This window comes from Peromyscus leucopus, chromosome 13 (genome assembly GCF_004664715.2).
Source record: "Peromyscus leucopus breed LL Stock chromosome 13, UCI_PerLeu_2.1, whole genome shotgun sequence".
In the NCBI taxonomy this organism is placed as follows: Eukaryota; Metazoa; Chordata; class Mammalia; order Rodentia; family Cricetidae; genus Peromyscus; species Peromyscus leucopus.
The window spans coordinates 62,220,466-62,292,554 of record NC_051074.1 but is presented as its reverse complement, the minus strand read 5'-3'; the positions used below and the strand labels follow the sequence as shown (position 1 = coordinate 62,292,554).

Genomic DNA, 72,089 nt, shown 5'->3' with positions numbered 1-72,089 from the left:
TGACTGTTAGCATCTCTGTATAGGGTTGGATACAGTACTTGCCCAGCATGCATGAAGTCCTAGGTTCAATCCCCAGAGAGAGAACATATCTGTAATCCCAAGCTAAAGTCCCACAGAAAGGAAGTGGCTGAGTGTGGAAGGCTCCTTCTGAGGGCAGGACCTTAATGACTGTCTACTGTGGTTTCCCCTGCAACAGGATGAAAGGCAAAGTTTCATGGTAACTGCTGAGTAAGGCCAACGCTGGCACACAGAAGCAGTGTAAGCCATTGTCATTGGAGAAGCAGGTAAAAACCGAGCAGGCTGAACTTCAACTGCTTTTAAGGCTCTCTTCCGGGGATGCTCCTCATCAAGTCACTCCCTCACCACGTGAGATCAGAAGCTGGAGTCCCAAAGACTGCTGCGAGTCCAGCGGAAAGCACAGCAGGCCAGGCTGCTTAGGCTCCAGTGGTCTTTGAAGGAAAGATCTGGAGAACTAGCCACAAAGGAGAAATCAGGGACTGGGGGACCAGCAGAGACAGAAGCCGGAGGGACAGGGACTAACTAGAGGAGCAAAGGCTTTGCTGGGAGATGGGTGTGGCCTTTCTTAAAAGGTTAACTTGGGGAACAGGTTTGCATATGCTGAAAACTCGCTGTAGAGGGCATCTTTTATTTTAAAGGACTAACTTTAAAATGTCACTGGGAATTTCAGAAGTTTTGGAGCAGGATCTTGTTTTATTCCTTTTTGGCTTCCCTGAGGAAAATTGAGCATGAGCCTGACTCCCCCTTGTGGAGTGAATTTCATCGCTTGGTACAGCATTCCACAGAGCAGAGGGAAGACCAAGAGCTCTGGGTCTGTTACTCCGTTGTCTTTCTTGACCCAAGAAAAGAAGTACTAGCTACCCAAGAAAATGCTTTACTTTTCTGAATTGTACAAGTATTTTGAATTAACCTTTTATTCAATCACTCGATAAAACTAAACTTCTGCCTGTCAGACTTCAGGCTTCAAGACAGGATGATTGAATTCTTTGTTAGGGTCATTCCCACCTTCGTTTAAGGAAAGACTGTGGTATAACTGAGTTTGTGGCCATGTTCTCTACAGAGTCCTTAGTGAGGATGGCACATACTGCCTTAGTCCGTGTTTATTATCATTTACCTCTTGCCAAGCAGTGGGTCAATCACCTCCCCTACATTGCCTTTCTAACATCTGATAACGGAATTATCAGTCATAGGTTTACTGGGATATGGAGGCTTAAAGAGCTTAGCTAACTGGCTTAAGGTCACACAACCAGTTGCTGAGGCTTAAATGGAATTAATGCCAATGATCCGAAGGGGGTTCGTAAAAGAGACAATAACAGAACACATATTAACTGTATTTCCCGAATTTTGGCCTTCAGCGGGTCTTCTATAAGGATTTTAAAGGCTACTCAGTGTAGCAATTTCCTTCAAACATTTCCTCTTGGGGCGAGACTCCTAAAGACCCAGGAAGTAAAATAAACTGACAAGCCCCAGGAGGCTTCTGAAATCTACACGATTAAGCGTCGTCTCCCCCCCCCCCCCCCCCCCCCCCCCCCCCCCCCCCCCCCCCCCCCCCCCCGTTACATAAGCAGGAACAATGGCTAGGGATGGGTGCCTATTAAGGGAGCTGTGCACCAGCCCTGCAGGGAGCTGCAGAGAAGCAGCTTCATGTCTGTCACCAGTCTGTGTGTGTGTGCGTGTGTGTGCGTGTGTATGCATGTGTATGTGTGTGTGTATGTGTGTGTTTATGTGTGTGTGTATGTGTGTGCATGTGTTTGTGTGTGTATGTGTGTTTGTGTGTGGTGTGTGTGTGTGTGTGTGTGTGTGTGTGTTTGTGTGTGTGTGTGTGTTTGTGTTTGTGTGTATGTGTGTTTGTGTGTGTGTATGTGTGTGTGCATGTGTTTGTGTGTGTATGTGTTTGCATGTGTGTTTGTGTGTGTGTGTGTGTGTGTGATGGGTTGGTGACATCGGCAGCTGTCCTGTCATTCCATCTATACTTCTATAGTAACCCCTCACCCACACTCCTGCAAGAACCCCAGTAAACTCACTGGCTCACTAAGCCACATTTGGGTGAAATTGTTTCTTTGGTTTGTTATTGGTGCCCTTCCTGGGGTGAGTAGGTTTAGTCACATCTCTCCAGGAAAAGTCACAAAGCAGTCAGCTTGTAAAAAATGTGGATGGATCATGCTTTATAATTATTTGAAAGACAAAGTTTCATACATGGAGTATTTTTGGTTAATGATAGAAGGTCATGAAGGTGGAGTTTTTATCGGGACTGCAAGCTCCAAACTAAAAGCACAGAGACTTAATGTTAATTACAAATGCTCGGCTGATAGCTCAGGCTTATTATTAACTAGCTCTTGCAACTTAAATTAGTCCATTTATATTAATCTACATTCTGCCACGTGGCATTACCTCTCTCTCATCTTGTACCTCCTGTTTTCTTTCCCTGTCTCCCTGGCAGTTCTTTTCTACAAGCTTCTTCTTCCCAGTGTCCTTAGTCTGGTTCTCCTGTAGTTGGAGTTTTCCTGTGTCCACCCAGCTTCTGCAGCTACTCAGACCCAAGTAAACACATAGAGACTTATATTACTTAAAAACTGTATGGCCGTGGCAGGCTTCTTGCTATCTAGTTTTTATATCTTAAATTAACCCATTTCTAATAATCTAAAAGTTTCCATGTGGCTCGTGGCTTACCCGTACTTTCCATCTTGCTTCTCATGGTGGCAGTGGCTGGCAGCATCTCCTGACTCAGCCTTCTGCTTCCCAGAATTCTCCTCTCTGCTTATCCCGCCTATACTACACTTCCTGCCTGGCTACTGGCCAATCCGCGTTTTATTTACCAATCAATCAGAGCAACACATTACCTACTACATTCTCCCACCTACCCCTAACCTGTCCAGCTATTGACCAGTCAGCTTCTTTATTAACCCAATCACAGTGACACATGTTCACACAGCGTAAAGGAATATTGCACAGGGCATCATTCCTGTCTGAAGAGGGCAGCTGTCAGAAGGTGGAGAAGGTTGCCTCCTGTTACCTCCAGGCCTGCACGGCCACTCTAGCTGTGTCAGTCTCATCAGTTTCCAGTTGCTAGGGAGACGTGTCAATCACAGCTTGGATGTGACAACACTGCACTGCTGAGCTGCAAACCTCCAGGGCTGGACAGCAAGGAAGGGTAGGAAGAGGAAGGCGCTCCCAAAGCTAGCTAGTCGATTGAGTACTCACTGAGGCATCTTATCGGTGTCCTATAAAACACCGCTCCATTATTGTCAGACTGGACTTAGGTCTACATACAGGAGACAGAACATATGGGAATGGCTAGTGACTTCCCTAAAATTGTGGGCTCTCTCTCGATTGCCTTGGCGATTCCCTCCTTCGTGGGAATGAAGAGGGGCCAACCCTGGGGTCACACCACCTGTCACCCCTTAGCATCTTTGTCCTGAGCATAGTGAAGGGAAAAAAAAACCATAGAGGTCAGTACTGATTTTTCTGAGCAGAATTACTGTTAGCTGCCAGGAAGGGAAGACGGGCATGGGGCTATGCTAGTGCAGCCGGTGGGTGGGGCACGGGACACGGGCACCTTTAAGCACTCAAATAGAAATGATAGTCCCAGACACGTTGGCTCACACTGACTTAAAGTAAACAGTATGTTCAGAGGGACTCAGTTGTGGTCATTGGCTTGAACATAACATTCCAGGATGCTTCCGACAGAAGAAGCCCAAACTCCAAACTACAGTCTCCAGACGGCTGCCCCATCTCATTAGGTACAAACACAAAGGCATCAGCAGAGGAAAAAGTGTTTCCTTTTTCCTCCCTGCTGTGTTCTTTAAGAATGAAGAGAAAGAGAACTAGGATGCATGTCATTTAGATATCACAGAGAAGCTGTACCCATGAATCTTAGCAATATGGTTGCCTAAACATGGCCTGAACAATGAGGAGACCAGCTGACATGCAAATGTGGATAGGGGAAATTTCACAATGCCCTGACCTCAGATGAAGACCTACAGGCAGCCAGTGACTGAGAGAAAGGAAGAATCAGTTTTCTCCAGGAACAAGCCCCGATAGGTTATATAATCCCAAGTGGCCAGTCCTAAACACTATGGGCAACACTACATAGATTTAGTAAGTTTTATGTGTGTGTGTGTGTACATAAATATACACATATATATGTAAAAATAATAATTAAAGAAGAAGCAATGAATTTGAGGTGTAGTGTTGGGACGTGAGAGGAGTTGGAAGGGAAAGAGATGGAAATGATGCAAATACAGTACTTATACATAAAATTCTCAAGAGAAAAAAGAATGAGAGAACCATTTCCCAAACCCTTCTACTTTCAGTAGATGATTCCTCATTGTGTATTGTTTAGAACTGTGTCATAGTCTCATGCTCTGTCTAGGATCCGCCACAGTTGGTGTAGACCAATCAAGAGTTATCCTTAAATCCTATGGAAGAGGCATAGCCTCTAGGCATGAATCGCGGGCTCTGCCATCATCTGAAAAAGAAGGCAGAGAATGGTGGTACCCATGGTTTCAAAGGGTGTGAGCGCATGTGTTTTTTTTTTTTTTCTGGAAGCCATTTCTTTAAGAGTGCTATTTCTAGCCCAGAGCCAATCTTAACCCTTTTGAAGGTGACTTGGTGGAAATAACCACACCCAGTACCTATGAGAACTTTGTGAGAAACACCTCTTACTCTGGGGGAAGGGAAGAGAGGGAGGGAGTCAGTTGGTCTCTTCTCTCCACACCAGCAGACTGTGAAGAAAACCTTTTGTGGATTACTGCCATCTTACAGTCAGTATGACAATGATCACTCCCCCAGCATCCGGGTCGGCAGTTTCATGTCCAAGGATGTTTCAAATTATGTTCTCTAACTCTAAAACTGAGCTCACCAAGTGAGGCAGTGGGATCCATCACGGATCAGGAGAGGCTCCTGGCTGTACCCCTTCCTTCCCACTATTGGCTGCTGACAGATTCTGAGAGAGGTGGAATCATTTTTTTCTTTGGGTACCCACCGCTGAGCCTGCCGGGCTCCAACAAACAGTATCAAACTCACGCTCACACAAATGGCTTCGGCTAAACAACGAATAGATGCGAACACAGAAAGACATTGGTATAAAAATGGTGGGCAGAGGAAGTGGAGCGGGGAGGTAGGGGTGAGTGTGGTCAGTGTGCATTCCATACATGAGTGAAACTGTTAAAGAACAAATTTAATTACTGTTTTATATTTCTGAAGTGTGAATGTGTGTGAGACACAGAGAGAAAGTGAGGTTGGAGAATGGAACGGTCCTGTGGGGGAAGTGCTTACTAAATCCCTCCCACACAGACGGCAAAAAAGCGAGCAGCAGAGAGACAGACTTGCCCTCCCGTGTGGACCGGGCAGCCCTGTAACTCTGAGAAGAGAACGGAGGGCAGGAAAGAGAGAAAATGAAAACGACCAGAGCGCATGACAGGAAGCAACCGCCTGAAGCAACTCTGGGACATTTCCTACTGCAACACAGTCAAAGGAATTTAAAAAATATCTTCATTTCCATTAGAGTTGTGGACACACGCCCCTCTTTTCTCCTCCCAAGGTGCTGTTGTCTTGCCCCACCCTCTAATGTTGCACTGTTTGAGGAAATAAAAACGGCTGAATTCCATGTCTGGCTCAGTGTGAGGAAGAGGAAGCACGGGCTGTGACATTTGCATTGTTGGAGGAACCTAGCTCTGCAAGCGACGGTCATGGTCACGGAGTTCACTCCAGATGCAAAACTGTATTTGAATAAGAGTACTTCAATCCCAAGGGAGGATGCAGTGGCAGACATGGATGCACAGTGCAATGAAAAAGAAACCAGCAGTGCTGAGCCTAGCTTGTGTGCTTTTACATGTATCTACCATTAGCATGTTCTTGTCGTGAAAAGCACTCTGTGTAAAAAGCTAACTTCTTTCTTTCCTTTCTTTCTTTCTTTCTTTCTTTCTTTCTTTCTTTCTTTCTTTCTTTCTTTCTTTCTTTCTTTCTTTCTTTCTTTCTTTCTTCCTTCCTTCCTTCCTTCCTTCCTTCCTTCCTTTCTTTCTTTCTTTTTCTTCTTCTTCTTTTTTTTTTTTTTTGGTTTTTCGAGGCAGGGTTTCTCTGTGTAGCTTTGCGCCTTTCCTGGGACTCACTTGGTAGCCCAGGCTGGCCTCGAACTCACAGAGATCCGCCTGCCTCTGCCTCCCAAGTGCTGGTATTAAAGGCGTGCGCCACCACCGCCCGGCTAAGTTAATTTCTTAAAACAAAACAAAACTTTGTTATTATATGATGGGGAAAGGGGAGTAATGTGGGCAGAGGAAGGGGAGAGCGGGCAGAGGAGAGGATGGGGGGTATTTGACACAGCTGTATGGAAACCTACTATTTCATATGATATATATGTGTCTATACGTATATATAGTCATCTAAAGAACTTAATTGGTATATAACTTATATAGGAGTTGATGTTCCTCCCAGAAGCTGTAAGTTGCTAAATAAAAAGCCCAGCACCAGGTGTGTGATACCTCCCTTCGAGCTGTTAGTCAGAGGTTGTCCTGGATACCCCCAAACAATCCAGACCATTGCTACTGCTCTTACCCACTAGGACTTGAGGGTAAGACCTATTGCTGAAGAGAACACGCACGTTGGTCGCAGCATGGTAAAAACTGAGCTGGTACTAAGCAGGAAGCTTCCTCCCCACTGGCCAGGACTGGAAGGGCTATTCAGGCTGCCGGAGGGAAGCTGTCAACCGTCTTACTCAGCTGTGAACCGTGCAAGCTACAAGAACAGCCAGCATGGCGGTGCATGCCGCACTGGCATGGTTGTCATGGTAACCAAGTGTTCTCTGATGTACTTTTGACCTGCTCCTTAGAAGAAACACATGTCTGGTACTGTAAATATAGCCAAGAGCCCTTGGCCAGGGAGTTCACAGGCCCCAGGAGTAAACCCACTACTATATGGACATGGCATCAAATGGCCCTCCAAGTTTGTATCCCTTTATCTGTAGGTCAGTATAGTGACCAGACCTCACCAACTAGTCTCTTTGTAGAGTGGATGGTGGTTAACACAGAAACTCACCAAGTGCAGAGGAAAAATATCAGTGGATCGGTCAGCTACAAATGGAATATCTATATCACCCCTCACCCCCAAGTCTCAGGGACCATCCTGTGAGAGATCTGGGAAGATTTTAAGAGCCAGAGGTTGGAGAAGACAGGTGGGGAATGGTATCTCCGGCATATAACAGGTTGTTGCACTCATGAACACGAATCATCAGCAGTTGTCTGCATCAGACCCAAGGAGCCCCAGCCAGTCAACATTCTAGCATGGAGTGGGAAGGGGTTCATGAGTTTCTACCCCAATGAGGAGCTGCGGGCAGTTGTGACTTCTAGGGGAGGCAATCTTTAAGTTTATGAACTGTTAGGTGGACCAGGGTCCAGTGGATGCTCCCATACCCAAGAGCATATGAGAAATTGGACTCAGTTACTTGTTATTTTTAATAGAAGAAGGAAAAGAAAGAGGACTTGAAGTTGGGGTGTTAGGGAAGTAGGGGTGGATCTTTGGGAAGTTAAGAGGGAAAGGCAGTGAATCTGATAAAAATACAGTGTATAAACTTCTCAAAGAATTGATAAAATATTTTTTAAAACTTTAATAGAAGGGGCTGAAGATGACTCAGTGGTTAACAGTACTGACCACTCTTCCAAAGGACCTAGGTTCTGTTCTCAGCACCCACATGGCAACTCACAACTATCTGTAACACTAGTCCTAGGTGACTGGACACATTCTCTGGCCTCTGCAGGCTTCGGGTATGGATGTGGTACACAGACATACTTGAAGGCAAAAACCTATACACATAAAAATAAATAAAACAGAAAGCACATTGAATTTTGTCTCATTACAATAAAAAACACATAATAAAATTTTATAGTCCTGAAATTACAGATTATAGTGGAAGACATTTGTGTGGCTACTAAATATTCATTTGGGATGGACATGTACTCCATTTTTGTCATATAGCTAAAGGTAGAAATGACCGAAGTCTCTTAGCCTTTTGAATTTTAAATATTAAATTGTATAAACTGGGTCAAAACCTCCAAACATGTGTACCAAGCTGAGAATAATTGGTGAAGGCAATTTAAAAAGATTTGTGCAGGTTTTGTTCTTCAAAAGCTGTATTCCTCAGAGGGCTTGGTGGAATTTCAGAACTTGAGAGACTGAGCCCCTGTCCTCCAAGTCGCACGCATCTCTCTATTAAAATATAGACCAACTTTAAAAGTCACAGTCTTTAAAATTACTAACACTTCAAAAGCCCAAAGTGTCTTAACTGTGAGATCCCTTGAAATAAAAAACAAGTCATATCCTTTCAATATACAATGGCACAGAACAAACATTCTTATTCCAAAAATTACAAATTGGGTCATAAAAAGTAGTTGTTACTTCAAAAAATAACCCAAATCCAGCATGGTAAACACCAACTTCTGTAGCTCTGTGTCCATCCCCTAGAGGTTGTCGTGAAATGAACTGGGCTCCAATGGGCTTGGGTAGACTCAGGCCCAGCTCGGCCACCTCAAGGCTTCTCTATTAAGCTCCGGCCAGCTGCACCCCACAACTGTGGCTCTCCCCGGTTACATCCCGCGGTCCCGGCATCTCCAGTGCCCTGGGTTGTCTGTTGCAAACGAGGCTTCTACCTTCACGTGAGCCTTCACACACTGCTCTCTCAGAGCATCTCCCCAGAGATTCCAACCTTGCCACACGGCTCCTGGCTTGAGCTGCTGTCCAAACTCTCCCCAGCTTCACATGGATGGTGCCTTACAACATTGTCAAGTTCTACTGCCTGGTGAAGGAGCAAGCCCAGTCCCCTCAGGCCACCACTAATTCGGCTTCTGCGTGCTGACTCTGGGGAAACACTTTCCTAAGCAGTTTGTTTTGAGAGCAGAGAACCCCTTTATCTTAGGCTCTTTGCCTTTAAATAAATATGGACCTCCACAAGGTACAGCCTCCTCTGAGGGATTGAGTTTTGCCTTCAGGATACCTTTTGAAAATTTTATTTCTAGATGCAGGAAGTTTCTCTACAACGGCGTTGATCTCTTTATTACCTGTAGCTGCTTCCTCGGGACCAGCCTGATTGCCATCTTGCCTTAATGCTTTTCTTTGCCAAACAAATCACTCTATCACCTTCAGACTTGACCCCGCTCAACCTTTCAGGACAGGCCGATCCTGCCAGATTCTTGGCTAATATAGTACATGAATGCCCCATCCCAGTTCCCAATAGAGTACCCATTCCTTCTGAAACCGCCCGAGCAGGCTCTTCATTGTCAACATTAATTTCAGCATCCTTCTATTCTATACTCCCACTAAGATGGCCCATTAAGCTCTTACAGCATCCAACGTCTTTTCTAGTCCAACAAACAAAACAGGTCTAAAGGCTGGAAAGCCACGTGATCATTTTCCTTCCCTACATTCCATACATAAGAGGAAACTTGTCTTTCTGGGGATGAACTTATTTGCTTTCATAGGACAATTTCCACATCTATCCACTTTTCCCCCCTGCAAACAGCACTTTCTTAAATGTTACGTAAAACATGTACAGATCCCTGCCAACATGCCCATGCCCACTTTTTAGAGGGCCAAGATCACTGTAGCTTTAAATCTGAGGAGATGTTAGTGTCTACCTCTGTACCTGAATGTCCTTTTCAGACCAGTGCTACAACCACATCTTCCTCACCTGTGGGCTGAGGGGTCTGACCCACCCAGCGCCCCCTACGGCCCTCTTCCTGTGTATGTGTGGTACCTTGTGAAACATGACTAGACACTATGATTAACACACATTCATGGAAAAGCATTTTATTTTAGTTTTTTTTTTTGGAATTGGAATTGGAAAATCCTTTATCCTAGTAATCAATGAAAATAAGATTTTCTGATCATTTCCTTTTATGTCTAGAAAAGTTGAATGAATACCCAAAGACCCCAAAAAATCTAAAAGCACATTCTGGGGAACTGGTTAAATTAGGGATAGATTATTATAATTGAAATACTAGATAGTCATTAAAAATAATGTGTCAAATATTGAGAAACAAGGAAAATGAATTACCAGGATATTATTGTGTAGAAAAGTCAAGTTATAAACTGATTTTGAATATATGTAATGACAAATATGAAACAAATATATGTCATATAGACTAAAAAGATGTCACTTTTGGAATGTTATTGTTTATCTCTGGGTAGTAGAATTACATTTTTTTTTCTTTCTCACTTTCTAAAAGCTCCAGTACTCTTTTATAAGACAAAATTTAAATATATCCTAAGGGTCCTCTTGTTAAAGATTGCCCTGTAAGTAAACCAGTGTTGGTGACCTTTGGCCTTTCAACCCACTAGGAAGGCTGAGGTTGTTAATATTTTGGGCGCGTGAGACAACATGGCTCAGCAGTTGCTGGAAGCCCTCTCCCTCACCCCATCATCTGCAGCCTTCTGCTAATGATGTGCCTTGATGGCTTGTCACCTTACCCTGGGGAGGAAGAGCAGCTGGCCACTTCTTTCTCAGGAACAGGAGAGGCTCTCCGTAACGGCCGTTTGAAGACGTGGAGTCATCTAAAAGGGGTGTGAAATTATAAAAATCCCCCTTTCGCTCTAAACAGAACTGGGTCCATGCATGGGTGTGTGCAGGATAGATGTACACGGTGTCTTTGATTGGGAGAACGTTGTAATTAGAGCCATGTGTGGCTCTGGGCTAGAGTGAGCCATTACTGCCCCCTTTTCTGAGCTCGCAGATGGACAAAATTATGTTGCCTTAATAATGAGACTCTTAAGTGCCAGCTGTCATCCAGCACTGCAGCCCTCCATGCTAACAAAGCCCTCATTAAATGGTTTGCTTGGGATAATTTGCCTCTGCTCCTTTCCTGGCTGTCAACTGACAACCTGGTCCCTCCTCTCCTCCTGGAACACCTTTAATCACCCACAGAGAAGTCCGTGTCACATGGTGGGATGGTAATTCTTTAATCCTACATGTCTTCATATTATTATTTTTATGCCCTCTTTCAAAAGTTTTTAAATGAGGTTGGGAGCTAACATCCTGTGCTATCATTCATTCGGTGGTAAAATAATAATTGCTAATTTTCTTCTTCAGAGAACCAGTGCTTTATCAGGAATAACATTATGCAAATGACTATGCAAATGTCAACCAGTGGAGTCTGGGAAGGATCTCAGAGAAAACCTTCAGAACGTACCCAAAGTTGGCTGAGAAAAATGAAAGAAAAAAAAAAAAAACCCAGCATTTTGAACTATAAGGTCACCATGGCAGCAGAGGGAATTTATGACTAATAAGAATTTTACAAGAAAGCTTATATATATTCTTAACAATATGAAAAAGGCGGGGCATGCATCAGGATTTATTGTAGTTCACTTTATTTAGGATACTATGAGCTGTCCTTGACAATTGTTAGATCCCTTCGAGCTGAGTTTCTTTGGTGGTGTCTAAAAATTTGAGGTGCTTAACATTCCATCTTTCAGCCTTATGAATTCAACCCCTATTTGCTTCGCGTTCTGTTTTTCTGATCATAAAGATGTTTGTCTTTTTCATGTGGAAAATTATTGGAAAAAAGTTCACTGATGGATGAGAGATGCTAGATTCTGTGAAAACGTAACTTTTCTGGCATTGGTAAAGCAACAGTGTCTATAAACAGTCACCTTTAGAGCACCGGGAAAGGGTGGATGGCAACCCACACACCTTGGGGAGTTCTGACGTGTTCTTTATGTACGAGATGCACGAGTATGTTTAAAGACCCAAAGAGAGAAAATTAAAAGTCAGTAAATTTCAGGCAGTCAATGTGAGGTTTATTGTTCTGTGTTTTATTTTAGAGACCAAATCTTTAAGCATAACATGAGAAGAACGTTCGAAAGAGTATTCCCAGATCTCACATGTCAGCAGGAGAGGCAACAGAGACCTTTCAGCTCTGAGGTCTCTGTCTCCCTGCCCTGAAATTTCCACCAGCCAGTCCCTCTCTAAAGTGCTCTGTGGAGAGAGCATCCCTCCCTGATGAGCTCTGTGGAGAGAATATTGGGATGCTGGGCACAGGAAGCTGCCACGCTCATCTGAAGCACTGAAAAATCCCCACCCACCGCAGTCCATGGAACCACCGAGTCCAGGGCCCGATGTTTACGTTTGTAGCAGACATGACATTCTCAAGTGGTGGACATGACATTCTCAAGTGGTGGGTTAAACAGGGAAACATTATAAGGGGTTACTTTATTCCCTCCCTGTGGAGCAACCGCCCCCCACCCCTGAGTACCCTGGAAGGATGCATAGGGGAGTTTTCAGATGAGAGGACTCAATACTCCTAAGGTAGGGTGAAGGTTGGGTAGGCACGTGGTGGCTGTGGAGCAACAGAACTCTGTAACCTAAAGACAAGGCTGTGGGGGTCCCATGGACCGGAGGAAGATCCCTGCTGTTAGCGCTTACTAGCTTGTATCTTTGTACCTCAGTTTCTTCACCCGTGAAGTGGGTGTGAAATGGAGTTGTTGTGAACTTTAAAAGGGCTACACAGGGAGGGTAATGGGGCATGGTCACCGAGGCCAGGCTTCTGGTTGTATCACCCACATTTATTGCTTCCTGAACCCTGCTGGTTGTTTAATCTGTCTACAAGACGGTTTCCTAGGGCGTTCTGTGCTGAAGTATCAACCCCTTAAGTAACTATGAAAGGAGTTAGGGATGAAATGCACCCAGGACTGCCCAGCACAAAATACATACAAACAATGCCTGCTACCTGCCATTACTGTTTCTTATATAAAGCAGCTGGTGCCTGTGGGACTTAATCAGTGATAGCTATTATTAGCAATCACAGTCATTCCTGGTTTAAGACAGCCCAAACCCTTATTGCTAAAGGCCACTTACACAACCCTGGCCGACTGAGCCTTCCCGAGGCCTTGTTCCTAGCTGGTCTTAATCCTGCCATTGAGGTTATTTGAGGCAACATCTGCTTGGGAGATTTACTGTGCAGTGGTTCACGTACGTGTCATTGAGCAGAGAAGAAGCTGAATGTTTTATGAAGGTGCGTGGGTGGGTGGCAGGGCTGATCGCCTGGGGTAAGCTTCAGCGGGCCTTCCGTGAGAACACCTCAGCTGTGTCAACAGGGAAGCCAGGGAAGCAGGGAGGGTGATGGCCGTGTGTGAAAGGCAAAGATCGGAAGATCCAAAGAGTGTAATCCCTCGGTCAAAAGCCTAGCACATTCCCTGAGGGAATCAGGCCTGGTTGTCCTCCTGTGTTGAGCTACCCTCATAATTACCACAGCAGTCGCAGGCTCTTTTTCAAGGCTTGTTACAATTATAATCTTTCTTCCTCTAGTGGATACTGTTTTTGAATGTCTTCCTCTCAAGATTCAGAAGTCTGGGTTCCGAGTTCAGTGCATTAGTCTTTCTTGCCACATAAGCCCTGTAATTTTTGTAGAAAAATCAAGAATATGGGAGCGCTCTTTGGCCCTTGCTTCCTGCTTTACATTGCTGGGAGTCAGGTGAAAACTGGAGTGTGGACAGTAAGGTGTCCACGGATGACTGGGTGGAGAGGGTGGGGTGGAGTGACGTGATGGACAGACAGGACACTAGCAATCCTGCGGGTGAGCTGCTGACTGACAGAGAGATGAGAACTCTCTGGTGCAAACACGGCCAGCTTGGATGCTGTGGGTCTACGGACTTGCTTTCGCAGAAGTGAAATGACAGAGCAATGGCTACTTTATTTGTGCCTCTTATACTTAAGGTTTTCATGGACGTTAGGGATAACGTGGTTGGCTGGAAGTCCTGCAGAAAACAGGTAAAAGCCTTGGTTCAAGCAGGAGATAAAGCACAATGGCTTTAGGCTAACTAAACGTACAGCTGGCTCCAAACCATGGGGTAATGAGCCTTTGGGTGTGGGAGAGGTCTACTTGCCCCAAGCATGGCTCTCTTTTTGCTAAAACGGCCTACTTGTCACTCAGTATGTGACAAGAAGCAGTTGTGAAAACACACAGCATAACCACAAGAAACACTGTAGGGAATGAGAGATACTTTGAAAAGGGGCTAAGAAGCCTCACTCTGTCCATGTAAATACTCCAGAACAGTTATTCTTCAGATCAGGCTAAAACTGATGTCATTACTAAGGTTCCAGATAACTTTATACTTGAATTTAGTGAATATGTGTATATCCCTACTGTGTTTTTGACACTGTGCGATGTCTTGGATGCAAAGCACTGAATAAGGACACAGATGCTGGATTCAAGGTCCCTACATTCTAGTGGGAGAGAGGGAAACCGAGTAGCTTTTGCAAATGTAGGACCTACATCCTGCAAAAGGACATGGCCTCCAACTGCCTCACTTTGTAGGCTCCGCACTGGGAGCTACAGAGGATCTGTGAACATGATGGATTTTAAAGGAAGCTTAAATCTTCAATGAAGAAACTTCTTAAATCAGGCATGGCTGTGGTGGGAAGATCGGCTCAGCCAGACTGTGTATCAGAGAAGTGAGAAGCCAGCTGGGGTCATGTTTGAGAACTGGGATTTAATGGAGATTAGCAAACCATCAGGCATAGCCTGAGGTAAAGTGGGAAGTATAAACTGACGGATTGAGCCAGAGGATGGCAGCAGGAGGGGCTAGAGGGTGAAGAGGGGATCAAGCTGAGCAGAATAGAAAAGCCTGGTATGAAGTAGAAGGGACAGAGTGAGGACTCTTGCTGTTCCATAGACACAGGAAGAAATTATACACAAACTTTATGAGTTAGAAACTAATTGATTAACGCAAAAAGGGTTTTTATTATCTGCTGGGAAGCATCCAAGTAGCTTTCTTAGAGTCCGAGGCTACAAACTAGTCATTTCATTGGATGCAGTAAAAATAACTACACACCTAATACTTTCTTTTATGGTTCCGCTTACTCCTTTGGGAGCACTTTTAGAGACAGCAGAAGCCCAACCCTAAACATATGTGCATGCGTTTCACTGGTCGTGTGTATATTTTTGTGTTTTATGTGCATGTCTGCTCACTGATTTCTGGGTGTGGAATTGCACCTACCTGTGAACTCAGCACCAAGAAAGAAGGCTGTCACGGCAGCCCCACAAGCTTGAGGCTGGCTCGGGTTACTTGGAGAGATGATGGTGATGATGGTGATGATGGTGATGATGATTTATTTTCTGAAGAGTTGGCAAGAGATGGGTAAAGGTGCTAGTTGCCAAGTCTGGTGACCTCAGTGCAACACCTGGCATTCCACAAGGTGGAAGGAGAGAAATGACTCCTGCAAACTGTCCTCTGCCCTGTCTTATGGGTCACAGTGTCTCTAGTACCAGACAGGACACCAGTGCTTGCCTGCTGAAGAATGAGTGCAGTTTGCATTGTGGCAGTCAAATATTATAGTCAGGAGACCTTTAAGACCAGGGCAAATTCAGATCACCCAGAAACTTGGCAATCTAACATGAAACCAAAGTCAAGACTGTTTAGCTAACAGATGGTTTCTTCAAGATACTCTTTCAACGTATGAATGAGGACACATTGAAATCTAAAGATTTCACATAATAAAACTATCAATAGTTCCCATAACCTTTTAACAATGCTACTACAATATCAAGAGATAGTCCTTGAAAGTCTGTTCCAAGTCCTCTTGAGTTTTGCATAGATAAGAAGTAAAAGCAAGTGTTTTGCATACAGTTTGAATATGGGAAAAGTAGAGGGCCATTGATAAATAGAATTATTCAGCTGATTTTTGAATGCCGGTAAGTGGTGAAATATGACCATTTTCTAAATCATATTGTTAGACAGTAAAATAATATATAAGCTCATTGTTCCTTATTCCAAATGCTTGGGACCAGAGTGATTTGGGTTTGAGTCTTTCTCTTGAGGTTTTGAAATAACTGCATATACCTACTGAGGCATCGTGAGGATGAGTCTTAAATCTAGGCATGAGATTCACAACATTTTACACACACACATCTTAAATACATACACAGCCTGAAGATAATATCATGCATTTTTTAGTGCATCTGTATTTTATTTTCTGTAACGCCATTATGATAAGTGTGATGGGGAATTTTCTGGAATGGTATCAACTCTCAAAAAAAAAAAAAAAAAGGAAACGTTAGTATTTCAGGTTTTCTGATTAGGACTGGTCAGCATGAGTTGTAGGCCCATCTGTTGTCCGTACTCTTTTACAAAGGTTTGACAACTGACTTCTCCTCTGCATGAAGGTGAGTTACCAATGAGTGAGCCTGTTCACAGCGTAATTTAATTTTCCTCTTGCCCATTTAAAAACGAACAAAAAAATTTATAAAGAAAATTACTAGTTTGTCTTCCCTCAGGACTGCTATTAATAAGCACCAAAAGCAAGGAAGATTTGAGCTATTTTAAAATATGTAACCCATAGTAATGAATTAATTACCATATAATATTTAAAGCTTTGATTATTCGTACATGAGAGCTTCCATTATTAATGATTGCTTATGAAATTAATCTTTGTAATTTTCATTATGATTCAAATTAACTTCATTAGTTGGGCTCATGATTCGCATTTGCTATCAAACTCTACTTTTAATTTCTGAAGCATGAAATGACATAAAATGTCTTTGGGGGGGGAAAGCACTTAAAATGAAGATTTTTACTTTGATGCACTAAAGTAAAGGAATTGAGTGAGATGAACCGCCGAGGAACTGGCCTCACACACTGTCCTCTGGTGTCTAAAGGTCTACACTGCACGGTAAAAAACAAAAACCCAAGCTGTGACCAGCTTCTTGCATCGGGGAGATGCCTTTATGTCTACGTTCTGCCCACTAACTCCTCCCCTTACTGAGGCTGTGGCTAAATGGATAACTTTAAATGATGACTGAACAAAGTCAAATGCTGGTGATACAGATGAAGGCTGTGGGATGCTCATCTGTGTGACAGCCTTCACCAGGTGTGTGCAGCGCTCTCTCAAAGGGAAACCATCCAGGACTAAATGGCTTGCTTCATTTCTCTCCAGATCGGCACATTTATTAGCTCACTAGAAGTTTTGACAAAGGAGGATTTAGGATGGTCTGGTGCAGACATGAGGAGTAATTATGCCTTCAATTAGGGCTTTGTGCCTATGCTGGAATTCTGTAATTCCCAAAAACATTCTCCATTTGTTTTAATTGAACATTTCTTTTTCTGGCCTTGTTTCTCCCTTAATTTCTGAATGGAAATCAGTTAAAAATTTCCAAATGCTGTTTTTGCTTTAATTTAGCTTACAACGTATCTATGACCTTCAAGTATCTTTTTGGGTGCCTGGAGGATTTGTTTCAATTACCATTTTTCAAATTTCCAGGAGCTTTTTGACCCATTTTCTTCTACTTGATGATTGCGACCACGATCCCTTTTTGTGTCATGAACCTGCTTTTGTGTGTTTGGTAGAGCTGACTGAGGAACCCCAGGGAGGCTTGTGACCAGAGTACGGGCCACCTGAAGAATCCATCATTTGCTGACAGTGTGTTCCTCAGAGCGACTCATTGCCCAGATTAGCATGATGCCACAGGGAACAGTTGCTTTTTGGAAAAAATGTGTCTTTGCAAGTGGAGGTATTTTTCTGAAACTAGAAGAAGGCTTGTAGACATTTTAGTGGGGCAGTCCCGCACTGAGAATGGGGGTGGCCTCTGTGACCTCTTGAGTGATTGTTGACACTAGCAGTCTGTGACTTACCACAGCCCTTCACAAATTTCCTACTTCAGTGAGGTGCTGAAAGGCACTGGGCAAAAGTCTGAGCACTTGATTTCCAGACTGTGGGAAGTTCTCCTGAAGAGACTTGTGCCTAGACTTGGAACTAACTGTCATCTGGTGATCATGTTGGAGGACTGTGGGGGTTTATACAGCAGGAAAAGGATACACCTCATGGCACACCTACCCAGAGATATTAGAGTCATACGGTTAACCTCAGGCCCTTCTGGCTTTGAAACTTGTGGGTGCAGGGAGCATGGCCAGCCAAGCTCACTGATGTCCTCTGCGTCTAGAAAGCCTAGCACATAACAAGTATTCAATAAGTATTTGTTGAGAGAGATAAATGAGTGAGAGTTGGCATGGTAACTCAAAAGCATTCAAATTAAAGTTTTAACTTTCAATTTTTATAGAAATGAGAGGGCTTTTCAGTATTGCTCAGATCAGCCTCAAAATACAAACCTTCTGTCTTAGTCTCTCAAATGGCCAGTATCACAGGTGTATGCCACCACGCCTAGAATCTACCACTGATTGTCTGTCTGTCTATCCATCCTTTACTGCCCGTCTATATCTTTCTGTGTCTATTTCTCTATCTATCCCTATCTAATCTTATACCTAAAAAATAAAAAAATAAAAAGGAGATCACTCTAAAATTTGTGAACTACTAAGATTTATGGCTTAATTTAAAATATACTGTTAAGCCAGGCCAGCACTCAGGAGAGAGGCAGGCCGATCTCTGTGAGTTTGAGACTAGCTTGGTCTACAAATCGGGTTTCAGGACAGCCAAGGCTAAACAAAGAAAACCTGTTTTGCAAGACAAACAAGCAAGCAAACAACACACACACACACACACACACACACACACACACACACACACACACTGTTAAAATCTCCCACTAAAGACGTGGAAGATGCCCAGCAGACAGTCTGCTGGTGATCGACAAGCCCTGGTGAAATCACAGTGGCTAGAGGTCTGGCTCTCAGCTCCGTAGATAAAGAACCTGAGTTTTGCAGTTAACTCTCTGGTGTTATTTCTGTCTCAGTAATTGCTATGACTCCACCCCACCCCCCACCCCCCCGCAACAGAGTACTTTTATAAATTATTTAGGAACTTCATACTGTGCACCCAATCACACTTGCTTCCCATAACCCCCAGGTCCACCCTCCCATTCTTGTATCCTCCCCCTCCCCTCCACAAAGCCACCAAGTCCAGTCTGTGTTGACCATATGCCCGCTGGAGCATGGCCAAGCCCCTTCCCAATCCCACTGCTGTATTCGCATTCTCAAAGGCCAAAGATTCGATTATTATCTTACTAGCTTCTGAATCCGGGACCATTCTCTTTACTGCTGAAGCCAGTCAGCTAGTAAAATATCGTCCATATAATGATAAATTGTAGATTTAGGAAATTTTTTACGTATCACTTCCAATGGCTGTTGTACAAAATATTGGCACAGAGTTGGGCTATTCAACATTCCCTGTGGGAGGACCCTCCATTGAAATCTTTTAACCGGTTGAGAATTATTATAAGTAGGCACTGTGAAAGCAAATCTTTCTCTGTCTTTTTCTGGTAAGGGTATTAAAAAAAAAAAACAGTCTTTTAAATCAATAACTATGAGAGGCCATCCTTTTGGTAACAGAGTAGGCAAAGGAATTCCAGATTGTAGAGAGCCCATTGGCTGAATTACTTTGTTAATTGCTCTAAGGTCTGTTACCATTCTCCATTTACCAGATTTCTTTTTAATAACAAATACAGGAGAATTTCAAGGGCTGATTGATTCTTCAATATGCTGAGCATTTAACTGTTCTTCTATCAGCTCTTCTAAAGCCTGGAGTTTCTCTGTTGTTAAAGGCCATTGCTGGACCCATACAGGCTTGTCTGTTAACCATTTTAAAGGTAGAGCTGTTGGTGTCTTTGGAAGATCATCAGTTGTTGTGCCCTGTTCTTGTATAATATGAATGGCTGGTGACCACTCAAAATAATGCCTTCTAATATTTCTCTCAGAAACATGTGCTAGTTTATGATTTGTTTCTGAGATTGGAGGGATGTTAATCTGAGTATTCCATTGTTGCAACAAGTCTCGACCCCACAGGTTCATAGCTATGTTAGCCACATATGGTTTTAATTTTCCTCTCTGTCCTTCTGGACCTATACATTCGAGCCATCTTGCACTCTGTTTCACCTGAGATAATGTCCCAATTCCTAACAGTTGAACGTTTACCTCCTGAAGAGATACAAAGAGGAGATTCTATTAATTATTTAGGATATAAAATAGAGCTACAAAAAATTAGACCCCAAAAGGTGCAAATTAGGAGAGATAGACTACAGACTCTTAATGACTTTCAGAGATTATTTGGAGATATTTCTCATCTACGAACTATTGTTGGGGTAAAAAATGAAGAACTGACTAATTTGTTCAAAACCTTAGAAGGTGACAAGGACTTAAATAGTCCAAGAGAATTATCACCTGAAACTGAGAAAGAATTGGCCTTGGTAGGAAAGAAAGTACATGAAGGGCACATGGATCGTATTGATCCAAAACTGAATTGCATTTTGGTTATTTTACCTTCTAGGCGTTCTCCTACTGGAATATTAATGCAGGGGGAAGATATTATATTGGAATGGATATTTTTACCAAATAAACCAAATAAAAAATTAAAAACTTATGGGGAAAAAAATCTCTGACTTGATTTGGAAAGGAAAATTGAGACTTCATCAATTAGCAGGAATAGACCCAGCAGAAATTGTCGTACCTTTAACTAAGGAGGACATTGAAAAATTATGAACAGAAAGACTATTTAAAGACAGACACACAGGAAGTAGCTCTCTTTCGGGGAAGCTAGGAGCACTGCAGGAGGTAAGATTTTAGTTCTGAGCTCTGATCTCCCGGCTTTCTCTTTTACATTGGTTCTGTGTTTCTTATTTTAATAAGACGGTTGGTTACATCTACACCCCACCCCTGCCAGAGGCCGACAGCTGTGAAGAGCTACACCTCAGCATCCTCGTCACAGTTTTTAAGGACTCTCTGCAATGGCTTCCGGTCTGGACTGTTTCTTTTTCCGGGGAATGGGGGTTGTCATGGAAACCTTCAATGTCTCTCCTTTTGGTTATGAGTCTGCAATGCTATGAGAACTGTTGATGTCTGTCTGTCTAACATTTGTTAGGAGTCCAGCTGTCAGCTGGGCTCATCATTTTGAACACATTCCACCTCCTTTTATCATCCTGACAGCTTTCTAAGGGGAGTCTGTGGAGACATTGCTACCATTTTCATAGATGGAGAGACTGACATCCAGAGTCATGGGCTCTGAATGACACAATTAAATTGAAACCAATATAAGAACTCTAATTTTATAGAAAAAAAAAATACAGCTTAGGTTACATAACATCTTAGTATGTTGGCCAGTCCATCTGACTACAGAGCCTGAGATCTCCTCTGTGATTATGAAACCCCAATCCAGCGACTCCCTCCTCCTTCCCTGTGCCCCTTTGGGCCTTTGTGTGAATCTGTTTAGAAAAGGGCGGTCCCTAAATCTTCCTTCCTCCCCCACTGGAGGGTCCTTGGCTGCTTCTCGGACACTGCAGTTAACCCGCAGCTCCACACCCCTCCACGCCAAGGGGGTGTGGAGCCCCAGCTTTCATTGGCATTGATTCCCAATGCTGGGAAGAGTAAAGTGGCTTGCCACACAGATTGCATGCTTCCGCTGGAATCCTCGGCAGGAAAGGGGAATGGATTGAATCTGGGCCTGACTCTTGAAGAAACCGATTTTAACCACGGCCATTCAAAACTAGTCTGAGGTCACACATTTCAAGTTTACTCTATTAGGCTATCCCCAAGTTTGGGGACAATACCTTTAACAACAAAACAAACAGACTTCCCTCAAGGATTCACACAAACCCGTCTGTGGAAGTGCAAGTGAAAGTTGTTGAAGATCTGAGTAAAGTCAGGAAGTGGATTTCCTCACACAACCTTCTCGGAGCCCGGGGCATCCAGTTCCTCCCAGTCACCCTTCTTCAGGAGGTGCCCCCTCTCCAGGGGAGACCAGTGTCTCCTGTAAACAACCATTCACCCTAGATAGGACGCTGACAATAGATCCAAGAAACAGATCTACTTACTAGCTTACACAGCCAATGAGTAGTTTATCGGGGTCACTTACAGGACCTAGGGTGAGGGGCATCTCACAGAATGAGTGACAGCTCTCAAAAGCTGCATCCCCGGGGTTCCCTGCACTACTTCAAAGAGCCTGCTGGTGGGAGTCTCCACTTCCCAGCAACTGTTACTGCTTACTTAACCAGGAGCAGCTTTCCGAGCTTCCTGCACCTGATAAATGCTGCCAGCTTCTCTCTTCCCTCCAGGGGAGAATGAACCAGTTTACAGGAAATGGCTACACACCTTGCCCTCTCCGCAGAGGTAAAATAGCCTTCATTTGTTAGAGCACTATTAACTCAGACATTTATTTAGTGAGGCAGGACTTAGCTCCCCTGAGGCAGTAAGGAAAAAGGTTCATGGTAAACTACAAGCTGGAGATACAACCAGAGAACAAAGAGAGCATCCTTGAATTAACAACAAAAGAAGCCACAGTTAGAGGTCTACAATAACTACCAAGCTTTGTGGCCAGCAAGGCAAGCAAGGTTGGTAGCCAGCAGGGCAAGCCAAGGTCAAAAGCTAACAAAACAAGTCAAAAATGCACAGAGAAGGATATCAGTGCTTGACTACCCCCGCCATCCGGGCAGGCAACATGTGACCCATCTTCCAACTTGGGCCCAAGGGATATGCGTAACGTGTGTCAGCCTGCTATTGGCTCAGCTTTTGATACACCCAGAGAATTAGGTAATTTTAACGAAAATCACCTCACTGTCTGTCCAATTCTTGGCATAATTCTCCTAAAAGGCTTTTGTACCTTGCCGCTCTATGACAAACACCTAGGGGGCCCTTTCCATGACTGGAGTCAGTCTTGTCTGCCTTTTCCTAAACAACTCTTTTTCACTCACTCATTCCTCCTTTGCTCATTTCCTTGTTACTTATAAATGTGAGGCAATGAACTTGGGAGCTGCTGCTGCAGGTTAACTTCTGGCGACCGTTGGTTGTTGGGTACCTCAGTCCCTGGATTAAGTCAATCTGGCCCCAGAGAGGGGACCCCACGGCTCTCAAAGATCTTCACCATTTGGGGACAAGAATAATAAGCAACCACTGGGCACTCATGTGAGTTTGATACACTCTGTAGTTCTAGGCACTCTCTCAACCGCAAGGCTCTACACAGAGACACAAGTAATTGTGTATCTTGGGCAACCACACGGGGATATGAAGACTATTCTGGTAACTTACTGTGTGAGGTCAAGGTGGGAATCTGAATGTAGAAGAGGGTTCTAGAGAGTAAATTATGGGAAGTTCACCATTATCACACTTCTTTATTGCACCCCCGGCCTCAACCTCAAGAACGGGGAGTTCAGAGTCTGTTTCCGTCATTCACACATGCTCCGTCTCCTGCGCACATTTCAATATACGGCATATTGAACCTCAGAAAATGTTTATTAACTAGTGGGATGGCAGAAGACTGGATTTCTCATTGCCACTGGTGAAAAGCATATTCTGTGTTTTCTGTGAGAAAAATATGAACTGGAAATCAAGTTACAGTGAGATTCAGAGCATGGCAGTATTGGAAGCCGCTGTTGACTGTGGCCATGTCCATTTCCTTGACCTACAAAGAGGAACCGTGACTTACACCCTGTTCCTTGGTCACAGTAGTTTGATTTTTAATAGCAGCTTTATGAAGATACAATTCACACACCGTAAGGCCACCCCTTTAAAGTGTAAAGTCCCACTTTTCAGAATACACACAGAACAGTGTTACTGTCGCCCCACATCCTAAAACACTTCTCACCCCCAATGACACCCCACACCACTCAGTTCCCTGTCCCTACCCCCAGCCCCTGCAAGCACTAACCCACTTCCTGTCTCCATGGATTTGCCTATTTTGCACATTTCTTTCAAATGGGATAATATACTGTGCATTCTTTTTTTTTTTTCTCGGTCTGACTTCTTTCACTAAGATCCATCCATGTTGGAGTAGGAATCAATACTTATTACCGTATAATATCCCATGGTGTGGTCACACTGTACTTCATTTATTCATCCTTAAGTTGATGAATATTTGAATTGATTTTACTTTTTAGCTATTAAGAATAGCACTGTGAGCACCCATGTGTGATCGTATGTTTTCATTTCTCTGGGGAGGTCATCGAGGAGAGGAATTGCTGAGTCAGACGATAATTACATTTTACTCTCTGAGGGAATTGGACTGTTTCCAAAGCAACTGCATCTTCTTACGGTCCTCTGGCAATGCCTGAGCACCCTAATTCTCCAGGTACTCCCCAACCCTTGCCAGTCTCCTTGTGTGTGTGTGTGTGTGTGGTTGCTGAGAATCAAACCCAGGGCCCTGCACATGCTCTCTAAGCCCTCTGGCCGCTCGAGCCACATGCCCAGCCCTGTCTAGGAGGGCAGTGGTCCCAGCAATCCAAGTAGTCTGCAGATCTCCTGCAGGCCAAACCTGATTGTTTACCTTCTGGGTCCTGGCTGTCTGCGTGTTGATGAGAGAAGATAAATTGTGTAGGCTGATCGTTGTGTTACTCACGGTTGAGTCTTGGAGAGAAAATGTGGCTCCAGGTTCCCTAGAAGGAGGTTAAGGATTGGTGGTGTGAGCAGCAGTTTCCTAAATGCTCACCACACAGAACAAACCAGTGCTCCAAACTATGGGGGTGGGGGTGGTGGGGTGGTGGTGGTGATGGTGAGAATTTGTGATTTAGTGAAATATATGACCTTTCCTGTACTGAGTGGAAAGTCACGACCAAGAAATGTCTTGGTAATGCTTCACTTTGGAGCACTTGAGAACATTTTTCTTCATGTCCACAGAAATGTGTGTTTGACAGAGCTGGGGGATTAACAAGGCCACGTTGGCCTTAGCAGCTGGAGGACGTTGGTGTCTCTACAGATTTCCTCTTGTGACTCACTCAAGGTGATAGAGTCAATTAGCTGATGAAGACTAGCCGGCCTGGGCTTCCCCGGTCCCCCTGGTGGCGAAGATGAGCCACAGTTCCGTTTAATTGCTCCCTGGGTTGAAATCTGCGGTTCACTGTAGAGTCACATTTGGAAACTGAGTTTTCCTAAGCGACAAAGCACAAGGTCGGTGATCCTCAGGAGATTACGGAGGGGAGAAAAGGCACATTTTAAAGATGTGGTCTTATTTCTTGGGAGTGATTAGAAATCAGAAACCAAATGAGCCTTTTTTCTTTTTTCTGCATCAGCTTGTTTTCCGGTGACTGCAACTGACTGATTTATACACACAGTGAAATGGTGGTTTTTCCATATGTCTAATAATCAGTGCAAAGAACAGCATGTTTCCTCAGTGAGGCTGAGAAATAAGCTTCCTGTGCAACAAGACCTCCACCATTATTATCTCATATTGCGGCATTCATACTCATGTTCTCGTTGGAAAATCGTGTTATCCTCTCTCACTAGACAAACATTCCACTCGGAATTATGCAACACGCTGCATGGCTCAGAAAATGGGAGTTAAAACATAGTTTTGATGGGTTTTCCCTCCATCTGCTTTTAGACAATTAATTTGCAATTAATTGAGCCAGGGATCAAAGCAGGCTTATGTCTAGAAAATTCTCAACCTTTCTTTTAAGTTTTCACCCAATTAGAATACCTCTGGCTTGCTTGTAGATTTGTCAGAAACCCCTAGGAGCCGAAGTTTTACAGGCTTTCATCTGCCAGGGTGCACTCTAGGCCCTATATTAAAACTTCTTTTTTAACTACACATTCTTTTTCTTACACAGGTCTCCAAATGCACAGGTTTCAGGTTTTACAAACCTAGGTTCACCCCTGTCTAAAGAAGCCCTCCCCTCCTCTGTCAGCTGTTTTAAAAGCATATATAAACAGATGATTAAATTCATGTGCTGACCTAAAATACACTAGTTCTTTAAGCTATTTAAAGAGATAACAAAGGAGAATGAAGGAGAAAACCTTATATTCCTGTAGTAGTTAACCCCAAAACCAAGTTACTCACTGACCGGGCCCTAGCTGCAGACCGACAATGTGTCACCGAGAGAGTGGGTGAGGTGCAGTCAATGCTCTGTGCCTGGAGATGCGGCTTTGATTTGAATTATAAAAAATAGAGTTCTACTTTTCTTGGCGGCTCCACATCCTACCATGTAGGATGTTGCATTAGGCAGATATGAATTCGTCTTATCTCATCGCACGCACACACGTACATACGCACGCACGCCAGGATGTTAACAGGTCAACTAACTGGCTTTCCTACTCAAGAGATCCTTTTAGGAAAGCGAGACAGTTTAAGAATGAAAGGATGTCTGGGTGATCTCTGCGGACACTGGACTAGATCTGTTTGTCTTGTAGCCCAAGCTTTATCAGGAAATATTTACAGCATGAATTGCCTCACAGTAGTACCCTAGGTTTCTTTCTCTGGCCTCATGTGTTAGCTGAGTGCTGCTAATATTTTGATGGCGATCTTAATGTATAACACAGATGCGTATCCTGCTTGTGGAAGTCTGGTGGTGGAGAGGGGGACGGAGGACGACGACGGACTCCACAGGGGCCCCACCCTGACATCCTAACAGGTGACTTTCAGTGTCCATCAGGATCCCAGGTGTGAGGTAGAAGGTGGGGACCTGGAGGGACGCAGAGAGGCTCACATCCCACAGGGAAGAACTTGGTCTGGGAAACGAGGTCCAGTGGCCTCCCAGAGACATCTCTTCAACATGGAGGGACAGCACCCGGCCGGCAGCTGGCCCTCCCTGCTGCACTGTCACCCAGGAGAGAGGGGACAGGTGATCCGGGGGAGAAACGATGTGGCATGTGAGAGAGGGATGAGGACACAAAGGGTTTCCAGAACATCTGTTGGAGAGATGAATGGGAACGCAATATGGGTGCAAAGTAAAAATAGAAGCAATTAATGTGGGGGATGTCCTCTGATCCTTTTGTGCAAAAACAAAGCAGCATGCTTTAAACCTCCTCCATTTTTCTTCTACAAAGCCTTCTGTTCATTTCCCATGCTTCACTCTGCCAGAGAGACTGTGAAAACCTTTCAAACGCTGTCTTCGCCTTGGCTTTGAGTAAGAACGCTACATAATACTCAATCTTGGGTGCTTGTCTTATTCCAGCCTCGCCTTAGTGATGTTACTCTGAGGAACTTTATGGCTATGGAAAAAAAAAAACATACAGGTACCATACACTTAATAAATAGCCTGTCATCCATTAGCAGTGGATTTTAAAAACATGTTATACTGTCAGTGACCTGAGAATCTCAGCAATAAAATGTATTTCTAAAGGGGGGAGTAATCACACCACAGTGAAGGCACGCTGGATATAAAATCCTGCCGAAATACCTTCAAGTGAGTCAACCTCGGTGAGAAACAAATTGTTTGAACAGTAGACTTAATTAACTCGAGCTTTTGTCTTCCATCACAGCAGGTGTGAAGTCCCAGGACATCTGCTGATACACCTGAGCTAGAGCTCAGAGTAGCTTCCTGAGGACTGTGAGAAATGACGGAGGCATTAAACAAGGCCATGATGGTCTAGCAGCGCTTTCCCCTGCCTGCAGGGGAGCCTCCAAAGGAGAGGGAAATGCAGGCGTGAGCCCTCCCGGAGTTTGTCTACTGTGTGTCTTTTAGCTTTCAAAGAACATTTAGCACGAATGGAAAGTGCAGTTGGGCTTCCAGTGAGGACTGTCTTCGTTAGCAGATCTGTGCTGCCTCCAGATGATGAAGGGGAGGGCCAGAGAGGTGAGGCGCAGCTGAGATGCAGATGGCCCTTTCTCGTGGTGGCCGGGTGGAGGAGAAGCCCTCACGTGTACAGCGCTGGGAATTAGGGGAAAATGATTCGAGAGCATTTCCTCAGGTTTAGCTTTCCAGTTACATAGACTTAAACATCTCTCTCTTTGGAAATTATTTTGCCCTAAGTTGAGCTCGCCTTCATTAAATGCCGTTTCCCCTTAGACTCACGGTTTATTGTAATGTATATTAAACATGGCAATAAAGTTCCCAGGGACAGAGTACAGAGCGCAGACATAACTTCTTGTCTAGTTGTGCTTTCAAGCTTGGTTTCATCCACTAATGACTGGGCTATGAAATTCACTTGGGTGTCCTACATATTAAAAAAAAAATCCAATCTCCTTATTATTAATAGTACTGATGAGACTGACTGCTTTCAATGGTTATGATGTAATACCCACTTTGTAGAAAAGTAACCTCCCCAGGCCCCAAATGGATTCTCATTTTCTATCAGAAAGGTTGCTGACGTGTGATGATTTTGGAGGGGTAGAACTTTTTGAAGCCTTAGCTAGCTTCATTATTTTGATTTGTCACCCACATTAAAATGCCGACTTAGATATGTGTATTTTTAGACATGATTTGTTGATTCCTCAAATACCTGATCAATAAGAATAGAGCACTTGCAGTATGACCAGCTGGCAGCTGTTAATTCAAACACACACCAACACACACACACACTACAGTCACAAGCAGGTCAGAGGAAGACGCTGAGCTCGTGGGCTTGTTGGTTCTATCGTCTGGGGGATGTGTCCATTGTGTGTGACCTTGGCAATAGATTTCCTGAAGGTCTCTTCCGCTGTCCCAGGTGACTGTGTTCATAGGCTGAGGCTGAATCCACGAAGCCGTGGCTCAACCTGTGACACATGCCAACTCTCGCCCTGACTGTGACTGAACCACTATTATTCTATGCTAGAAGCAGTGGCATGGGGCTGGGGAGCCCATGGGGTTCCCCAGGAATTGTTGGAGGTCCTGGGGGGACTGATAATTAGCAAGCAGAAAAAGCTTGAACATGAGAAGTACGAAGTAACGTGATCTATTCTGTCTGGAGAGACCTGTGGAGGTCGTTACATTTGCAGTGGGCATAAACATAGTGTGCTAGCGGGCTGGGGAGAGGGCTCGGTCAGCAGAGGGCCTCCATGCGGGCACGACGCCTTGGTTCAGATCCCCATGGAGAGGATGAGGAGAAAAGAAGAACCAGGGAATGGCAGTGTGCTCCTGGGTCCTCAGCTCTTGGGGAGTGAAGACAGATGGATCTCTGGAGCTCACGGACGAGCCATTCTAACCAGTAGGTGGACACTGGGTTCAGTAAGAGGTCTTGTCTCAAAAAGTAATGTAGAGAGCAACTGAGGGAAACACCTGGTGTCAGCCTCTGTCCCCGACATACGTGAATGTGTGCACACATGGACACAATTGTACGTACACAGAAAAGTGTGCATGAAGCATGTGAGGAGGACAGAGCGAGTGATCCAGATCTGTGTTGGGGGAGGGGGTAGTAAAGGGAAGGAACGTGAGGTGGTGATGGGTTTGGGGTGTTTAGAGAACCCTGGAAGACCCTGTGTGGCTGGACAAGACTACAAAGCGGCGAATAGACTGGGTGCCGGGGGAGGGATGGTTAGGCTGGGGGGGATGGTTAGGATGGGGGAGATGGTTAGGCTGGGGGGAGGGTTGGTTAGGCTGGGGGGGAGGGGTGGTTAGACTGGGGGGAGGGTTGGTTAGGCTGGGGGGAGGGATGGTTAGGCTGTGGGAGATGGTTAGGCTGGGGGGGATGGTTAGGCAGGGTGTGTGATGGTGGGGAGGGATGGTTGGGGGAGGGGTGGTTAGGCTGGGGGAGGGGTGGTTAGGCTGGGGGATGGTTAGGCTGAGGGGGAGGGGTGGTTAGGCTGGGGGGATGGTTAGGCTGAGGGGGAGGGGTGGTTAGGCTTGGTTTTAAGCAGGAACTGAAGATGCCCGTAGAGGAGACATCCAGCAGGTGTGGTGGCAGCAGTGACTGTTATGAAGGAGAGAGGCTAACATGAGCAAGTGTCGGGCTGGTTTTGTGTGTCAGCTTGACACAAGCTAGAGTCATCAGACAGGAAGGAGCCTCCTCAGAGTTGAGGAAATGCCTCCGTGAGATTCGGCTGTAAGGCATTTTCTCAATTAGCAATCAATGGGGAGGGTCCAGCCAGCGGTGGGTGATGCCATCCCTGGGTTGGTGGTGCTGAGTCCTGTAAGAAAGCAGGCTGAGCAAGTCAGAGGAAGCAAGCCAGTAAGCGGCACCCCCCATGGCCTCTGCATCAGCTCCTGCCTTCAGGTTCCTGCCCTGCTAGAGTTCCTGTTCTGACTTCCTCCAATGACAGACTAGGATCTGGGAGTGTAAGCCAAATAAACCCTTTCCTCCCCAGCTTGCTTCCTGGTCACGGTGTTCGGTGTTTTGTTGCAGCAGTAGAAACCCTAGCTGAGACAGCGAGATTTCACAGCTCTCTGAGAGAGAGGTGCTAGAGCCTAGGTTGGGGTGTGGGTGTGAAAGGCAAAGCTGAAACAGACGGGCCGTGGACCGGGCTGGATGAGAACAAACTCCTCTAGTAGTGAGACGGAGAGCAGGGTTCTGGAGCCGCTCACCACAAGGAGGCAGGCAGGGTACGAGAGCAGGCCAGTTAATCACGTAAAACCAGTGATTTGCTGGGGACTGGTTTCATGAAAGTGTGTGAGTTCATCGGGTGAAGTGGAATGACAAGCTGTGAAGGTCACGGAGTGACAAGGATGCTGATTAAATAAATTATCACGATCTTATTTCCACAATCAGAGACAGAGTTAAGCGAACACCTGTCAAAATGGCCCAGGAACTCTGGGGGGGAGGGAGGCCTATTTCAAACTAGGGAAGTTGATTGTTCGTCTCATCCTAACATCAGTCTCTTACTCATTGCCTATCCCAGAGGGACTAAGGAGTACTAAGTCTGTGTTCCCTGTAAATTCTAGTACCATTTCATATCTTGGGAAATCTAACTTTCAGGTATCCCTCAACAAAGTGGTTTCTATTGTAGACGCAGCTTGCATATGGATTCTCCCCAACACTCAAAACATATGCCCTGTTTATACCCTGTGTCAAGAGGATTGACATGATTAGACGCATAAGGAACACAAAGTGTTTCAGCATTTGCTAACAGAAATGTCCAGGGGTCATTTTGCTCATCCCTTAGTTGTGAAGGTTGGAGTCTACTCACTCTTTCAAACCCTTGCGAGGCCAGCCCACAGCCACTGCCTCGGCCTCGCTTCAGCCCATTGTTAAGATCCCTCTCACAACAAGCATAGCAGGAATGCACTTACAGACCATTTGGGTTTTAAATTTAGTTGAAAAAAGGAACTGTAAACTGGGCATGGCAGCATATACCTTTAATTCCAACGACTGAGAGGCAGAGGCAGGTGGATCTTTGCAGGCAAATTGGTCTCCATACTGAGTTCCAGGCCAGCTGAGGCTACATAGTGAGACCCCATGTCTCAGAAAACAAAACAACAGAAATCTCAAACTCCCAAACACAAAAAGGCATTTTATTTCTCAAAAAAAAATTTCAAGAAAGTAGTATGTTGTAGGCTGATGTTTTATTTCTATTTTCATCCAGCTGGACTTAAGAGTGTAAGAGACTGACTGGGTAGTCCCATGGTGAAGGACCAGGGTACCAAGCCCAGAGGGACTCTGGGAAGAGCCCTGCATTGCGACGGGATGGAACCGTGGTTACTGACCTGTCAGAGATCCTCCAGGTGCCATGGGGACACAGAAGGAACTGAAGAATATTTTCAGTTTTCCAGAAACACTAATATGCTCAACATTGTGCCAATTCCTACTGTTAACTTGCCCAAACTTAACAATTTAGTAAAGGGATATGGAGTGAAGAAACATGTAGGCATTTCTTTTGGTTTAGGGGGTGCCAAAAAATCAACAACAACAACAACAAAAACAAAAACAAAAAACCAAGGCACCAGGAGTGTTATGAACTGAGAGAACTTGAGGATCATGGGAATAAAGCCTTACACCTTGAGATTGTGGAGACAGATAAATCTGACCTTCGCTGGGGTCATGGACCAAGGTCATTAGATAGGGTCTCCTAAGAAGATGTGACCTCAGCCTGAAGAAAGGTATGTCCCGCTGAATCTCATAGCTCGAGGCTCTGATCACTAGTCACAGCTCAGTGTTTCCTCACGGACAGAGCAGGCCACTTCTTGAAAGCAGTTTTGAGGGGCTGGGCACACACTGTATCTGCTGGGGCAGCTCCAGGAGCAATTGGGTCCAGGGACCTCTTTTAACTTCATTGTCTCCACCCTACAGAAAAGATTAGCATTGGCAGGCTCTCCCTGACCTCTGAAAACTGCTCTCTTTTTGGCTTCCAGTAAAAAGTTTCAGACTGATATGGGTCACTAACCTAGTTCTGGACCAACTGTTGAGAACATTTTTGTTGGCTCATCACAAATTGGCTCAACACAGTTCTCAGGTGTTCCATCCCTGGATTTTTCTGGTCCTTTGGGACTCCAGTGTCATTTTTTTCCCCAGGTTTCCACATGTGGTACTCCTTGGCTACCCTACCTTATTTCTTCCCAACATTCACCACAGTTAGGGATTTATGGTTTATTTGCTAGTATATAAGTTTATTTTTTGCCATTTACAGCAAAATGGAAGCTCCACGCAGGTGGAGAGGTTGTGTGTCTTGCTTTAGTGTGCCAAGAAAGGTTCCCAAAGAGTGTCTGTGGAAAAAGCAGATGAAGCTCTGTCTTACAGCAAGGAGCGGAGCACCCAGCCTTCCCGAGGAGCTTGGCAAAGTCATCCTCTGTGTGGACAAGGGAGCCGAGGAGCAGTTCCCCAGGAACATGGGGATCTAGACAGCCACAGTGGATTGCTGGGTGTTTCGGGTTGGATGCAATGGCACTTCCTGTCTAGCTCAGCACGTTATCCACCGGTCAGATTGGATTCAGTTCCTTGCTGTAAGGAGACACTGTCGTTGGTACAATTATTAGCTGCAATTGGTAATTCAGAGCAATTTTTATGGAGATGTGGAACTATTATGAAGTCCTAATATTCATAATCCCCCAGAGCCCTCCTGTTCTTTAACAACTCATCTCCAAGTCACAGATGTGCTCTGTGGGTCTTAGTGTGACTATTAATGCACAGGCTCGGGTTTATGAATAAGCTCTTAGGTTTCAAGCCTTGCATCTCACTCATGGACGTTTCTTATCTAGAGGACAGAAAGCAATTTCAGTAGCACTTAACTTAATTGGTTTGTGACCAGACAAGGACCCTGGGCTCTACTTACAGAGCGTGGACAGTGCACCTTGCTTCAACAGTTCTAGAAAGTTCTCATCTTGTATGTGCAATCTCCCTTTCAATCAACCGTTATTTCCGAACCGCTGTTTCTGCCCACTAAACAAGGTTTACGGAGCCTAAATTGCACATCACTGATAAAGATTCCTAGGCAATCAGAAGGCTATGTGTCACTGGGACAAACGTGTTGGATTTCTGATCTGGCTCACCTATTCACACATTTCTCCCTTACTTGTGGAGTCCCATGCATTTACATGGTTTTTGTACCACATTTTCCAGCCTGCATTTGCATGCGTCCAAAAATACTATTTTAAAAATAGGACTTTTCTTGTTTGTCTATTTATTCCAAGTAGACCTTACCCTTCTTTGTGAGTTGGGATATGAGAAGAAAGATCTCTATATAGACATCATGTTGACTTTGCCTTGGTCACTGTGGGAGTCTTCCTTTATCTTGGTTTCCTTGCCTGTCAACTGGGGAGGAAAGGCCTTTGGCCCCTGTGAGTCCACCGAACCCAGTATGCTGGCCTTCGATGCATCTTGATCCTAAAGAGCGTTTTCTAGCCACACCTGAAGTGAGGCCTTTTCCTAGGCTGCTTCTTTTTCTGGCCTCTGCGTCTGCATCCCCTGGCCTGGGGTCACATGGAAGTTTCACTGAAGGCTCCTGGGAATATGGAAGCCTGTCTCTCAGCCAAGGGAATTTCTACTTTCCCAGGAAAAGTAACCATTCCCAAACAGGTACAAGGACTTTGCTCCTCAGTTGTGACACTGGACTGCATTGAATTTTTTTCCCATTGATTTATTTACTTGCTTGTTATTTATGTGTAGGGAAATGAGTGTGCCACTGTGTGCATGTGGGGATCAGAAGACGGTTTTGGGGAGTGAGGACTCTCCTTCCACCAAGCAGGTCCCATGGATTAAACTCAAGTGACTGAACTTGGTGGCAAGTGCCTTTAACAACTGGGCCATCTTGCCAGCCCCCAGATTCTAGATTTTGATGACTCTAGCCAAAGATACTCATGGCACTTATGGGGGACATAAAACCGATTCGTGTGTGAGGTGAGCTGGTAGACCAGTGAGTAGCCCAGGACCAAGGAAACCCTTCGAAGGAATGCCTGACCAAGGGGACATGGACCGCTTTTTTAGGGACATAACTAGTGTGAAAGAAGGTCAGGTCTGTGACTTCAGTTTACATTTGAGGGGTGGGAGATGGTGAGTCACATAATTAGCTTTACAGTGACTGTCAACCAGTCCAGGGGTTACAGTCACTCGAGAATTACAGCAATTAGTGTCTACAGCCAACAGGCAACACAACGTTCAGGGTGCGTGTGATTTCTCACAGTGAATTTGTACCTGGACAGGTCTCTTGTGTGTCTGTTTCCCAAGATCTTGGTTGTTAATAGCTCTGACCTGACATTTGTATCTTGAGCAAAACTAAAATGGGCAGCTGAAGACTAATTATGCTAAATATTCCAACAAGCATAATCATCAGTGTTCCAGCAGGGCGCACAGAAAGGAGCGTCGTGGCGTGCCCTGCTCTTTTTATTTTTTCTTCTCTGTCTCTGTCTTTCTCTCCTCTCAATCCTCAGCTCTTTATTTTAGTCTCACTTAGTGAAATTGAAGCCTTATCCTAAGGGGTTCTTTCTCTCTCTTTTTCTCTCTCTCTATTTCTTCTTTCCTTCTTTTCTTTCTTTTTCTTTTGAATAATCTGTTTGCAAAAATTTGAGTGCCTTTATTTCCATGCAATTTTAAATGTTAGTTTCTGCTCTGTTAGAGTCTTCCCATTGGGAGGTTAAAGAGATCACAGAGAAAGCAAGATCTTCGTGCAAGCTCCAGTTTGGGGGGGCTTCTGCATGACAGCCTCCTGACTTCGTGCTAAGGGCCACGGTGTCGAAAGAAGCACAGTGCTTTGCTTGGTGAGGACGCTAATTGCAGAGGCAAGCAGGAGGCTGTGCACATATGTTCCTGCAAAATTTGTTTTTTTATCAAGTCAATAACGAAATTGAGAAACAAGCTTTTTCCAGCAAATGCTAATTATAACGAAACCCTTCCTACACAGGAGCAGAGCAGACACGCACTAGACGACTGAGCTGTGATTGACTGGGGATCACGGTTGGCAGCGCTGACAGGGCAAGTGGAGGACCGTATAGGCAAGATTATCTAGAAAATCCCCGGCTTCCAAAGCCGCAATCCTTTAAGTCGGCTGTGTTTAAATGCAGCTGTACCACTGATTAGATGTCAGCACTGGAGCGCACTCAAGAACTCTGTTTAGTGATTAGCTCAATGGACCAATTTTCCTTCAGATGCTCACACCGAGGGAGGTTTTGCATACAAATATGGAAACAGGACTGCCATCTTCCTAGTTTCACAGGGACAGGGGAAGCAGCACTTGCACTCAGAGTCCCTCCCCACTCACTGCTTTGCTATCTCTGGCTTCACCTCTGAGGGAAAGACTGTCCTGACCAAGAGTGTGGCACAGCCACAGGCTTTGGTAGGGACGAATCAGTTTTGTTTCTCACTGTTGACCGTGAGTGGATCCCTCACTGCTGTGCCAGAGTGAGTCCATACTCATTCCAAGTGGGGGCACTGCACTCCCTGCTACAAAGGCTGAGCAGAAGATGGAAAAACCGGAGAGAATCTCTGCATCTCACATCCCTGAATCTTTAAAAATGCACAGGAAATAATGAACAGCAGGCTTATTAGAGGCATTAACAGACGGCCAAGGTAGTTAACAAGCACTAGAGAGCTCCAGCCTAGCCTGTGCCCTGTAGGCCAGCGCGTCCTGCAGTTAGCAGAGTAAGGTCTGATAGGAGCCGGCCAGGGCCAGTGGTAAGGGTTCTCAACAGCAGGTTGCCATGAACATCTGCAGGGGCCAGGATAAGAGAACAATGGAAGTACAGTACAAATATTTAAATGTTTAGAAATGGATAAACAAGAGATATTCCGCCCCTTTCATGTCAAGATAATCCCATAGAGGCCTGCAAGGCAAGGGCTGCTTGAGGATCTCATGTCCTCGAGTCTATGACCCCACCTTTTTCTTAACCTTGGCCCCTTTCCATTGTGTGAGCCCTCTGCCCCAGATAACACTGGCCAGGACACAGTGTGGATCTGTCACCAGTGGGCTTCCCAATATTGAATCACTTGAATATTGAATCACTTGAGTAACGCTTTCACATCCTTCCTGACAAGTCGGATACCTTCAGAGTGGCCAGTAGGAGATGGACCACTTCCACAAGCTGAAAGGGGCAGCTCTGGGTGTGGCTGACTCATTCCCTAAACTCACAGGTCAGATCCCTCACATCTTAGGAACAATGCAGGGAGGGTAGCAGATGTCCCCTGAGAGTTAAAGTCACCGTGCTCCGTGGAGGCTCTAGCGGTGATCTCTGAACCGTATCTTGCTGAATGGCTTGTGAGAACGGAAGATAATGGGTTAACCAATGACCTTAGGAGCCGTGTGCAGTTCCCCCTGACTGTGTTCGTTCTGCAACTGCAAACAAAATATTTAAAAAACAATAATCTCTCTCTAATGTTTCTTATTAATGTGATTTCAGGTTCTTTTTATGGCATGTTGCCTCTGCCTGCTTCACTGTAGGCCTGATGCCATTTTTACAGCAATTCAGAGCCCACCACCTGCTTCCAGTACTTTCTTGGCCTATGATCAACAGATAGATTTTTAAAAATTAGTGAGAATAAACCCTAAACTCATCCTGTAGACATTTCTCAGGAAATTTAGTGTGGCGGGTGTTCTGAAACAGTGTCCATTGCCAAATTTACTTCGTTCTGGACTGATTTCCTACGCTTTTAATCGATTCTATTCATCACGTGACAGCCCTGACCTAGGAGCTCAAGTGTGATACACAGAGCATCTTTGTTTGACGTGTAGTTTTTGAAGGGGGTACCATCCTTGGTATGACCCTCATGCTTTGATGGCTCCGTGTGTATCTAGGGTCTCACAGCTCTTCAGTAGTTTCCCACCGTTGTCCAGGAACTAGTGCCCCGGGAAGAAGAAACCAGTAGCATGGAGGGTAAGATGTCAAGGCCAAGTACTGATTGTAACAAGTTGGTGTGCGTTTCTAGTTCATTTTCTATTTCCAAAAAAGGGACTGAGAGAGGTCAGCTTCCTTTGTGTGTGTGTGTGTGTGTGTGTGTGTGTGTGTGTGTGTGTGGTCTTGCTCAAAGTGATCCCGTGGTCTAGAGATGACAAAAATCATCCAGTTCTCACAGTGACAATACTGGAGGTAGTTGTAGAGGTTAAAGTCACGTCTGTTTTAAAGCTGGCTGTGGCATCAGTGTTACTCTTGGCCAAGCTACCCAGTCCTTTTCTCCCTAAAATGTTTAGTAGTTTTCCACCTCATGCAGTTGCATCCCCGGATGGGAAGTGGCCCTCTAGTAAACGTTTCTTACAGTATTGAATTGGACTTTGGTTCCCACAGAGCAGTTTTTAACCAGCTTTACAAACAGATCAAAGCTCCTTAAGCCCATGCTGTAGGCTTTTCTTTTTCTGTGGTGCCTGCCTGCCTCTACCAACCAACACATACCAGTTAGCCTTGGTCACAGCCACTGATGCCGCTCCAGTCCCTGCCCACATGGGACCAGCAGCCATGAGTGAGTCCTGGACCAAGTCCTCAGCATCCTGTGGTGAAAACAGCCTGGATCCACACCCAGTCTCGGCTGCCGGGCAGCAGGTTTGAGGAAGGATAGGTGATGCTGCTTCACTTTCTTTTCATCACGAGGGATTTCTAACTCAGGAGCCTGAGCTGAAAATAGGCCTGTGTAGGGCTGTAACATTTCCTGCCGTGAAGAAGGGGTCAAAGGTTGGTACAACTCACACCCTTTGCAGGGGGCATTCGATGTCTCTTCCCTTCCTGTCCTGTTTCTGGCGGAAGCTCCACTCTCTGGAAGGAAGAACGAGGGGGTACTTCTTGTCTAAACTTTTAGCTGCTTTGTGACCTTGGACAGGAGAGTCATCTTGATCACGTGTCAGGTTTCTTACCTCTAACAGCTAGCACTGCAGTTTACAGGGAGGCGATGAGCCGTAAGTGAGGCGATGATGGGGAAGAATGCCAGGTTTCTCTTGAACGGCGCTGACCAGTTTCAGAACCACAGCTCTGCCTGAAGCTCCCTCGTCTGTAACTTCAGACTCACCCACTCTTCTTTCCTTGCCAAACTGCTTTTTTTTTTTTTTTAATCTTTCTACTTTGCTTGTTTCTCTCACTGTAGACCTGGATGTTGTAGAATATTGTTTTAAGGTATGTTACTTTGGTTTATGTTGCATTTGTTTAACTCTGTGAAGCTGTGTTACTGTGCCTGTCTAAAACACCTGATGGTTTAATAAAGAGCTGAACGGCCAAAAGCAAGGCAGGAGAAAGGACAGGTGGGGCTGGCAGGCAGAGAGAGTAAATAGAAGGAGAGATATGGAAGGAAAGAAAAACAGACAAGAGAACAAGGAGAGGAGTACTCTAGAGCCCAGCCACCCAGCCACCCAGCCACCCAGACGGCCACAAGTAAGAGTGAAAGTAAGATTACAGAGGTAAGGAAAGGAAGAAGCCCAGAGGCAAAGGTGGACAGGAACATTTTTTAAAAAGTTGCCAAGAAACAAGCCAAGCGAAGGCCAGGCATTTATAATTAAGAATAAGTCTCCATGTGTGTATTTATTTGGGAGCTGGATGGTAGACCCCCAAAAGAGCAAAAGAGCAAAAATAACCAACTACAGCTGCATAGGAGCAGTGTACAGAAACCAGGACACAGCCTGGATACCACCCTACTTAGAAACATCCTCTGGCAAGCACATTAGTCCATTATCTTTAAATTTAGCCACACTTAGATTCTCAGGACACAGGCAGAATGCAACCGAATTGTTTACTAGGAGATAACAGAAGTGCCCATTAGCCTAGTTCCTGATGGAGTCCTCCCTCCTCTCTGAAACCTTGTGAACCACGTCTTCACTGGCCATACTACTTTGGCATTTTGTTCTTCCAAAATATCGCCATAATGTTCTGGTGTGGTAGTTTGAATGTAATTGGCCCCCATAATCTCAGGGAGTGGTGGTTCTAGGAGGCGTGGCTTTGCTGGAGTAGGAAGTGTGTCACCGTGGGGGCGGGCTGTGAGGCCTTTTTTGCTCGAGCTTCCCTCAGTGTGACAGTTGACTTCTTGTGGCCTGTAATCAGATGTAGCACTCTCATCTCCAGCGCCACGTCTGCCTGCATGCTGCCAACATCCCCATCATGATGATAATGGACCGAACCTCAGGACTGTAAGTGAGCCGCCCCGACTAAATGCTTTCATTTATAAGAGTTGCCATGGTCATGGTGTCTCTTCACAGCAACAGAGTCCGTAAGACACCTGGTAAGCTCTTCTCAAAGCACTCCAGGATGTTTCTAGTCCAAGAATACAAATTCTTCCGTATTTCTCTGAGGTCCTAGAACTGTGGTCATCCTCATTACTGCAATGGCCCCACCTCTCCACGTTGTTTGAGGTTTGAGGTAGGGGTTCACAGCACCGGGAACTCGAGGCAGCTTGTGAATTATATTGCTAGCTTCCTCCTCGTTATTTAGCCCAAGGTCCCAGCCCATGGAATAGTGCCACCCTCATTTCAGAGGATCTCCCCACCTCAGTTAACTTCATCTACAAACTCTCTCACAAACATGTCCAGAGGTTTGTTTCCATGGTGATTCTCCATTCTCTCAGGTTGGCAATCAGTGATTTTGTGTTCTTTTTATATCCAAACACTGTGGAGAGCTGTTGCAAATCAGTTTGCAACAGTGTAGAATTTACTAGAATCTCTCATAAAGCAGGAAAGAAACTCACCACCTGCCCCAACCATCTCAAGTTATACAAGGGCATGCTGAGTCCTAGACTCCCCAATACAGAGCCGGTAGCAGTTAGCTGGGGCTGGCACACTGTCCCCTAAATTCTCCTGATGTCAGCAGTCACTGTTGTCAATGTTCCTGGACCGCAGTCAGGCTGAGATGAATGTGAGGCTCGGGCAGTTGATGTACTCACAAGGATGCCAGAGCGTGTTACTGCAAAGGGCTTCTTTTCCTTAGTCTGAAGTCTGCCCAATCCCCTTAGTGACCTCTGAGAGATACTCAAGAAGCAGGAAGAAGCCCCAGCCCAGAAACACTTGCAGGTTAAAAGAGGCAGGAGCCCAGCACTTCTGAGCTATTAATGTTGGTTTGAAAGGCAGGAAGGTGTCTTCACACTGTTTCCAGGGCTGTGATCCCATAAACTAACTCGATCCTCTGGAGTTGGCCTTTGTTTGGGAGTTTCAAACTCCTTTATTTGTGGCCCACCAGAAGCCACCTGGCACACAGACTGCATTCACATGCAGACACTTTGATGGATCTGGTATTCTTCCTGAATGTACGCACCTGAATAGCTCTCAGGTAACCATTCACTATCTGTCCGCTCTCCATGTTTTTAAATAGCAGCTCTATTCACAGACCTTTGAGTTCTCTCCCGAGAGATTCGCTGGTAACTTTGTCAATGAGGAGGACAATGTGATTTTGTATTTTCTGTGAGACTTGCCAGGTTGCTTTGCGCTGTTGAGTGGGGTGTCTCACTCAGGCACTTCAGATTCCTGCAGCTCTGTAGGCTGAAGTGGGAAATATTCCAAGTGGCGGGTTAACACCCGTACCCCCATTTCTGCGGCTGTTTTCACGTGCCAGGCAATGGAATGGTGTTGAAGCTGAGGCCTCTGAAGGCTGAGTCAAAGGACTCAGATTAGGAAATGTCAAACTGTAGACAAAAATCCTTGTCTCAATCTATGCCTCCTGGTACACGCCCCCTCCAGTCCATGAGAAGCACTTTTTTTTTTTTTTTACATTTCAAGTGGTTGGAAAAGCAGAAAAAATATTTTATAGCATGTGAAGAATTAGATGGGCCTCAGACCCCATTGCCAATCAGAAAGTGTCATTGGAACACACCCTCCTTTACATGTGGCTCAAGCTTGTTTTTGCATTATTGAGTTGAGTGATTGCGATAGCTGTCCTATGGCTCACAGAGCCTAAAACAGGGGCCATTCATTCATCAAATACCCGCAGGTACTGTTTCTGTGCCAGATCCTCTGCTAAGCATTGAAAGTTGAAGGCTATGAAAAACAACCCTTCCTGGAGGGCTCAATTTATCAATGTGGAGTAGGGTAAATGGAAAGCCCATAATGAGATAAATAATATAGTTGAGATGTATGAAAAGTGCCACTGAGAGGGGAGACAGCCTTTCCTGGGGCCAGGGACCGGACAGTCCCGTCGATGGACGTGGGGCTGTTAGTAGCTCTGGCATCTCACACACTGTGCACTTTGTGTTATTTCTCACCAATCTCCCTCCCTCTGCATGCTTTATCTGGTCGTATAGTAGTTAGTCTTACCTGGGGGGGAGATGTTCCAGACTCACAGCGGGTGCCTGAAAGACTGGGATATACTCAACTCTGTAGCTACAGCTGTGTATCACCTTGTGACAGTGGGGATACTTCCTGGAACGTGTTGCTAGGCAACCTCATCATCATAATACCATTGCAGAGTGCACTTACATAGATTATGATGTCTCCAACACTACTAGGTAGTGTAATCTAAAAAAAAAAAAAAGATTTATTTGGATTTCATGTGGATGAGCATTTGCCTGAATGTATGTGTACCACAGGTGTGCCTGGTATCTGTGGAGGATGGAGGAGGCATTGGATCCCCTGGAAATGGAACTGCAGACAGTTCTGAGTCAGCATGTGGGTGCTGGGAACAGGATCTGGGTCCTCTTTGAGAGGACCACTTGTTCTTGACTGCTGGGCCACTCTCTAGCAGCCCAGACTTGTGTGTGGTCTGCTCTGACTGCAGTACCAAATGGCACAGATAACTTTCACGCTCCACTTGTTTCTCAGCGTTGTGGGTAGGGGGAGGGATAGTGTTGACGTCAAGTGTCAGTGCTGGACTTGAGGGTCTCGGACAGACGCTTCTCTCCTAAGCTTCACTTGCCTCAACTACGAGATAAGCAAAACCTGCCTGGGAGGGGTTTGAGAAGGTTCAGTGTGTCAAACACTCAATGAAGCCTAGTTAGTACTCAACCACAGGAAGACAGGCAGTAAGGGACCACTGATGTCGGCATTGCTCTCCTTCTCTATAGCTTGCTACCTCTTTCCTGGCTCTTCGCCCAGGCAACAATCCACCAGTTATAGGGACAGTGGGTAGAAGCAAAAAAGCCAGGAGCAAAGATTAATGCTGCTTGGAACTACTTCCTAACACGTGGAGCATGTACAAGAGTACTGAGGCATTGGGTCACAAGGTGTCCCCCACACTGGGTAGATTTAGCAGACTTAGTTACATTTTATTCTATAAAAAGATTCAAGTCTGAATATGGAGGTTGGTCAACGTAGGTCAAAGTAGTTATGATGGTATAAAAGAATGAGGAAGGGCTGGAGAGCTGGCTCAGAGGTTAAGAGCACCGACTAGTCTTCCAGTTCTTGAGTTCAATTCCCAGCACCCACATGGTGGCTCACAACCATCTGTAATGAGATCTGGCACCCTCTTCTGTATACATAATAAATAAATAAATCTTTTTTAAAAAAGAAAAGGATGAGGAAAAGAAAGCTAAAACCACGTGACCGAGGCAGGGCTGGAACAGCGGACAGCAATGGTGCCTTCCTACCACGTTCCTGGAAAAAGCTCAGTTGTGTGCACTAACAGACGTGCAGTAACTGGCCCCTGAGTGGACACAGGGGTGATGCTCCAGGAGAGAGGTCAGGACGAGAGTGTTCAGCAAAGGTGCTAAACATCACGTTTGAGAAGGTTGCGTCCTACAGGCAATGATGACACAGAGGGAAAGATCTGAACACACAGCCGATCAGCAAGAGGTTTTATCCTAACAAATGTATTTCTTTGTGTGTGGGAGTGAGGTCGGTGTGTGTGTGTGTGTGTGTGTGTGTGTGTGTGTGTGTGTGTGTGCCACAGTGTGCCTATGGAGGTCAGAGGACAACTTTTAGGATTTGGTCCCATCTTTCTCCTTGTGGACATAGAATTTTCTTGCCTCTGTTGCACAGAGTAGCCCAGGCTAGCTGCCTGGCAGCTTCCGGCCAGTTCTTCTTTCTCGGCTTCTAGGTTTAGGAGCGTTGGGATTACAGACGTATGCCACGATATCTGGCATTCAGTGTGGGTTCTGTGAATCAAACTCAGACCATCAGGGTTTTGTGACAAGCACATTTACTCACTGGGGCAGCTCTTCACCCCCAGATGAGATCTTAAAAGCCATGGGAAACAAACAGAAAAGAGAAACCCAGCACGAAGTTGCAGAAGAGCCCAAAGGAGAGATAATAAAGTGTAGAAGTAGAAAGTGCAAGGAAAGACAGAAGGGCTGGACCTGAGGTCATTTTACTATTAAAGGAACTGGCAAACAGACACAAGAGATTTGGTGGAGTTTTCAAGATTGTAGCTTTTTTAAAAAAAAAAAAAAAAAAAAAAAAAAACCAAAAAAACAAAAACAAAAACAAAAACCAGGATCTTACTATGTAGACGAGACTGGCCTTGAACTCACAGAGTTCTGCCTACTTGTCTCCCGAGTGCTAGGATTACAGGTGTGTGCCGCAAGGGTGTAGCAATGTGACAAGACGGATCCCAGGGCTCCCAGGGTTCATTATACACAGACAAAATGCACACAGAGGACGGATGAGAACAAGAGGCCAGGAGCAGAACCTGTGATTGTGCATATTCTGGTGCGCACAACGGGCCATGAGCTAACGAAGAAGGGAGCTGTTCAAAAAGCCGAGGGTGGGTGAGGTGGGTGCCGCGCACTGTGACCCTGGCACTTGGGAGGTGGAGACAGGGGGATCATGAGTTCACAGCGATAGGAGACCCTGTCTCCAATGACAAACACACCAAGAAACCAATCCCAAACAGCGGCTGTTCAGAGACTGGATGGGTCAACAGAACCAGGGGAGGCAGCTTAGAGGGTGTGGAGAGGAAGAGGCTAATTGACCTTCCGTTCATTGAGCACCTTTGAGTGTGAATGTCCTAGCAGAACATTAACATTCTGGTGCTTTTGCAGGCCAGTGGGTGAGAGGGAGGGAAACACCCCTCCAACACTTTCCGTGATCCCACGGAGACACACTGTTCAGCCATGAACTTGGATTTAATAAGCACCAGCCTAGAGGAAGAACACGGCTTATCATAGTCCCCTCCTCTGGATCCTTGCTGGTTCATTTGCCCAAGGCCTCGGCTTCTTGTCTATTCCCGAGAGAGAAACCAGCTATTACCCTGTGAAGGAACACCTAAGATAAGCAGCTACAGCTATGAACTGTTAGTAAATCACGATCCCAACCAGCGGAGGCTACGCCACCCAACTAAACAAAGAGGTAACAAATAGTGCCTCTGCTCTGTGCACGGTGCAGAGTTAAACGTCTTTCTGGCTGTACATAAGGCACCATGAACTAGATAGAATACCCCAGAGGCATTTTTTTTTATTGGTTGGAACAGCAAGAAATAAAGACTAAGATAAATTTAATATTTAACTCTAAATCTTTAGTCTCCCTCATTAGCTGACTTGCCCGAAGCTGTAAATTAAACTGCCTCCGCTGGTTTGTTGCCAGAACGCACATGCGATGAATGTTAGCCCTGCTCATTCTAACACCCGATCACGTTAAAACCAAAAAGTAACCCGTTTGCCATCTGGAGAGGTCATTAGGAAGGGAGGTTAGAAAGGTAAGCTGTTCCCTTCTTCTGGAAGTCAGAGTTAGAAGGCCGGTGCTGCCGTCGGCCCCAGGCTGGGCTTCGTGGACTGTAATCCACAGAGCGGAAAGCAGAAAGTGTCCTTTGGACCTCCTCACGGGGAGTCTCAGGGAAGCTGGTGTCTGGTTCTCTGGTCAAAGCATTGCCAAAGTATCATTGTCCAGAGGATGAAGGAGATGCCTCTGCCGGGGGAAGCCACTGGAGGCACAGTAATGCCTTGTGTGGGATGCCACAGAAAAGGCCCCACGGGCTGAACTGCAGACAGGCAAGCCACTGTGCCCGGCCAGAGAAAGTCCTCATGTGAGCGAGCAGCTGGTGGAAATCAGGTTCGGTCCTCTCTTCACCTCTAAAACGTTTGCCACTGTCTGCATTTGTATGTGCGACAGAAAATCAGAGCTCCGAGTCTACAACCACTTACTGGGCAGCGCAGACCGCTTATTATGCAAGAAGAAAATCCTTTGAACGGTACAAAGGGTTAGTTGCATGTACCCTTGTGGGGAATGTTGGTGCTTTGTATCCTGTGCACAGAATTCCTCTATTCAAAAAGAAAAAACAAAGCAAGGGAAAATGCAAACAGGGGGAGAAGTCACGTTGAATTACATCTGTGCTAAAGCGCAAACCAGGACATATCAAAACGCCAGAGAGCTTATCTGCACTAATAGGAGGTCACAAGGGGGCCAGATGCCATCTTTACCTCAGCTTTCCCACCTCTGTCAGAATGAGGGCACCAGCAACAGATGATGCGTCCCTCCACCCGCCAATCTCACCTGACTCTGGAGGTATCAGTAGGCTGAAGCGTTTATCTAAATTGTTCTATTATTAATAAAAAACTTGGGAGTCAGATATTGGGGTAAAAAACCTGATAGGTCAAAAAAACGGCAGAGGAGCAGCAGCTGACCTCATGCCAGCTTCCCATGAATCTTTCCAAGCCCCTCCCTACTCTTTCCTGTGCCTCTCTATCATCTCGTATCCTGGATCCTCCAAAATCTCTATGGCTAATTCCAGTCAGCTAGACATTGACTCCACCCCCTGATTCGAGGTTGACTTTATTAACAGTCTCGGGGTATCACAGTAGGAGCAAAGATCCTGCAACAGGAGGCTTGCTCTTAGTTGAGCATGGGGATGGTCTGGGCAGCACTAATGTCTCTTAGCGCCCCAGCAACACCCAGACCAAGTACAGCATTGTCTGTACGGCTGCGGTCAGGCATCGGTAGCTTTTAATGCTCCCCAAATGCTTCCAACAGGAGCCAAGTACGAAATTCACTGCATTTTCCATCCTGCTCACTGCAGGATTCACCTGGGTGCTTAGAGGGGCCCCTGACCAAGGGAGTCAGAATAGTGTCCAAAAGCTCCCCCAGGTGATTCTCACGTGCAAACCCTCTGGCTTTAAACAGACCCTTCAAGTGTGGTTTCTCAGCCGTCATTAGGAACGGCCATGTCCCTCATTAAATCTCCAGACCTACTCAATCAGAAATGGGATTCCCCTGTGTTCATAAGTTCTCCAGGTGATTCATGTCCTCACAGTATTTGAGTCCCACATCCTAAAACTTCACCTCAGCTCCCACAGAGAGTCCTTTGCCCCGAGGAAGGTGGAGTCTACAGTCCTGTGCACATACAAACACCGTGACGTAATAGTCAGGTTTCACTGGGCACGAAGAACATGATTTTGAACAGTTCACGGGCTGTCGGCGTGCGTGTGGTTTGTTTCATGTGTCCAGAATCCCTCTGTTACAAAACAAAACCAACCAACTGAAAATGCTGAAGGCAGGGAGAGACACTAAACTTTACTTGTGCCGATGTGTAAAGCAGGGCATGATAAAATACAGAGTCGACTTGGACAAACAGCGATACACAAGTTGGGCAGCACCGCACTGCAGGTGGTCTGAGGCCCCTGCCCGAGGCCGGGGGAGAAGGCTTTCACAGGGGCAGATTGGATGGCTCCTGTGGGGCCAATGTTCGCAGGCAGCTCTCGATCGGTGAGTCTTTTGCTCCTAGAATATGACTGTTTATGTTGGGATGGGTTTTGTCATGCTTATGTGGGAACCCAGGGCACTGGTGCCGCCTTAGTCTAATGCCAATTAATTAATGCTAGATACTCTCTCCTAGATGTAATTATTTCGTCAGAACCACCACCCATGCCTTTTAATGTCAGGAAGAGTAGGATATGTAAAAGTAGGAAGGAGTCATAGTACACCTAAGTGTTGGGAGTCAGCCTTTGCCCAGTTCGTATTTTCACTCGTGTTTAGTCTTGGAATGATGGAAGCCAATCGGCAGGTATGCCGCTGTCCAGACAGTGACGGTCAGAAAAGAAACCGAGGCTCTTGCCCTCACCAGGAGCTCTGTAAGGATTCTGATTAAGGGCTCCTCTTGGTGCTCAGCAACCTCCTGGGAGAAGCTGCTGCACACTCGGTGTGGCCACCAGGTGGCAGCAGCAATCCAGTGTGCGATCCTGACCACCACAGATGTTTAAATGGAGGAAAAATAACACACATGTTAAGACTTGACAGTAAATGCAACAAATGTAATCTATAGAAGGGAGAGAAATTATGACATTTCCTGACCTACTGTGTGCTATCTCATTGGAACACTGACCAGGGCTGTGGGTGATGGATATTAATGTGTCCGTTTTGTAGTGGGGGAAGCTATCGTTACGGTAAGATTAGGAACTTGCCTGAAGTCCCAGGCAAACAGGTAGTGGAGACAGAGAATGAAAGAATAGGCAGGATTCAGCCACAGACATCTGTGATCATTGCGTCAGGCGCAGTGGATATATACTTTGATGGATCACAGTGTAGTTAAGTGCATGTGTGGGAGCAGTAGCTGTCCAAATAGCAGAGTTTTGGAGAAAGAATGTTGTTATTTGCGGGCCTGTTTTGTGTCCCAGGGCTTCAGACGGTCATAAGAATCAAGGGTGCTTTCTGAACTCACGCCCTGTGGATACTCAAGGGGAGTTTCTTGGAGTAGGAGGGGTCTTAAGATAGAGAGCAAGTGTGTTTCTCCTACCACGGTATGAACCTGAAGTGACAGGTTGTGTCACAGAGAGTGTCAATAGGACACCTTTTTTTTTATTTATTTATTTATTTATTTATTTATTTATTTATTTATTTATTTATTTATTTATTTATTTATTTATTTATTTATGCAAGCTTTCTCCATACTTGCTGCCTCCATATCCAAACTGTACACATGCACCTCTTCTTCGTGATACGGCTTCCCTCTTGCTGGGTAAAATGGAATTCTCTCCCCTTAGCTTCCTGTCCTTTCCTTCCCCACACATATTTCTGAATTTTGGCTGGCTAGTCTTCGAGTCTATGTCACCAAGGGTGGTTATTTGCATGGTGCCCCACAACTTTGAAAGGGGTAGTTGTGATATGATTGAAGAGGGTTTGCTACGAGCTGAGTGGTGTGATTCATCTTCGTGAAAGGTCTTCCTGTATGACTAACCCTGTGGCTTTGTAAGGTTAAAGGCATGTCATGCCGAGGTCAAGGATGCTTACCGCTAACATGCTCAAAGTCGGGGCCTGTTTGGTATGTTTACAGCTGTGTACATCTTCCTTCTCTCCCCCACCCCCACACAGGGTTCTATCCCCTTGCTTTGTTATTAGAAAAATATGGCTGCCGTGACGGCTAATCTTCTTCAGATTTAGAATCCTCTGGGAGACACAGCTCTAGGCATGTCTGTGAGGTGTTTCTAGAGAGATTCTAAGTGAGGATGGAAGAGCTGCCCTAAGGGTGGGCAGCACCATCTCACCGGCTGGAATGCAGAACTGAATAAATAGGGGGAAAAAGAAAAGTCAATTAAACGACAGCATTCTTCCCCAGCGGCTTCCTGACTCTGTATGCGGCATGACCACGTATCTCATGCACTTCTTCTGTCTTGACTTCTTTGGCATTCTGTGCCCTGTCCCTTAAATTGCTTCTTGGTAGACGATTGGTCCCAACCCGCATTGCCATGTACTCTGATGTACCCAGTTGAAAAGACTGTCGAGCGAACAGCGCACTGTGGACTCCATGACCTTGTCCACACCTGCCACCACATGCTTGCTTCCTTTGTGTGCTGCTTGGCTGGTTTCCTTGCTTGTTAAATCTCAGGTTTCTTTTTTAATTGGATTTGCTTTTTGTTTTGATAAAATACATCCTTAAGTGATTTCAGAACATACTGCACGGGGAGGGTATTTTCCAAAGGTTTTTGAGTCTGACTGTTCCTCTACCTGGACTGAAATTTCTCAAGGAACGTATTTTCTTCGTTTCCCTCTTAACTAGTCTTAGTAATTTCTTGTTTTTAATTTAGTCATAAGTCATTGTGTGTATGTTATGTTAGTTTCACTGCATAATTTCTATTTCAATTTAACTTTAATATAATTATTATGATTAGGTGATATTTTGGACAGAGTCTCTTTCTGTAGTCCAGGCTGAAACTCACTAATTAGATCAGGCTGGCCTTGAACTCACAGCAACCCTCCTGTCCCAGTCTCCTGAGTGCTGGGGTTAAAGGCTAAGTCACCACACTCTACACACCACACTGGTCAGCTTTCTTTCCTTCTGGGGGTGGTTGGGTTGAAGCGGGGTTTCACAATGTAGCCTGAGCTAGCCTAGAACTTGCTGAATAGACCAGACCAGCCTTGAATTCACAAAGATCCTCCTGCCTCTGCCTAAGTGATGACGATACAGGCATGTGCTACCACACTCAGCTCATTTTTCTTAGCCGTATTTATTATTATTTTTAACAAAAGAGATTATGTGATTCAAAATTGTGGCTTAAGTGGGTCTTTTTTTTTTTTTTTAAAGCTATTTCCTCCATTCTTGTGGTAACACCAACCAGACATCTTTTTCTTAAACATTCTATTTTGTTACTGCAATGCCTTCTGGGACTGTTTTAAAAAGTATTATTCCTGGGCTAGCAAGATGGCAAGTGGGTAAAGGCATTTGCTGCCAAGCCTGGCGATTTGAATTCAGTCCCCAGAGCCTACATGGTGGAAAGAGAGAATCGACTCTTCAAAGCTGTCCTCTGGCCCCCACACACACCGCAGCACATGAGCATCCTCACACACTCCCAACATGCAAATCTGAAAAATGTTAAAAAAAAAAAAGACTATTATTTTTATATCAATGTTGAGTACTATTTCCACTATTAGTTTGGAGCAGAATAGTTGATATGAAACTGTGTGGGCTCAAACTGAGTGAAACTCTAGTCTTAGGGCAAGATTTAGAAAACAAAGTCTTCAGTAGACTTAGAAGCCAATCTGCATGGAGACCCCAGACTGACGTAAAGAGCTGGTTGGCTTCGGAACACTTCTTTGTCTCAATAAAAAGGAGAAGATGGTTAAGGTTTTATGGTCATCTTTATGACCTAGTGCATTGTTATTTATAGAATAAAAAGGCTGGTCTTTCCTGGGTGTGGAGGTGCATGTCTTTAGTTCCAGACACAGGAGAAGTCAGATTTCTATGAGGTTGAGGCCAGCCTTGTCTACATAGTGTGTTCTAGGCCAGTTAGAACTATGTAGTGAGGATCTTAAAAAAGAAAACAAACAAAATTACGAAAACCCGATTCTTCAGCTGATAGAACTAACGATACTTTTAACTAAAATGGAAAATTGTTCAGGTCATAACATTTTCTTTCCAGTGACTCCAATGACTGTATCATCCCCTACTGGGCCTGGTGAGGAGAGCAGCCCACCGCCCTCCCTGGACCTCCGCACACACGAGGGCAGCATAGCTCTGTGGTTAGGATGTGGCTCCAGGGTTGAGGACACAGCCCCATGGTAGAGCCCTTGCCTGGCATATGCAAGGCCCCAGATTTGAACCCCGTCCCTATGACATCCCCATTGCTTTCCGCCTCCAAGGATGTGGCTCCTAAGGCCAGACTTCCCGGGTTCAAATTTGGTCCTGGCGACTGCTTGAGTAGCCCCGGGCCATGTGGGCGAAACTCCTTTCGTTTAAAGACACATTTCCTTGCTGAAGATGTCCACCTTTTGCAGGGAGGATAATAGTGCATCTATGCTGTAACACTACTGTGCAAAATAAAGTGGTTCATCCTCTGCTGAGAGCCAAGAGCACTGGGGGGGGGGGCGACAAGCCCCCCTGTGCTGCAGACATCATTATCCCCTGTACCTATTGTCCCCTCTAGGCAGGCTCATGCCCAAAGAAAGATGTAGTCATTTAGGGTTTATGGAGAGGCATCTCAGGTCCTTTTCTAAAGTCTTGTTATGGGGTAGAGAAAATGGATTTAAAATGAAAACAAGTGCTTTTGACATGGCCTAAGTGACTACAAAAATGAAAGGGGGGAGCCAGGTAACGTTTGAATCCACTCAGGTGTGTGATAGGGAAAGACAGGGGGACCTCAGAGAGGTGGAATCTGTATGTAGCATTAAAAGGATACAAAAAGGAAACCTTAGTAGTCAAGGAAATTTGACTTTTCGCTGGCACATTAATTGTCTACCAGTGCTTTAAATGGACCGGTGCAGTAGTTGACTGGAAGGAAGGATTCAGACCAGCATTAAAGTTTCATCTTCAGAATAAGGCATTGCTGTGTAGCAGTTTCCTTCCAGTTAAAATCTTCCCTCCTTAATGGAGGCGGAAGGACCACCAATCCCAGAAGGTTAGGGAAACTTACAAGGCTCAGGACACTTCTTGAAAATTACAGGATTCACAGGCCTTTGTGTCCCCAAAGTCATACAAGCAGTACGGACTTTCTATGGTGAGGAGAGTACCTTTGGGCCTCGCTGGGAGCTCCAGGAGTGGATCGTTTGTGAGTCATTGCCCATGCTGACGTGAGCTTTTTGGTAAGGCAACTTCCTCTGAGTCACCCGCGTTCCTGTAAGCAATCCTTTACCCATATGTAACTCCAGTAAGCTCGCCCGTTCACTGAGACCTGGGAAGAGTTGTTCCTCTGGCCTGCTGTCAGTGCCCTATCTGGAGTGAAAACGTTTGTTCAGAGTTCCTTAGGAAAATTCACACAACAGGCACAGAGAAGATCGCCCGAGGGCTTCTGAAACTTGAGTAGAATTGATGCTGGCTTGATTGGTGGGTGGCTAAGAGTGAAGGGGTGTCCCTGGCTGGCACCAGTCCTTCATACCGGGCCCCAGCTTGCAGGCAGTAAAAACAGGAGTTTTGCTTAACGGGCTGTCTGTGCTTTCCCATCATGGACCTCTGAGGTTCTAAAAACAACAAGGCTCTCTCCTTTGCTTGTCAACGTGTGAAAATTAAACAGAGACAGGTGTCTGAAGGAAGCTCAGGACTATGTCCCTGAAAAGATGTATTCCTCTGTTTCCAGGTTTTGAAGGCTAGATGAAGGAGGGAAAGAGAGTTTAAGTACAGACCCAAACTAGGACCTAAAAAAGAAACTTGGAGGATGGAGAGATGTCTTACAGAGAACCCAGGTTTGCTTCCCAGTACTCATGTCAAAAAGCGTCATCCCCAGGGGATCTGATACCACTGACCTTGGTGGGTACCTGCACACACACACACACACACACACACACACACACACACACACACACACACACAATTAAAATTAAACAAATCTTTTTAAAAGCTTAATACTAAGTGAATATCAAGGCACATTCTGCAATAAAGTCCAAGGAGGTCTTTGCATGTTGGTGTGATCACATTCAGAATAATTCCATACTTTAAGAAAGAAGTTCTTTGTTGCTCTATTTCTATCTGAGCAGATAGATTAAAGTTCTTAATACTGGCCTTCAAACTTCTCCTAAGATCCTAGACTTGACTTGTTATTACTTTGTGTTTAAGCAATTACTTTGGGGGATTATCCTAAATTCATTGACCATGAATTTTTATTTCATTAAATTGGCAAGTGACTCATAGACTGCATATAGTAGACAGGTTTTGAGTAATTCCCTTGAAAACAAATATTTAAAAAGATTGCATTTTCTTTCCTGAACTGAAATGGGTTCAATGATGCATGGGCTTAGAACCATGAATATTAGTGAGGATGGCTTATCCTCAGTGAGATTCCAGGTCACTTAGCCGGCCTCTGGCACTCTTGGTGTGCACCCAGCCGGTTAACCGAAATTCTAGTACTCAGTTCTGCTAAACATAGTTGCCTTTTCATATGATGATGGGAGAAAAATTAGTTGAAAAAACTGCTTTTCTCAAGATCACCCCGTGCCAACAAAGGCTTCGGTAAGCATGGTGCATGACTTGTTCCCTGAAGTTGAATAGCAGAAACTCTGGTTTCTCTATGATTCAAACAATCAGGAAGCTAAGATAACGCCTTCTCTAGACTCTGTCTTTCCAAGAAAACCACAACTAAGGCTGCCCGTGGTCGGGCTATACAAAGACACACTAGGATCACTCTAACTTGAGCCCATTGCTAAATGCTGTCTATTTTGGATATCTTCGCTAGCAATATCCCCGAGCACCACAGCGACAGTACAGTAGTTGTGTGTCCCCAAACACTGAGCTGCACACAGGGCCACCTCCCTATCACATCACGCCACTGTCTTCACTTACATCCTCTATTAAAAGTGTTCGTAATGAGTTCCCGCATTCAAAATGGTCTTTATGTATGTAAAAGTTTTCCTTGAGAAAATACATGTTTTGCTCCATCCTGTTTTCCATACACAACGTACCTTAAAAAAATAGACAAATATTTAGCTAGACATTGATAAGACAAAATTATAAGAAAGAAGTTGAGTATTGAGATTTTTACAGCTAATCATCCTCACTTGTGTTTCTAAATTTCTTACAGAAGTTGCCAGATTTCTGTAAGCAGCCTGACTTTGTGAAGGCACCCTGACACACACACACACACACACACACACACACACACACACACACACACACACACACACAGTCACTGTGGAATCTTGCTGTAACTTAGGGGCAAAGGAATGAATGATAGTTCAAGGGCTTGCCTATCATGATATAGCTAGCATTCTTCAAATACTTCTTAAATTCTAGCATTATAACTAGCCATTATATCCCTTAAAAACTCTCATTTAAATATACTTATCTCATTCTTTTAACCACATAGAGTCTTTTCTCAAGTATGTATTATTAGATGGCTAGTTATTAGGAACCAAGCAGTGCTGGACCAGGAGGCACAGTGGTGAGCGACAATTCCAGATCCCACAGGACAATGAGTCTGGTAACAGGTAGTATCAGTGACACTGAAGACGTGTTTCCTCTGTAAGAAGGGATGAAGTAAAAAATCTGTATGAAAGAAGGGGAAACCGAGTCAGAAAATGGCTTAGGGTAAATGAAAGAGAGCTGTGAGCATCTACCTGTACCTGCCTCTCTGTAAGATCCAAAGCTGGCTTTAGTAGCAGCCTGGTGCCTTGTCTGGAGATCAAGGCAAGGACACCAGGCCTTCCTCACCCCTGGCTAAGTCTGGGGCATTGACGTCTTACAGATTGATGCCCGAACACAAGGAAAAAGAACAAAACAATAACCATAGAAAAGCCTCTAAGCTGAAGCAAAACAAAATGTCATGATTTGTGCAGTTTTCTGCAAAACCGATTTGTTCTGTGGTAGCAGACAGAGCCTGCATTTGATTTCTACAAGATATGCAGTAATGGGTTATGTACTCCAGGGAAAAACCATTCTTAAGGGAGCAAGAACGTGATGGATTCACTTCCTCGGTGAGGTTTATAATATGTGGCAGTTTTAGTGCGAGCAGGTATTTGGTCTATAAACTTGGAGAGCTTGGCATTAGTGGTAGCTCGTTTCCAAATGAAGAAGAATGCAGCTTCCCCTCTCCCCCTGGTTATTAATCCTTCTGGGGATAAACAGGAAGATTAAGTGTTTTCCCGATGCTGAGTTTGCCTGTCATGGTAATGTGCACACGCCCCATGGCCAGCACCTGTGTGCAGCATCAGCCCTGATGCTTCTGTGGGTAAAGGAGCTGTTCACTGCAGGCCGGGGCCTCATTCTCAGCTGAATGGAGTCAGGGTTATTTCCGCTGCTTGTTCAAATGCTCCCTCTCAATTAGATGCTCTACGATTAGCTGCCTTGCAATTAGACGCTGGATTTCTTATTTTGTGAACAGCCAGTTTCTCAGTCCCTTGAGGCCATTTCAAGTCCTCCCTCCTCAAAGCCTGGCTGTTCCGCTTGTTCCGCTTTAAATGGTGCTAAAGAGAAGCAGAGCTGGCAGCCAGCTGGCCTCCCAGAGGGCCTAGGAGACCACCCCCAGCACCGGGGGTCTCTGGGGACGTGGGTCTGGCCTCAGCTGGTCATGGTACCACATGGCATCACCTACATGGGAAGTGGTTCCCTTCTAGTGAGGATAACTCAAGTTAACAGATCTCATGGAAGACTGTCGGATAAAGCGAAATGCCTAAATATTTATTTACTATTAAGATATACTTGTTAAGCAATATATCGATGTTAGCCAGTCCATTCTCTTAACACAACCAAAATCTGTTTGGGCAACCAAATTATAGATCATGATGTTTCTTGGTGGCAGACTGAATGACTCAGGCATACTGTTCATTCAGAGTCAATTGCTATATGTTTTCTAGAAGACAGTCTGCATTTTAAAGATAAATTTTATTTTTATTTGTGTTTGTGTGTGTGTGTGTGCATGTGTACATGTGCCTTTGGAGGCTAGAAGAAGGCATTAGATCCCTTGGAGCTAGAGTTACAAGCATTTGTGAGCCAAACTCTTGTCCTCTGTAAGAAAAACAAGGGCTCTTAACTGCTGAGCCATGTCTCCAGAGCTGTGGAAGACAATAATTTATAATGAAGGAATTTCACACTGATTAAGCATGATATTATTTTTATTCTCTCTCTCTCTCTCTCTCTCTCTCTCTCTCTCTCTCTCTCTCTCCCTCTCCTATAACTCTCCTTGTAGCTGAGACTGGCCTTGAACTTCATGATCCTCCTGCCTCCGTCTCCCAAGTGCTGGGATTCCAGCCTGCGATGAGTTTTTGATGAGTCTCCCATTGACAATGTATCTGGTGGAAGTTTCCCCGATACACTGACTTAGCTGCTCTCTAATTTCTACCTCCTCTTTGGGAAGACTACACAGTCCAAGGTGTTGCTGCTGTGTCAGCCATTTACAAGTAAGGCTTCCCTCCTTTTTCTTCTTAAAGTCAGCCATAGATGGGCCACCATGACTCACAAAGAAGTTTTGCTTCCTTCTTCTCTTCTCTTTCTGCATTTCTGCTTGATTGCATCTTCTGGCATCTTAGAGTATGGTGCACGACAAATGAGGAGGTTGCTAAGTGCAAAGTGAAGGCTACTCTGCTTCTGCTTCCCAAGGATGGAGCCTCACGGCATAGATTAGCTAAAGACACCGTCACCGATCCATTTTGTCTAAGCTCTCGGCCCTGCTGTAGTCTGCCTGATTCAAGGCTGGAGGACTAGTTTTAATTCCATCCTTGGAATTTTGAGTTCAGGTGCCCAACTTCAGTGTAGAAAATTTATTGCAGTTAATAAACACGAGCATTAATTTTTTTTGTGTGTTGGATTATTTACTCGGATTAAACTCCTGCAACAAGAACTGCTGTTTTTCATGTGTTGGCATAGAGTGAGATTGTGGGTTCTGGAGTATGTTTCTCTTTTCCTTTTTTGAGATAGGGTCTCCTATAGTCCAGACTGGCTCAAATTTGCTTTGTTGTCAAAGCTGGCCTGGAGTCCTGATCTTCCCTCCTGGGTCCTGGGATTAGAGGTATGGACTACATGGCGTTGGAACTTATTGTTTCTATGCATCAGGGTTGAAACTATGTTTTAAACACCCTGCTATGTATGCATGGAGAGTCTTAAAAACGTTCATAGTACCAACAAAATGTGCGATCAGCATTTTACCCCTGAAGCTGTTCCCAGAACACTCTGTATATTGCCTAATTTCTCAGCAATCCTATGAATAATATATTGTCACCATCTCCATTTTGCAGATAAAGATACCAAATCAGAGAAAGACTAAACAATTTGGGGCCATGTAGGTGGAGTTTTTATTAGGACCAACGGCTCCAAAATAGACACATAGAGACTTAATATTAATTATAAATGCTTGGCCTATAGCTCAGGCTTGTTGCTAGCTAACACTTACATTTCAAGTTAGCCCATTTATATTGATCTACATTCTGCCACATGGCATATCTCTTGTAGATGGAACATCTTATTAAATAAGAAACACAGAGCCAAACACAGAGTTAAAAGCCCAAGAGGTCAGAGCAGTAGCTAAGAGCTGATACTAAAAATCCTTTCTTATCCTTTGTTGCCATTGCTGTCCTTCCCCTGAGAAAGAGACCTACTTCCTGTGTATCTGTCTTTTTATTGACTTTCTGTTCTGCCTTCTCATTGGTTGTAAACCCAACCACATGACCTCCTTGTCACTGCCTGTCTATACAGACCTCCAGGTCTTCTATGGTTGGTATTGAGATAAAGGCATGTCTCCATGCTGGTGGTGTCCTTGAAAACACAGAGATCTGCCTGTCACGTGATCAGGATTAAAGGTGTGTGTCACCACTGCCCAGCTTCTGCTATGGCTTGCTATCAGCTCTGACCCCCAGGTAACTTTATTTATTAACATACAAATAAAATCACATTTCAGTACAATTAAAATATCACCATAACCTCTCTTTCATCTTACATCTCCTGTTTCCTTTCTGGTTCTGGCTGGCGGCTCCCCTGACTCCCCTCTTCTTCTTCTTCCCACTGCCCTTAGTCTGGTTCTCCTGCCTCACCTTATCCTGTCCAGCTATTGGCCAGTCAACTTCTTTATTAAACCAATCATAGTGACATATATTCACACAGTGTAAAGGAATGTTCCACAGGGCCAGGAGATGGCTCTGTTGGTAAAGAAAGCCCCCGATATGTGAGTATGAGGACCAGAGTTAGGACATGAACATCCATGGAAGAGCTGGGCGCAGTGGCGTGGCCTGTGATCTCAAGGCTAGGGAGGTTGAGGTGAAAGGCTCTCTGGAGCACTTTGGCCGGCCTGTCTTGCTGAGTCAGTATGCTGACTCAGTGTGAGTCACGTAAGGTGGGGTGACAGAGGAAGGCGCTCAACATTGACTTCTGGCCTCCACACACGGGCATGCATGTGTGTAGGCATCCTTACACGAATGCACACACAAAGTGTTCACATGTATATATCACGCACACAAAGAATAAAACCAAAACGAAGCGGCAACACCAACCCCTGTTTGTGTGGTCACATCACTAAGCAGCTCTAAGTCCAGAATCTAGGTCAGAGAGTCTGACTCTGGTACCCACTGTGCTTGTCAGGGCCCGTGAACAAACACAAGAGTTCTATGAACTTAGTCTGAGGAAATACAGATGAACATTCATGCCCCTGGGTAGGAGCTGCTGTGGTTTCTAATCATTTAAAAAAAAAAAAAACCAAACAAAAAAACCCTCAAGTCTAAATAATATTCTTGGTACCAGGAAGTTACCTGGGGCTTGGCATAGTTACATCCTGGGACCAAGACATTTTAAACATGTTATTCATTTTTTATTTGTTTTTGAGATGGGGTCTTGCTGTGTGTCCTCCTCTGGCCTCAAATGTACCTCATCCTCCATCCGCCTTACGAATCTGGGGTTATAGGAGTGCATTTGTGGTTGGGGAAGCGTGACTGGAAACGAGAAACAGATACAATTTCTGCCCATCAGAAGGCAAAACCAAAAAGGAGCCACAAGGGGCAGTGATGGTATGATCACAAGAGCAGTCCCTTCCTCCAAGCGGATGGGAGTGTGACTCCTTCCAACAACGCTGTAAATAATTTGAAAGAACCTTCTGAAATATTTTAAAGTTTAACATGCACAAGCTCTTTGAACAATGTTATTTCTGTGAGACTCTGTATTATAGAAAGTAAAAGTTGGACAGTAAACAAAAAATGTAAGAAAAACCATTTTTATAGTATACACACAGCAAGACCACATTTTGTGAAAACAAACAAGAATCTTCCTGTATTTGTATAAAAATTTTTGTAAGCATGGGGAAATGGATGGTTACAAACCAGGATGTTAACGTGAGTGGGGAGCTTATAGGGATGTATATGCAAATATGCACACACATGAGTTCACACATCTTTGTATTGTTTTATTGGCTACATCAAGCATTTAACAGTTAGAAATTAAATTTCATTAAAGAAAAACACTAGATCACAGTAAATAAATATGGCCTATTGTCAAATAAAAAGAAGAATACACACACATCTTACATTTTAAAAATAACCTAAACATTTACACCATGGAACATCCCTCAGCAGTTAAAAACTGAAATCCACAGGTAAATGGATAGAGTTAGAAAAAAAAATTATCCTGAGTGAGGTAACCCAGACCCAGAAAGACAACCACGGTATGAATTCGCTTATATGTGGATGCGAGCTGTTAAGTTTTTGGCAAGCAAACTACACAACATATAACCACAGAGGATAGGCAGAGAGTAAGCAACTAGGCAGCAGGGATGGACCTCCCTAGGAGTGGGAAATAGAATAGGTAGTTACAGATGGATGAGGTGGAGGCTGGAGAGGGGAGGACCAAACGGGGAAGGAGAGGGATGAGAAGGATGAGGAAGGAAATGTGGAGGATGGTTAAGGACCATTGAGGGGTTGTATGGAAACCTAATACAGTAGACATTTCCTAAAATATACACATGTATGAGACAATCCAAATGAAAACTCCAAATAATGGGGGAGACCAAGTCCCCACTGGACATCTCTTGTCACCAAATGAAGCTCTCAGTACCGAGAATGGGTTATATCTAATCAAGTTGTTGGCCAAAGGGGCCCCATGGGAACCCCAAAGCAACTTAAGCTGTCGCCAAGGCTGTTGGTTAATTTCCACAAACTGATGGTAAGGCCTGTTACTGAAGGCACTGTCTACGTGATTCACTGAACACGGAGAAGTTGAGCTAGTGTCTGCCTAGAGCCTTCACCCCCCACTGACATGGTTCATGGTCCTGGAAAGTACTCCGCAGGCTACCGAAGGAGAAAGGTAAACACCAACCCAGCTACAGACTCTTGGATCTACAGTGATGGCCTGCCTGCAAGAGGTGCTAGTTCAGGAGTGGCACAAAACTTGTGAGAGTCACCAACAAATATCTGGTTGGCTTTAAGGCCCGCTCCATACTCCATGAGGTGGAACCCATTCCAGACACTACTTGGGTGGCCAAGAACCTGAGAAGATAGCCCAGGGACCTAGGGGAAAACCAGACGTTGCTACCAAGTTCTGCTAAAGGAATGTAGCAATAAGATGACGCCTAACAACATTCTGCTAGACTCATAGATCAGTGCCTTGCTCAGCCATCATCAGAGAAGCTTCCTCCTGCAGTAGACAGGAACAGCACAGAGACCCGCAGCTGTACAAAGTGCAGAGTGAGACCCTGAAACACCCAGTCTTAAATGGCATGTCTCCATCAAGTCCCTCCCCTCAGGGAAACCGGTGGGTGGAAAAGGAGGTGGAAAGACATTGTGAGAGCCAGAGAGTCTGGAGGACACCACGGAAACAAGGCCTTCTAAACTCAGCAGAGCGGACACACTTATGAACTCACAGAGACTGAGGCAGCATGCATAGGTCCTGCCTGGGTATAAGCCAGATGGGGTCCCAGGGCTGAGAGGAGAAGTAGACACAAGCCCCCATCCATAATCCATCCCTGTTTCCACTTGGTGACTGCTTGCAAAGGAAACAACCGTTTTCTCCAGCGGAGTCTTACTGGGTATACAAACGGCTCTTAGGGGCAGACCCTGTCTGGCAGTAGATGGGCAGCACAAAATGAACTGAGTCATCTTTGGAGGTTCTTTATCTCCTATGCTTTGTCGGGGCTCCTCCTCCACCTCCTCCTCCTCCTCCTCACTTCGCAGGTCTTTTGTGTATATGTCATGGCTTCTGGTTTTATATTTTTGTGGGATTCCTGTGTGTGTGAACATGTGTGTCTGTGAGTCTCTATGTGTGTTTTCTTTGGCTCATTTTCTATTTGTTTGTCTGTTTTGTCCCTATCCTGGTTTGTCTGTCTTTGTTTTCTATTATTGTTATTCGCCTGACGCCTGCTTTCTAATGAGAGACAGAAGGGGTGTGGATTTAGATGGGAGTGGAGTGGAGGAGTGGAGGGTGGTGGAGAAGTTGAGGAAGGGGAACCATAATCAGAACATATTGTACGAAAAATTAGTTTTAATAAAATGAAGTGGAAATAAAGGCAACCTAATGTTGTATACTCATGCATGTGGCTGCAGAGAAGTCTTATAATATTTCAGTGTTCCTGGGGATGTAGCTCAGTGGTAGAGGCTTGTCTAGCATTAATGAAGTCCTAGATTTGATCCCCAGCAGAACATTAAAAAACAAAAAGTTAAGATTACTTTGAGTTATGGAAGTTTTTATTGTTTTCATTGGTCTATATTTTCTGAATATCAACTTAATAGCAGGGAATATAATTTATAAAAAAAATTCCTTGAAGAAACACAGAAGTCAAAGTGAGGAACTTGTTTTCAAGGAAAAATATAGAATTAGAATTTGGTTTGAAAAAAAATGAGAGAGTGTGATTGATGAAATGCTGTCAGAGCAAACAGCTGACTGACCCCGAGGATGACACAGTTGAGCGGTTAAGTGCCTGAAAACGTCTTCTCCATTAGAGGGCGACATCTCCCACGTCGTTATCAGACAATCTTGTCGCATTCCACGACCTAGAAAGACTATGGGAAAAGATGCAATTGGGAGATTTCTTTTGTCTCACAGAGGCTGCACTTTTCATCTAAAATGTTCTGGTTCCTTCCAAAGAACGCTGATCTGCAAAAGAGAGATAAAGGATTTGAAATAGAAGAGGAATGGGAGAGCCAAAGAGGCCAAAGGGAGCTGTGGAAAGCAGGCCATAGAGCAAGCTGGGAGTGTGGCCGCCACCGACTCCTGATGCAGGATGCTGGATGCCCAGAGATTCCGCAGCCACACAGTCCCGTGATTGTATCTGTTGGGAGTGCTGGCCCCGTGACTTCTGTTCCTGAGACAAATACCCCGACTAAATTCCACTCAGGGCTTACAGTGTCGGGTTATTGTCCACCGCTGAGGGACAAGGCAGGAACTTGAAGACAGGCAAGCTTGATATTATTCCAAATAACATTATTCCCAACCAAGGAATTCATGTCACAGGCAAAGAGGTGTGGTGGGAAGCACGGAGAAGGATGCTTGCTGGCTGTCCAGCAGCCCTGTGTTCAGTTTTCTTACACAGGCCAGAGCCAATTGCTTGGGAATGGTACTGCCCACACCAGGCTGGGCACTCTGACAACAGTCAACACTCAAGGCGATACCCAAAGGACACACCCGCGGGAGAGTCAATGAGATTCCCTTATTAGATAATTGTAGATTGCCAAGTTGACAGCCAAAGCTAGCCGGGACTACTGGGTACTGAACTATGTGTTTGGTGTCAAAATAGGTTCACCGTTTCAAAGGAGAGGCAGCTGGTGCCTGTCACACGTGCCGTTTGTAGAGCTGTGTCAGGTAGGTACATCCGAGAGGAGTCTAAGGTAGAGAGTGTACGTGGCGTTATCAAGCGCCCATGAAGGCAGATGGTGTAGGCAGAAAGATACTTTCAGTTTTCTTCACCTTGATAATTCTCAAACCAAAGCTTCTTTTATACAGAAACCCAGAGACAATGAAGAATGTTAGAGAAATAATTTCTACCCATCACTCTATATCATAACACCAGAGTGCAGAAGACCAAATACTAAGCTTGCTTTTTTTTTTTTTTTTTAATTTTTTAAGGCCCCTTCTTGGGAAGAGGACTGTGAGGTGGAGGGAAGAATAGATATCAATTTATTTTTCACTGTCTGAGGTGTCAATCGCACAGGGTTGAACTCTGTTGTTGTGGGGAATGTCAATGGCCCCTCATTGGTCCAGAGGAAGCAGGAGGTGAGGAGTTGAGGTGGAGGCTATTGAAGGCTTATTGTGGTTGTTAGTGGTCCTATTTCCTGGAAGGCTGAGATAATGATGAAATAGAACGTCTTTCCCTTTTATGTCCCTTTGTGTCTGATGTTTTCAGTTGTTAAGTCAAGGTTGAAAGAGAACAAAATAAAACCCTGGAAATAAAAGCAAGTAACACTCTCCTTGGTCTGTGCTGAATAGGGGAGAAAAGACTTGGGTTTTTCCACACCAGTGGGTATGGGTGTGTTTGGAGGCGCCTCTGTCTGGGCACATGCTGTTCCCATGAGCCCCAATGCTGATTTTAAAGGAATGCTTTCTGTTTTCTGTTTTCCTTTTTCCTCTTCTCTTAGAGGGCCGGATGTAAGCAGTCCTTGACAAAAGTCATTCAATGCTTCCACTCTCAAGTCTAACCTCACCTATCATGGCCTCCTTTTGCCCACGAGAACCTCCTTTACTTTTACACATAAACAATTTAAGCTACTCCAGCATGGGAAATCACCCACCCAGCCCACCTGGAAGACTTTCCTTCAGCCTGCAGTTCCTCTGACTTCTTGTCCTTAAGCCTAAATTTGTGTGAATGTTTTGTCTTGTTCCCCCTTTCCGTGTCTTCCTCCTCTCTTGGCCCTTGGACTCCTCCTCCCTTGGCCCCTGATCATGTCTTCATCCTCCCTTTGGCCCCTCCTCCTTTGGTAGACTTTGTTTTGTTCTCAGATTTTGGCTCAGAGATCTTCTGCTTCCCTTGTAACTGGTGTCTCTCAGGTTCTGCCCTTCTCTGTTGTTTCTGGCTTTGTCATACTAGAGTGCCTTTTTTTTTTTTTTTTAATCATCTCTGGTACTAGGCTAAGACCAGGCACAAGCATGCCTAAAACATCACCCTCTACTAGGGACCATAATAGAGACAGTACCAAATATTTCTAAGCTTCAAATTTTTTCATACAAGAATGGGCATATGGATCATGAGGCCTAGATCTGCATTTCCAGTTCCCTCTAGTCCATCTCTAGCTATAAATGCAATGTGACCCAAAGCTAAAGCCTCAGCATCATGGCTCTCAACCTCCCCCTCGATCAACAGTGCCGAGAGCATCTCTCTAGTGTACACATAGCAGGGGGCACGGTATTCATCCCCTTGCTTCCCTCAATCTCTCCATCTCATAGATCTGCAACTCTATCTCCTATCTATGAGAAAGAGCGCTCAGAACCGCCAATGCTCACTGCCCTCCAAGGCTGCCCCACTCACCCAGCAAACACTGTTTTAGCCTCTGCTCTCTTCCTCTAGGCTCTGCACTGCATTCCTTCTCTAACCCGCTGCCTGCATGAGCCTCTGAAAACACCAGTCTGACCACACCTTACCTGTCCTAGAAGACACCAGCAGCTCCCCTGTCTACGAGGGCAAAGCACAACCATTTGAAAGACGCATCTGATTTTGTCTACACCCTGTGTACTCTGCCTCATGCTGACTCCTCTCACCCAGGTGCCTCTTCTCTTTACCATGTGCTCTCCCGAGTGTTCCCTGTGAGGTCTCTGTGTCTTCTGTTTTCAGTGCTTCCTCCCTTCTCCCCTACAGGGCAACATCCTCCTGGGTGTAAAACACACCCCAAGCTTGCGTCTTCACTGACCTTCTTTGGTCTTTTCGGGGACAGATCTTCTTACCTCACCCACTCTCAGAACGTGGAGAACGCTGTCCCCTTCTGTTAGAAGTCTTATCGCATTGCATCCTAGGCATTCCAGAGCTGCCTGATGATTGAGCAAGGGCTCAGCCTCGAAACCATCTCAATAGCTTATCACACAACACCTTGACCAGAGCTCAAGAACTATGTATGGCATGAAGGGGAGGGGCGCCAGGAGGAGGTCAGCAGGACCAGAGTTACAAGGCAGAACTAGCCTTGTGTGGGTGTGAGTGTGAAAGCGGTATTTGTTCGGGAACCCAAAAGACTCAAGAGAGTGATTACTATAACCATTTCTAAACCACCGGCTTTTTGCCTGGAGTGTTCCAGATGAACAGATCCGCTTGGGGGCAGCAGAGTCACTCACACCTCTACCCACGGGTGCATGATCTGTCTGGTCTGGCCAGATTGCTCTTTCACTTTCATTGGTAGCTAAAACCAGACCCAGCTTCTCTCTGTCTAGGGCTCAAACTGGAGGTCCCACTTCTTCAGGGATTTAATGTTAAAATGAATAAAAAAAAATATGAAGAAAGTTAATCAAAATTTTTTTGTGACTGAACCATAACAACATTATGCATGGAGATGGGCGACACCTCTTCCTGATATTTCCTGGTGATGTGAGAGGAGTCCTGAGGAAAGTCATGCTTGTGCTTCCATGATCTCTCTGCTAGTTTAGGACAAGGGGGTGGTTATTGCTGAGCTTTAATAGGAGTCCTGATTTTTCTATACGTATGGTCTCTCCATCACGTTCCTATTTGAGCAGGCACTACAGCCCGATGGTATGGCTTGTGGTTAGTAACACCTCTTTAGTTAGTTTGTGAGAGAGACTCAACTGAGATTTTTCTTGTTCTCTGTCTTTGAAAGTAGGCATTACTAAGCAATTCAACTTTTAGACTCTCCAAGGAAAATTCTTTCCTCGGAGAGGTAAGTGGCTGAAGAAAATGTCGCCAAAATTAGTTTCATTTTGGGCTCTGCAGACCCAATGGTAGCCACAGCAATAGATGAAGGCAGTAACTTAATGAATGGCTTCAGGAACGAGCTCTTCACCGAGATGTGAAGGAGTGCTCCGTGAATCTTAGTTTATAATTACGGCCTGATTCTTAGGGGGCACTTTCCAGGTGAGTATCTCCAGGCTTCATTCCTCAGGTGAGCCTTCCGCTTGACTCTGTTCCGTCTGCTGCATGCCCTGAACCCTCACCCTGCGGTTTATTTGCTGATGACGATTTAATTATACATGCCAGGCTTGAGAGATCTCAATGATGAAGAATTATAATACTTTGTTCTATTAATCTTCCTAGACTCTCTCTCATTTAAGGAAATCAAAATGTTTCTTGTTAATTCTCAGTATACCTACAGGAGCTTGGCAGGGAATGTTAGAAGGAAATAGAGTTATAATGATGGCAATCGGCCGCCTCAGTAAGCAGCAATTAGGATGAGCATTGGGAGGTTTGGGTGGCTTGTTATGCTTAGTTAAGGTTAGCTTAGACCGTAAGCCTAACCTCTGTTGCCTATTTTAAGGCAGGCACGCCTGATCATTCCTTGTGTTCATCAGCGTATATTCAGGAAATAGTGTTCCCCCATCTAATGTGCAAGGAGCAAGAACAAACTTTGTTCTACATTTTTGGAAATGTATTTTATTATTTTAAATTTTGTGTATGTGTGTGCATGTCCACTGGGTATGTACATGTGAACGCTGTGGCTGAGAGGTCAGAGGAGTCGGAACCCCTGGAGTTGGGGCTACAGTTGTTAGTGAACTGCTCAACTTGGGTGGTGGGACCTGAACTTGGGTCCTCCAAAAGAGCAGTATGTGCTCTTAACCACTGGGCCATCTCTCCAGCTCCCATATATTTCTCATTAATCTGTGAGATGATCGCTCTTTCCACCAAACTATAGGACTCATCAAGATTCACAGGTGAGTGGGTGGCCCAGCCCGTGGAGATTTGGAGCCTTAGGTTGTTGGCTTTTCCTAAGAAAGTCTTCACTGTAACCAAGGCTGCAAGTTCTACTGAAAAGGAAAGAAACAGGGAAAACTGGAGCAACAGTGGTGGTCTGGAGTCGGATTGATGCTGCCCACAGCTTCTGTGTCCTTAGCAGTGGGTTCCCCGTCTCCGGTGAATGACAGTGATAAGAGTTTTATTGAACTGGTCTTTTACGGAGTTGGGAACTGGGAAGGCAGCCATGAGGTGGGGAGGGGACGGAGGATTATGTGAATGCATGCCTTCCCAGGATGGGTCACAGGAAAACAGATACCTGCAGCTAAGGTAAGTATTGGACCATGAGGACTCGGTGGAAGCAGATGCCTTCTCTAAAAACAGCAAAATCAAGCCAGTGGCCATGGGCCCAATCTGTTTCTAATAGTTGTTCTGTGGTATGCCGAGGTAATTGGGTCTGTATAAAAAGGGCGGCACCAATCTCATTAGAGTAGTCTGAGGAGAGTTTGTGTTGGGAGGAGACTATGTTCTCTTTTCCGTGCCCTGGAGGTTCTCCGGCATTGTTCAGCTAAATTTAGGTTGTGTCTTTTTAATTACCACTTTCCCATCACGACCCCGTTACTGCCTCTGAATGATGACTTTATTCATTTTTCACTTAAGGGTAATGAACTGCTTGCTTAATCCAGCTCCGTCATTCAACTTTGTCCCAAGGAGTTTCTTTATAGACAATTTCCATTTTAATCAGAAGTGAAAGGGACTGTTGCCTTTAAAGTGGACCAACTGTGGGCTTACTAGGAATTTTATCAGCTTTGATCTTTATCCAATTTAACTTTCTACCAAGGCTTCCAGTAAAGTTCTTTAGCCTGAAGAAAGTAGAATTCACAGTGTGGCAATCCCCCAAAACTCCCCAAGAGAAATGTTGGGGAAGCCAATTGAGAGGATAGAAGATAAGAAAAAGAGAGACTAAACTCCCGGTCTTGGTCTATGTGGCAGTGGGGAGCTGGGAATACCTTCCAGAAGTATCTGGAACGAATTCTCAACATGACTTCATGTTGACACATTCCTTTGGCTAGCCAAGGTAATATTGACAAACAGTCTTGCCTCACTATCTACAAGCTCAATAGCAGCCAGGCTGAATGTGATTGATTGGCATGGAGAAGGCCCAGTCAATGTGCTGGGCTGAATGTGATTGGCACAGAAAAGACCCAATCAGTGTTCAGCCCTAAATAGGCCTAGCTCCATCTATGGTGATATTGACAGCCAGTTTAGATGGCTGGGCAGCAAACAAAGCCTTCTGTTGTCCAGATTGTGCCGATCATAGTCTGGGCTTTGCTTTTACAGCTTCCAGATTGCTTCTCTGGCCTTTGAAGGGGACAATTAGGATGCCGGCAGCCCTTCTGTATTTATGGACCATCCTCCGCTCTGACCAGAGCCCTCACCTTCCTGTTCTCTTAGTCATCCTCTCCAGTTAGATTTCCCAGCAGCTGTCTTTCCATATCTCCAAACTCCCCCAAGCTCCTCGTCTGTTTCTTTCCTTTCCCTTCAATAAGCTTGCTGAGATCGAATTACATAGTAAATGTCACATACTTAAGCGTAGAACGTCATAAGGTTTGACGTAAGCATTTACTCAGGGAGATTATCAGCTCCATCAAGATAGTGAACCTATCTCACCCTGAAAGGTTCATGACACCCCGGGTAAAGCTCTCTTTGTCTTTGCCCAGGTCTTCACTCTGGGGTTTTATGTAAATGAAAGTTTTTTTTTTTTGTGTGTGTGTGTGGGGGGGGTCTGGTTTATTTCACTCAGCACAAATACAATATTTGGAGGTTCATCCACACTGTTGTATGTATCTAAGATGCATTCTTTTTTATTGCTGAGGGCTAATCCATTTCTATGGGTACACCATACTTTATTATACTTATTTATTGAGCAATCGTTCCTTTTATTCAATAAATCCATAGTTTTAAAAGCTGGGAGAGCTTTCAGATCTCTTATCCAGGAAGATCATTGTGCAGATTAGTTATCTGAATGAAGCCAGACCACTCTTCAAGACTTTGCTTGGTGGTAATTTATTGACTTCCAGTAGTAAGACTGGCCCTGAGGATGCATACTTGTCATACCAGTCTCTGAGAACTCTAACCCAGGTAGATTATGTCCTACATGAAGAGACTGAACCAAGTAATTTCTTTTTTTAGATTTTTTTTGTTATGTAGCCCAGACAGCTCCAGCCTCATCAATGCTGAGATTATAGTTGTGTGACATCATGCCCCCTATCCCAACTAAATTGAATATTTGTTCAAGGTCATAGAAGGTTAGGATGTAAATACTATTTTTGAATTTTAAATTCAGATTTCCTTTCCCTACATTGTGTTGATACTGTAACATCAGACCCAAGAAGCCTGAAACCATCTGTAACATGAATCACTTTGCCTTCTAAGGAAAAGACAATGTTCCAGGCTGTGATTCTGAGCTACACTAATACCAAGCCCCCCCTCCCTATTTCTTTTTTGTTATTATTACCAAAGTGTCAGCATGAAAGGCAGCAAAGTAAAACAGTCCCTTGAGATTAGAATTACTTCACTTTAACAAATAGCCACGCCCACCCTCCAGATTTCTTGACTTCATTGTATTTTAATACAACTTTGACTAAGAGTGCTGTCACTAGTGGTTTCTCTGTCTTAATTTTATGAATAATGGCTTTGTCTCTGTGACCTCAAATTTTTAGATATACCTAGAGCCAAGCAGGACACACAGAGCAGGACTCGAAGGGACAAGGGCACAGTGACCACAGATGCTATTCTGGTAATCTTTTCCAGATCTCTTTTCTTTGGTATTTGGGGAGGAAGCCACGATGCCTAACTTGGTGTGTTTCCTCTTCAGTTATAATTTCAGTGGGGAGGAAGCCACGATGCCTAACTTGGCCTGCTTCCTCTTCAGTTATAATTTCAGTGATCTTGGTGTTGCCATTCTCCAAAACTGAACATCTGAACTCAACCCGGATGAACCCCAGTTGACATTTGCTGGCTGAGAATGCTGCTTCCACAGGGCAGAACTTGTGAGAGACCAAGAGCCAGAATAGCCTTTGAAAGAGGAGGGGATGATGGCTCCAGAGCACCCAATCAAAAACAAACAAACAAAATTTTAATTCCCTTAGATAACGTAGGCATTTTCTTAACAATTCTTCCCATATTTCAATGAGGCGATTTAAATGTGCTACCTTTGAAGACCTGGAATGAAAGCAAGCTTTTGTCTCAGTGGATGAGATGAAGTCAGACTTCTGGCATCCCTGCACAGAGCTGAGGGAAGCTGCACCACACAGGTGGACCTCCTGGACTCTGGTCACTGGACATGGAGTTCCTTGCTCTTCTTATTAGATCCTCATTGTGAGCTACAGGGTCTAAAGCAGCCTCTGCCATTCCTGTTTACATTTCAGCATTAACAGTGGCGTGAAGGCCTTTGTCTTGGAGTTACAGGCTTGGCAAAGAGACGGAAGTTCTAGTCTGGGCTCATGTAGTGCTGGTGGACCCTTGGGCAAGTCATTTAACCTCTCTGGGTCTATTCCCTCGTCTGTCAAATGGTGGTGATGATAATAACATGCACACTTGTGAGCGGCTGCAGGGTTTACAGATGGTATCGATAAAGTGCCTGGTCCATAAATGGTGATGGAATGTCAGACTTGCAGGTGTCAGGAGTGCCGGGCATGGAAACTGACTTCTTCAGTGCAAGTGACCAGGGGCCACACAGCCCACAGGGATAGGTAGGAAGCTGTCCCCTCAGCTGGGGTGGTTCTGTGTTTTCTGCCCTTGTACTTTTACCTCATGTCTGCCAGGCTTGGCTAGTCTAATCATGGAGCTTAGGTTGTTGGAGCATTTTTGAGAATCACAAAGCTAACCTGGTTAGGTGTTGACTTGAGAAAGGACTCTGTCCTATCTGTGAGGCTAGCTGTTTAAACATTGCTGTATTCGAGACACAGTTATGGAAGATGTACATGCACAGGATGACAAATTGTTTCCACAAATATGACAAGGAAATTAATCTCGTTGCTTTATGGTCATACTTCTATGACAATGCGGTTTTACTTTGCCAAACTGTATATCTGTGTTTATGCACATATACATGCTCCTTGATGGCTTATTTCTGTGCCCAACCAAAGCCAAGTACAATAAAAAACTGTCTCTTTACAATCCAGTTTGTTATTTCTTCTCGTGTTGTGACATAAGCACTCACTGTGATTTCTGCTCTCCGGTAATGAGGAGCTGTGACAGACATTAGCAGAAGAGGCTTCCGTGGAAGGCTCCCCAGATTTTCTCACGCCTCCCTCCAAATTTGATCTGCTGCAATGTTTTTAGTCTTGTTATTACAGTGTTGGAGTGGAGAAGTATCATATAGAGAAAGAAGAGAGGAATGGAAAAACGAGAGGACAGCTGTCAGGACAAATGCAGAAGAACATTCCAATGCCCGGGGAGGTTCAGCGAGTTCCCTCTTGGCATTGTTGCCTATAATCAGTAATTAGCAACTCATTGATATGGCATTTGCTAAATTCCTCCATTATAGGTAAGGACTATTGAAACTGCATTAAGCCAGTAGGAAAACACTGCCATATTCACTGTGGAATAAATTTCCAGCTCCAGGAGGAGGAGGAGGAGGAGGAGGAGGAGGAGGAGGAGGAGGAGGAGGAGGAGGAGGAGGAGGAGGAGGAGGAGGAGGTTTGCCTGAAGCTAACTGGTTCCTGGGAATCAATAGTCTCATTAGACTCAGGAAACTGGATCCCTAGGTTTAGCAGAGTGGTATATCTGCTGCTTCATCCGCCCGCAGGCACCCACCTTCGTGGAGAGATGAAGGATTTTATTGTTTTTTATTTTATTTTTATTTTCTCAGTGCTCAAATCTGAACTCATTCAGAAGCTGTCTTACAAATGCTGGGCTTGTCGCTGAAGTCTCCACTGCCCCTGACCTGAGGTCCCCTCCCTATTAGTCAGCGCCGGGTTAATCTGGTTAGTTTTAGAAAAGAGAGAAGGGAAATAAGTTTAGATTCACCAGGACCTCTGTTTTCCAGCCTACAGCTGTTGTATCCAGAAATACATAGCAAAACACATGCAATTTCCTTCCTTCTCCAGTGCCTGCCTGGAAGACCAGTATCTGCAGTTTCTCAAACCCAGGAAACATCACACTGGGCATCTGCTCCAGCACCGACAGCCAGGTGTGCTGAGGACCTTAGCTAGTGAGGCTGCTGGAAGGCGGCATGTTCCCTTGCAGAAGAGCTCAGCTTGAGCAGAAAATGGATACAAAGCCTGCACTGGGAAATGACTCAGCATCTGCAGAACTCAGCTCGGAAGGCATCCTTCACCTCGGCCCACCGGCTTCTTTTTTTCTGAACTAAAATATTTCTGGAATTGCTGGTGGTCTGAATTATGCCAATAGCTCAGGAGAGATAGAGGATGGGCCAAGGATATTAACGTGGTTGTGAGGAGGACTTGGTCAGTAGCTCAGGAATAGAGAGTGGGTCAGAGATATTGACGTGGTTGTGAGGACTTACTTTTGAAGGGCTAAGAGAACTAGTGACTACAACCTTGGTAGCTTACAATAACAGAAATTTGTTCTTTCATGATCCTGGAGGCTAAAATCTGAAATCAAGGTGTTTGCCAGGCCATGCTCTCTCCAGGGGACCCAGGTGAGACACCCCGTGCCTCTTCCAGTTTCTAGTAACTAATTTTGTAGCTAGGTCACGCCCATCTTGTTCCTGCCTTGACATGGCTCCTCCTCCTTTTTCCCTCTATTGATGGTATCAAATTGATTTCTGCTTAAAAAACACTATTAATAAAGATATTTGTCACTAGATTTATGCACTGTTGAGTCAGTCAAGGAAAATCTCAGCTGAAGAACCTCAACTGTATTTGCAAAAACCGCTTTCCCACATACAGCTGCACTAACAGGCTGATTACAGACCTTGTGGATGTTTGTTTGGAAGCCACTGTAAGTCGGCGTAGTGACTTAGTGAAGGTGCTGGTTGAGGCAGACCTAGCAAGGATGAATCCTAAATCCTCCAAGAGCGTAGTGGATGACATTGTGGTGGGCGGCGCCTGGAGAGGGGACATCAGCAGGGACGATGTTCTTGCCACTTAGTGCTGGACACCAAGTTCAAGCTACAGCTCAGAGGAGAGCTGTGACCTTGCCATTTTGTGTCACATCAGTCAGCCCCGAGA

The 72,089-nt window shown here is 45.0% G+C and overlaps 1 long non-coding RNA gene across 1 annotated transcript; it reads right to left on the bottom strand.

Moving 5' to 3' along the window:
• Positions 1-23,081: 23,081 nt before the first annotated feature.
• Positions 23,082-41,224, bottom strand: LOC119088956. The gene is made up of 3 exons (XR_005092719.1): positions 41,138-41,224; positions 24,197-24,305; positions 23,082-23,335 (listed from the first exon to the last, which is right to left on the bottom strand). It is a non-coding gene; the product is annotated as an uncharacterized LOC119088956 (long non-coding RNA).
• Positions 41,225-72,089: the final 30,865 nt, after the last annotated feature.